Source organism: Zingiber officinale, chromosome 9A, assembly GCF_018446385.1.
Source record: "Zingiber officinale cultivar Zhangliang chromosome 9A, Zo_v1.1, whole genome shotgun sequence".
Lineage (NCBI taxonomy): Eukaryota > Viridiplantae > Streptophyta > Magnoliopsida > Zingiberales > Zingiberaceae > Zingiber > Zingiber officinale.
Genome location: NC_056002.1, coordinates 59,409,214 through 59,481,302, shown reverse-complemented (window position 1 = coordinate 59,481,302; position 72,089 = coordinate 59,409,214). Strand labels below are relative to the sequence as shown.

Genomic DNA, 72,089 nt, shown 5'->3' with positions numbered 1-72,089 from the left:
TCTTTGAGAGCGCTGTGGAGGAGTTGGCGAGAGATCTGGAGTGAATCGGTGAAGAGATGCCGAAGGAAATGAACGCCTGCGGCTTAAATCGACGCTAACGGTCGAATCCCGATCGATTGGAATGCTCCCAATCGATCGGGGAGGCTTTGGATCGATCCACGGATCGATCCAGAGCGCCTCTGTGCTCTGGAAAAACTTCTGGATCGATCCACGGATCGATCCAGCGCTTATCGCTCGATCCACTGATCGATTGGGACCTTTGGATCGATCCACGGATCGATCCAAAGGGGTTCTGTTCGCGGGGACTCACCGGATCAATCGGTGGATCGATTCAGATCTGCTGAATCGATCCACGGATCGATTCAAACCTGCTGAATCGATCCACGGATCGATTCAAACCTGCTGGATCAATCCACGGATCAATCCAAACCTGGTTTTTGCCCAAAACCACGCCCAAAGCCCCCTAAACCAACATCTAGTCAACCATGACTTGTTGGTACATAAGACCTAGCATCCGGTCACCCTTGACCAGCTAGGACTCTCTCACCAAGTGTCTGGTCAATCCCTTTGACCCACTTGGACTTTTCTCTTCTTGCCAAGTATCCGGTCAATCCCTCTGACCTACTTGGACTTTTCTTCCACGTGCCAAGTATCCGGTCAATCCCTTTGACCTACTTGGACTCTCACCAGATGTCTGGTCAACCTTGACCCATCTGGATTTCTCATGCCTGGCTTCACTCACCAGGACTTTCCCAATTGCCTAGCTTCACTCACTAGGTCTTTCACCTGGCTTCACTCACCAGGATTTTTCTCCCGCCTAGCTTCACTCACTAGATCTTTCACCTGGCTTCACTCACCAGGATTTTTCTCCTGGTCAAGTATCCGGTCATCCTTGACCTACTTGACTCTTCTTCAATCCCTTGCATTGTCAAACATCGAAATCCAAACCAAGACTCAAGCTTGGTCAACCAGGTCAACCTTGACCTGAGGAATGTTGCACCAACAAGTATAAAAGAAACGACCTCAAATGGTCCTACTCAATACACTCTGAGTGTACTAGTGTAATTATATAGTCAAGATAAACTAATACCTAATTACACTACGACCTTCTAATGGTTTGTTCCTTTTCCATTTTGGTCGTGAGCTACTGTTTATAATTTATAAGGTACTGATAACATCATCTTCTGTATGTGACACCACATACTATGTTATCTACAATATAAATTAAATGAACAACTACAAACAAATGTAGACAATTAGACCAAATGTGATTCTTTATTCATAATAAATGTTTACAAAGCTTAGGCTTTCAGTATACATTCCAACAATCTCCCACTTATACTAATGACTAAGCTGCCATATCTTCTACCATACATCTGATTCCCATTCCCTCCACATGCCGATCGAAAGCTTTCGCCGGAAGGGCCTTAGTGAAAGGATCTGCTATCCGCTGATGTAATCTTGGCGCTGACAACTTCTCCTCGCTTTACGATATCTCGTATCACGTGGTACTTGCGCCCTATATGTTTACTTGCCTTATGAGCTCGTGGTTCCTTCGAGTTTGCAACTGCACCGCTATTATCACAATAAATTGTGATGATTTTGGGCAAACCAGGAATCACATCTAAGTCCATTAGAAAGTTCCTGAGCCATACTGCTTCTTTAGCTGCCTCAGAGGCTGCTACATATTCAGCTTCCATGGTTGAGTCCGAAACGTATTTCTGCTTAACACTCCTCCATGAAATGGCTCCACCTCCTAAAGTAAATACATAGCCTGATGTAGACTTACTGTTATCCCTATCTGATTGGAAATCTGAATCCGTGGGAGCGGATCGTCTGGCTGGTAAACTAGCATATAATCTCTAGTCCTTCTCGTGTACTTCAATATATGCTTTACCGCATCCAATGTCCTTGTCGAGTTACTCGATATCTGCGACCATGCCCAGCAAGGATATCGTGTCTCGTATAGCATTGCATACATTAGGCTTCCTACACCGAAGCATAAGGAACTGCTTTCATGTCCTCTATCTCTTTTGATGTCTTTGGAGACATCTCTTTAGATAGAGCTACTCCATGTCTAAAAGGTAAGAAACCTTTCTTGGAATCCTCGCATGCTAAAACGAGCAAGGATTGTATCTATATATGAAGCTTGGGATAGACACAACATTTTTTTCTTACGATCCCTTATAACTTTGATCCCAAGAATGTGTGCACATTCTCCTAAGTCCTTCATATCAAATTGTTTGGACAACCATACCCTTACGCCGATAATACCTTGACATTGTTGCCAATTAACAAAATATCATCTACGTATAGTACAAGAAATACCACCACGTTTCCGTTACACTTCTTATATACACAAGACTCATCCGGACTTTGAATAAATCCATATGACTGGATTACTTCATTAAACCGGATGTTCCAAGACCTTGAAGCTTGCTTCAGTCCATAAATGGACCGATTGAGCTTGCACACTAGATGCTCTTTGCCTTTTTCAATGAACCCTTCTGGTTGCTTCATATGGATGTTCTCTTCAAGACTTCCATTAAGGAAAGCTGTCTTGACATCCATTTGCCAAATCTCATAATCCATATGAGCAACAATGGATAAGAGTATCCGGATAGACTTAAGCATGGCTACCGGTGAAAAGGTCTCCTCATAATCGATTCCCTCTTTTTGAGTGTACCCTTTTGCAACAAGCCTAGCTTTGAAGGTTTCTACCTTCCCGTCTGTCCCTCTTTTCCTTTTGTAGATCCACTTGCATCCAACGACTTTTACACCATCAGGTGGTTCTACAAGCTCCCAGACCTTATTAGAGTACATAGACTCTATTTCAGAATTCATTGCCTTTTGCCAAGATGCTGCATGTATATCTTGGAGTGCTTCGTCATATGTCCGGGGATCAGGTTCATGTTTACCCGGGATCAAGTCCGAAGACTCTCCCAAAAACATGAATCTATCAGGCTGCCTCACAACCCTCCCACTATGACGAGGCACTGTCTGTGGTTGTGTATCATGTGTGACACGTGTTGCAGTCTCTTGTGGTACTTCATCTTGTACTGTTGGTACTAAAGTAGACATGTCCTCTCTTAGTTCTTCTAAAACAACTTTACTACTGGGCTTGTGATCCATTATATAGTCTTCTTCTAAAAACTGGACATTGGTGCTAACAATGACCTTCTGGTCTTTAGGACTATAAAATAAACCACCTTTCGTTCCTCTGGGATACCCCACAAACACGCGAACTTCTGTACGAGATTCTAACTTATCAGCATCTGGTTTCAGCACATGTGCTGGACTACCCCAAATCCGAATATGTCTTAGACTGGGTTTTCGTCCATTCCACAATTCTATGGGAGTAGAAGAACCTCACTTAGAAGGTACTAAGTTCAGAATGAACACTGTTGTGTCCAGTGCATAACCCCCACCCTATTTTGGTAATTCTGGATAACTCGTCATCGATCTAACCATTTCCATAAGAGTCCTATTCCTTCGTTCTGCCACACCATTCTGTTGGGGTGTTCCAGGTGCAGACAATTGGGATTGAATCCCAGCCTCTAAGTAATTCCTAAACTCTCCTAAGTGGTATTCGCCACCCCGATCAGACCGTAGTGTCTTGATACTTTTACCTAGTCGTTTCTCCACATCAGCCTTGTATTCTTTGAACTTATCAAAGCACTCGGACTTGCGGCGCATTAGGTAAATGTATCCATATCTTGAATAATCATCTATGAAAGAGACAAAATATTCAAAACCTCCTCTTGCCTGGACAGACATAGGACCACACAAATCAGAGTGAACCAGCTCTAACACTTCTTTGGCTCTATACCCCTTGGCCTTGAACGACCTCTTGGTCATTTTACCTTCCAAGCAGGATTCACAAGTTGGAAAATTTTCCAACTCTAATGAACCCAAAAGTCCATCGGCTATAAGCCTCTGAATCCTACTTAAGTTAATATGACCAAGCCTTAGATGCCAAAGATATGCTTGGTTCATTTCTGAAGGTTCTTTTCCCTTATTAGAATTAGAAGATGAGTTATAAATTTCCATGTTTTGCTTTGTGGAAGAAATTGGATTTAAAATATACAAATTGCCAACTAATGCACCAGAATAGATAATCACTTTATTTCTTTTAATAACTACATCGTTACTGAAAGAAACTGAATATCCATCTATAAACAGTTTAGAAACTGAAATTAAATTCTTTCTAAAACTGGGTACATAAAGACAATTTCTTAAAACCAAATTCCTATTTCTACTAAAAGATAAGTAGACGTCTCCCACTGCAACAGCTGCCACCTTCGTAGCATTGCCCATGTAGACGGTAATTTCTCCTTCAGATAGTCGTCGGGTTTCCTGGAACCCCTGCAAAGAATTGCAGACATGATCAGTGGCTCCCGTATCTACACACCAGGTGCTGGTAGATAACACCGCTAAACATGTTTCAACAACTAGAGTATGAGATATACCTTTGTTTTGGTTCCTACGAGGACAGTCCGCCTTCCAATGTCCTGCTTGCTTACAGATGAAGCACTTGCCCTTCGGCTTCTTCATTCCAGCTTTAAATCCCGTACTCTGAGATTTATTCACTTTCTTTGTTGAACCGACTTGTTTCTTCTTCTTCTTCCTTTCGGTTTAGAAGTAGAACAATTTTCAACATAGTGAATTTGAGCATTGTGACGAAATAATCCTTCAGCTGCTTGAATGTCAGTAGTTCCGCTAATGAATAAACCCTCTTATTCATATTATAGTTCGCTCAAAACTTCTAGGTAGCGTTTGGAGGATCATATCGATCTGGGTTTCCCCATCAATTTCTCCTCCAAGGATCTGTATCTCGTTCAGATAAGCCATCATCTTTAGGATATGATCCCTTACAGGAGTACCCTCTTGCATGGTGGCTGTCATTATCTTTCTCATGGCTTCTTGCCTAGAAGCCCTATCTTGATGACCAAAGAGTTCCTTGAGATTGTTCATAATATCATAGGTTGTTGGTAAATCTTGATGTCGATGTTGCAATACATTTGACATTGAAGCCAAAATGTAACACCGCGCCATCTCATCTGCTTTTACCCATTTCCTATGATATTCAATCTCCTCTTGGGTAGATTCACCAGTAGGTGCATCAGGGCACTGCTCAGTCAGTACATATTTATAGCTTTCAGCAGTAAGAACAATGTCCAGGTTTCTTTTCCAATCTATGTAGTTTGGTCCAGTAAGTCTATTCTGTTGAAGTATGATGGACAGTGGGTTGAAAGACATCCTAAGAATCACAAATAACTTTTGGTCAGAACTCTAAATTTAGAATAATATTGATTCCTCAAACAATACTATTTTAAATTAACCAACACCTCATAACACCGTGAATTTTGTATGCCACGTTAGTGTGGACGTATACAAATTCAACATTTGTAAAAGGAGGGTTTTAACCCATTAATTTTATTATCTTGTCAACCTAACTTTTTGACAAATAAAATTAATAGTTGGTATCATTTGGTCACACAAATAATAGCAGTGACTTGAGGAGGATACTATTAGATGTGTCTAAGTGTATACCATTACTTGACACTAAGTCCATTAATAAGATTATGCCCCTTCCGTTGGGGAAGATCACACGCTCTTAATTAACTTCCTATAGTCATCCAAAAATGGAAGTCTGTTCTAGTGATCCGCAAACAAGCTCATCCGTTATGGAGGAAGGCACTCAGAGCCAACGCGCAAGCTTGTTTGCATCACTTACAAACCAGTAATGGAGACCATGGGATTTATTTAAAAATCCCTCTCCCACTTAGTTATTTATAAATGAGGAATTTTAACTATGCTAGCCTACTTAAACTTGTAAACTAACATGCACACACAGCACAATATAAAAGCAATAAATAGAAAATTTAATTTTCAACTATTATGGCTTTTATCTCTAATTGTCCTCCGTGTGTTGTCATCCCAAGCTGCTACAATATTTGGCCACCGCCACCGGGTCTAGCTGTCGCATCCATCTTGCTCCTAGTTCCGCTGTGCCTCTGGTCCTTAGAAGGTTCCACGCTTTGCAAGATTCGATCCGCGACATAAATAGAATTTTACATTTTTGATCCTATATTCCATAAAAGGAATGTACATGTATCTAAATCAAAAATAAAATCCTAATAAAACTAAATACAGCTCCTGCTGTATTTTAATACAATCATGCACACACATATAAATTGCCCTTGACATGTCCAAGGGTCCAATCACACACATAATTAACTAAAAGCCATAATAGTTGGATCCTGCATCCACAAAGTTAGCACATCCTACTATTATCCTGCCTAAATTATGTATGACATGTGCATAATTAAACTAAATACCAAATACACAGAGGCAAAACCCTAGCTCTGATACCAATTGTTGGTTGCTACTCGGAAAACCTATAGGTTCCACTGTACAAAAATTTTGTACAAAGGTCTGAACCTTTTCCTAGCTACCATGTGTTCTTTTAAATTAAATTTTGGATCACCTGCGGAACTTAACACGTTTGATCCAAAACTTAATCTATTTGTTCTTTTAGGTTTTGACTTGGATCTCCTGCGGAACTTAACACGTTCGACCCAAGTCTCCTTAAGTTATTAATTCCATTAAATATTAATTTCCATAAAAGGTTCCCAGTACTGACGTGGCGAGGCACATGGCCTTCTTGGATATGGGAGCAACCACCACCGACTAGACAAAACCTTTAATAGAAAGCTAATATTTAATTTCCTAAAATAACTTTAGGTTAACCAAAGAGAACAATCAAATCACAAGGAAAAGAAAGAAACAAAAGAACACAACTTCGAAAAAACATATTCGAAATACTAGAACGTAAGCCTCTTGTATTTGGTATTATTTCCATAAATAACTAGCATGATGCGGAAATAAAAATTACTAGTTATACCTTGTAGAAAAACCTCTTGATCTTCTACCGTATTCCTCTTCTAACCTCGGACGTTGTGTGGGCAACGATCTACCGAGATGAGAAACCACCAACCACCTTCTTCTCCAAGCTCCAAGAGATGCTAGCTTTCTCTCCTTCTTCTTCTTCTTCTCCAAGTAGTATCCGGCCACCACAAGAGCTCCAAGGAAGGGAGAGAGGTTCGGCCACCACAAGAGGAAGAGAGGGAGAGGATGGTCGGCCACACCAAGGAACAAAAGAGGGAGAGAAAATAATAGAGGTTGTGTCTCATGAAGGCACCCCTACCCCTTCTTTTATATTCCTTGGCCTAGGCAAATTAGGAAATTTAATTACAATAAAATTTCCTTAATTTTTCTTGACATGAATTAATTGAGAAAAATAAAACAAAATTTCCCAATTAACTTGAGATGGCCGGCCACATCATTGGAAACAAAAGAGGACAAGTTTTAATCAACAATTAAAACTTCCTAATTTGTTTCCGGAAATTTTAAAAAATAAAATTTCTCTTTAAAATCTCTTCATGGTTGATAAAAGGAAATTTCTATAATTTTAATTTTATCAACATGTGAATAATTTTAAAGAAAAATAAAACATCTCTCCAATCTACAAATAAGGAAAGAGATCTAATCTCTTTCTTTAATCTTTGTAGATCTTTTACAAGAGAGATATTTTAATTTTAATTCTCTTTAAAATATATCTTCCACATAATAATAAAATTTAAAATTAAATTTCTTTTTAATTTTATTTGGCCGGCCCTACTAGCTTGGGTTCAAGCTAGGGCCGGCCACCCAATAATATACCTAGGCTGGGTTCCCAAGCTAGCTTGGCCGGCCCCTATTGGTGGGTATAGAAGGTGGGTATAGGTGGGTATAGAACTCTATAAATAAGAGGCTACGATAGGGACCGAGAGGAGGAATTGGTTTTGGTCTCCGATAAAATTACATCCCGTGTTCGCCCAACACACAACTTAATTTTATCAATGATAATTCATTCCACTAGAGAACTATCATTGAACTACCGCACCAATCCCAAATTACATTTTTGGCTCCTTCTTATTATGAGTGTGTTAGTCTCCTCGTGTTTAAGATATCGAATGTCTACTAATTAAGTGAGTTACCGACAACTCATTTAATTAATATCTAAGTCCAAGAGTAGTACCACTCAACCTTATTGTCATGTCGGACTAAGTCCACCGAGGGTTTAACATGACAATCTTTATGAGCTCCTCTTGAGGACATTATCAACCTAGTATCTCTAGGACACAGTTTCCTTCTATAATCAACAACACACACTATAAGTAACACCATTTCCCAACTTATCGGGTTTATTGATTCAACGAACTAAATCTCACCCATTGATAAATTAAAGAAATAAATATCAAATATATGTGCTTGTTATTATATTAGGATTAAGAGCACACACTTCCATAATAACTGAGGTCTTTGTTCCTTTATAAAGTCAGTATAAAAGAAACGACCTCAAATGGTCCTACTCAATACACTCTGAGTGTACTAGTGTAATTATATAGTCAAGATAAACTAATACCTAATTACACTACGACCTTCTAATGGTTTGTTCCTTTTCCATTTTGGTCGTGAGCTACTGTTTATAATTTATAAGGTACTGATAACATCATCTTCTGTATGTGACACCACATACTATGTTATCTACAATATAAATTAAATGAACAACTACAAACAAATGTAGACAATTAGACCAAATGTGATTCTTTATTCATAATAAATATTTACAAAGCTTAGGCTTTCAGTATACATTCCAACAGAGAACTATTCTCAGGTTCCTGTACCAGTCCAGGAAATTTGCTCTGTTGAGCTTGTCCTTCTTAAGGACAGAACGCAGAGAGAAGTTGTTCATGTTTGACGTCATGAAATTCTACAACGGAAATAAATGCAGAAATAAATATCATATTCTTTTAAATCATTTAATTAGGCCTTTAACTAAATGATGCTTCCACTGAATTCTATAATTCATGTGGGACAAGATCCACATCATACTAACCCTTGAGTTAGATTTGGCTAATACGCCCAAGACTTAGTATGATCGGTAGGTAACGATTACCAATTACATCTCTATGCAACTCTTGTTTATAGGATAAAATCCGCATTTATATTAAAACTCGAGTTAGCTTTGGCTAATACGCCCAAGAGTTAATATAAACGTGGTTTTGACCTACCTTTCCAACCGTTGGAAGAATGCCTATAGTTGTACTCGATCCAACCGAGTAAACTAGGAATACTCAATCTAATTGAGTTGTACTCACCCATGCGTTGATAGGCAGGACCAAGATTGTCCCTCCGTACCCTACCAAGATAGTATGTGTTGCTCTGCTTTGGCAGGTTCAACAACAACATGCGATCGAGGTAGTGGTAGGTATTACGGCATGGTAGGCATTACAAGTTGACGTGGTTTTAGATCTAATCTAAACGATGATACGTATCATATACTCGATAGATCTAATCTAATCGAAGGGTGCATCATGTGCACGATTTAGATCTAATCTAATCGCTAGGCACTAATTAACTACTTAATTAAACATGCATCACATACATATAAGCAATTAATTATTTTGTGATTGTGTCATGGCCCTACTACGATCTTCTCAAGCCAATGAGAAGATCGGATGGTCAACCTAAGGTCAACAGCTTCTTAAGCTTCTTCCTTTGACCACCTTGTGTTGCTCGCACCCTCCTCGTAACTCCGTCTCGTGTGGACCTTCCACCGCTTCAAAATTTCATTACAATTTTGAAACTCGAGTTACATTCGAATCTAAATCTAATTTACAACCAGAATATAAGAGAAATGTACGACGCACAGGTCGCGAATAAAATAAAAATAAAAAAATACAGCACGCACATCACATAACGGCACGCAGGCCGTATTATGAATTACAACACATTTCCAAATCCAATTTGGTTCGTTTGGATCATGACTATCACAAAATTAATATATAATTCAAAATTATATATTTTTCATAATTTTCTGTAATTTTTTATAATTTTTACAATTTTATGAGTAAATTTTTCCCAGCGGTCCCGTTTAGCGTTTTCGGGCGCAATCGCGGAACGAATCCCCTTGCGGGGCCAGGGGCAGCGCCCCTACCCGCGATCTAACCATCGCGAGGGTTCCTTTGCGATCTAACAGCACCTAAGCCCGCTGTCCCAAAAAATTTTGGGGCGAAACATTGCCGTTTCGGAAAATTCTTCTCGGTAGTCGAAGCCTACAAGTGTCTAAACACTTGTGCTTCGCTTCTACGAGAAAAATATCCATTAAAACTATAAAAACATGAATTTACAGAAAGTTTACAGATCTATATTTTTCATAAAAATACGAATCTAAACTCGTACTCGCTTCGCACGTGGCTCTGATACCACTGTTGGATTTTTCGGGCCGCGAAAACCGCTTTTCGCGTCGCGGAAACCCTGAATCACTCATGCCACTGGATCACATGCGAAGGATATATTTCAAAAATACGAGTACAAGTTTCAAACTATGATCTACAGTAGATCTACAAAGGAAAAACATTTTATACCTTTGATGCGCGCCCTTCGCAATCCCGCAAGTCCAAGGTACGCCGGATCTCGAAGTTGTCAATGTAGACAACTCTCTAGTGATATCCACACGAACAAGATGTGTTCTCTAACACTCAAGGATGGAGAAGAGAGCACCACAAGTGTGCTAGCACTTCTTGGGCTCTCGGGTAGGATTTGAAAGGGAGAAAGGAGAGAAAGTAAAAAGGAATCTCATATACTCCTCTAGGTACCCTCCTTTGTGACCTTCACTTCACCCTATTTTCTTGGAACTCAACTCACTCACCTTTTTCTCACTTGCATGAAGCCCACGGCAACCTTAGAGAAGAAGGAAGAAGAGAGAGCTAGAAGAGAGCCAAGGAGGAAGATGGAATGAATGCACATTAATAAAAAAAAATTCATTCCCATTCCACCTCTTGAGTGGCCGGCCACATGAGTAACTCCCACTCATTTAATGTGGTCGGCCACATTAAATGGAATGGAGGCTTGTAACCTCCATGAGGTGGCACACCATGATGATGTGGAACATCATCATTGGTCCAGATCCTGCCAAATCACAAATGATGTGGCATATAGTCAAGTCAAACTTGACTTTTCCTCTTCCTCTTAAGTCAAGTCAAACTTGACTCAATCTCTCTCATGGTTGATCTAATCCAACCATTTAATTCAAGCCAATTTAATATAATGAATCTAATTCATTTAATTAAATTGATTCAATGAGTCATAATCTAAATTAGACTCATTGAACACATGAATCAACTTGAGTCCAACTCAATTAGCCCAATTAGGATTACTCTTAATCCAATTTGATTCATCAAATGAATCTAATCCTCTTAGTTCATCATATGAACCTAATCTCCATCCACTTGTTCTTTGTGTGTGACCCAATAGGTTCTTGTAACGTTGGCAATGCCCCTAAACTCATTTAGAAGCATAAGTAATGAGCGGTATCTAGCAATATATCATTACTACCCAAGTTACAAGAATGTTGAGATCCAACATTACCTTGTGACTACTAATTGTGACTCCTCACAATATATGACAAATGTCCTTCTATCCTAAACATCTAGATTGATCAATATGAGGCATAGACCGTGTCATCCTCTAATCAATCTAAATCTTGAACTCCAAGTAGACTCACTAAATCAAATGAGCTCAATATCTCATATTGACTCATTTGGGCATGGCCATGCACTTCGTGGTCTCACTCTATCAAGAATATCGATGTCTCTCCCGTCATATAGGAGGGATAGATCCCATCTACATCACTCACATCCCTCCACATAATTTGTTACATACCCAGTAATCGCCTTTATAGTCCACCCAATTACGGGTGACGTTTGACGAAACCAAAGTACATAACTCCTTATGTAGAGAATCATGGTGACTTCAGGTCTAAGAACTAGTAGTCATACTAATAGCCACATGAGAAAGTATATGACACTCATATAACGATCCATGATACTTTCTCATGGCGGGTCATTCAGTATACATTCTCTAATGCATACTCATGTGCCAACTTGATATCTCTATATCCATGACTTGTGAGATCAAGTCATCGAGTTGACCTACATGCTAGTCTTATTGCATTAACATTGTCCCTGAATGTTAATACTCGACTAGGAATGATTAAGAGTAGTGTTCCCTATATCATCTCACTATCGATTCAATCAATCGATTGATATAGGTAAGAACCTTCTACTCAAGGACGTTATTATACTTAGTTTATTTGGCACCAATAAAAGTAAGTATAATAATTAAAAATCAAATGCCTTTATTTATATAGAATATGATACAACAAGTCCAAAATACAATCATCAAATGATTGGCTCTAGGGCTCTAGCTAACACCTGGAGCACATGGATGGTGCCCTGGAGTATTAGATGCGCCTTAGAGCTCTTGGAAGGTGCTTTCAGAGGGATAAACTTCATAGAATGCGTTGTTTATTGTGACTGAGGCGAACATGATAAACTATACAGCTGGAGGACCCTTAGATGTAGTTGGAGGTGATTTCAATAGCTTATAAAAGCAGTATTCGGCCAAAGAGTAGAACACATCAAATTGAATAACATTCATTATTGCACGCTGCTCCATAAACGACTCTATGACACCCAAACATTGTTTTGATGACGACTATGCTCAAAACCAACTCCTAAGATGTCAGTATTACTTTACATTTCAGTTGCTTGTACTTAAATTCAAATTGAATCTATAACTTCCAATTGATTAGTGATTATCCAATGAAAATGATCATCAATCGATGGTCTTGGAGTAGGTATCGTCACATGCTCTAAACTAAGTAAAACAACCTTGTTAGCGATTGTTTGTTTTATGTCTCTTTCTTTCCACTGCGTTTATTTTGATTGATTATTTTTTGAAAAATATAAAAAATGCACGAGCGCTATTTACCCCCTCTAGCGCATCGATCCTACAACTGCCACTCCTCCTAAGTGGCTGAATAAGCAGCTAAAAATGACTGACTATTAGCTCATACCACAAGGGAGCAATGGTTGCCAGTATATAGTGTAATGATGAAAATGATGTAAATAATCATAATACTGATGCAGTCATCATCAATGTAACAACACTACCAACATAAGTACCTCCAGTATATGATCCATCATCCCCAGGACTATGGTGTCGCAGGTCCATCCATGTTGTCATCTAGGTACTCGTGGTTTGATCCCCAACTATGGTATATTTGCAAGAATTTTTTTTCTCCAAATAGGATGTGCAACTAATGGATGTTGGGCTTCTGGGATGACCGTCGCATTCGCTTCCCAATTTACCCGGTGGCAGGTGGGAAAATTCCATGGGGTCGGGCCGGTCACCCCTAGGGCTAGTCAATGAGGCTAACTAGATTTATCATTTATTCAGTACATGATCCATCAATCATATATATCTATATGTATGGATAGGCCAAACAGGTATCTACTAAATAATAAATACAATGAGTAGCAACACCTTTAGCACAACCAGAGATGCATGCACACTACAACATAGGTATAATCATAATGATACCTCCAATAATCATACCAAACACATGTCCTAACCCAACATTGGTATAATCGACATGATTCCTATAATAGTACACACCAAACACGTGTGCACACACAATATAGGTATAATTAACATGATTCCTCTAATAGTACACACCAGACACATGCACATGCAACATACAAATGGATAGTCAACATGGTAACTCCTATAGTACATATCAAATATGTATACATTCAACATCATATGCATAATCAGCATGTTAATTCAGTCAACAAGATATCCCCTACAGTACATACTATTAGATTTTGAGAAATGTCCTAAGGAACTACCTTATGATTTTATTATTTATTTGATAAATATAGATTCACTATTTGAGTATATAGTATATATTTAAATAGTCTTAAACTCATTTACTGAATGTTTATAATATAATTTATAGCATGAGAAAATTTGTGATTGTATCATAACTTATGATTATTTCTACATGTACAATTATAAACATATTAAAATTTCCCTAGAAATTAAATCGGTGCATTCGGACATCATCAATTCTGTAAGACAAGCGTGGGCTATACTTCTTGGTTAAGCCAAGCAGCTGTTTCTCACTAGTTGGAGACATTGGGATGTCAGGAGTTAAATGTGAATACAAGTTATGGTAACTAGTTAATTAGAGTGACTTGCTATAAGACTTTATATGGTTCTCTGTATATATGGATATGTCTATGAAGTTTTTACTGTAGCTTGAGTACAAGTTCTTAATGCAGCTTGAGTGCAAGTCATCTTGGTCATGGAGACTTATACTTTGACATATTAAGCAAGCATCTCCTGGAGGTGTGGATTCGAGATAATTGGGTATAAGTCAAAGTACTTGAACGTGTTAGGATATCCCACAGAGGATTCATGGCTCCTTGCGAGGAGACGTATTCCTATGGCCACTCATTAGTACTTAAAGTATTTGGCCAAAGCATCACTTGTTAAGAGTATGAGACTCTTGTACACATGTACCAGTAATTTGAATTCATAGAACGAGGAAGCATTACTTAGACTAGGTGTGATGCAATCAGCCTAGTAGGGGTAGACACATAGAGCATGTTCTGAACCAAGTGGATATAAGACGAGTGAAAGAAACGAGGCACAACTCACGTTAGCTACTAAAGGGTTTAGAATTAGTTCTGAGATCAATTGTGATTTTTTGATTAATTGGATAACATGATGTACTATTAGGTGACACTCATGATCGTTCCATAATTAGGTAGTTAATTATGGATGGCCAAGATAAACTGAGAATCTATTGGGTCACATGCCCTACGAGTTTCTAAAAGACGTAAAATAAGTTAGAGAATAGGATTCTCAGATTAAGAGATAAATGTTTGGTTGCACCATACATAAAACAAATATGGAAATATTTGTCGAAACGAAAATGTCGATGGGTCACATCTCTTATGAAAGAGTTGTGTCCTATTTAGTTTAGTCATAAACAAATTTGGTTTAACCATGAACCAACTTGATTTAGTTGTGAACCAAACCAAAGGGTTAATGAGCTAATTTTTAGTTAAGGCAAAATAGGTTGGATTTGAGTTTTCTAATCCAACTCATTAAAGAGGACTATATGTTGATATGATTAAGAGAGAATTAATGGACAATTGATTATTGGCTTGATTAGGTTGGAGACCTAAACTCAATACCTCTCTCTCTCTCCCTTTCTCTTGTCGCCGACCACAACAAGAGTGTCTCCTCTTGTTATCGTGAGCCACCCAAAGGAAGAAGATATTCCTTTTGATCCTTCTCCTTTGCTCGTGGATAGTACCTTCTGAAGGCGAAGCTTGTTCTCTTAGAGTTATCTTGAAGAGCTCGGCGTGGATATTGATAGAGATGAGGTTCGATAATGTCGTAAAACATTGATGCCCTTCTCATTACAGATCATCCGAAAGGTATACCTAGAATAATTGTTATTCAATTTCATTTTATTTTATGATCTTATACACATGATTGAATCTTACACGTGTGTGGTGTGTGTGATGTGATAAATTAGTTTATTTATCGTTAAATCTTCCACTGTGCATGTTTACGAAATATATTTTTAGCACACACCACGTCAGGTATATACCAATAGTGGTATCAGAGTCTGATTGTGCTTTAACATGATCATAAAATTGTATTATGGTTTGTAATTAGTATTATAATTAATTTTGAGATTTTTCTGAAATTATTAAGAATTTTTTATTTTTGAAAATTTTCTAAATTGTTAGAAAATTCCACTTTTGGAAGTTTTCTGAAATAGTTTTATAAAATTAAATTTATAAATATTTTATTAATTTAGAAATTACCATTTCTAGAATTTTCTAAAATTTTAAGAAATATTCTATTTTTATAAAATTTCCTAATTTGTTAGGTAATACTAAATTTAGAAAGATTCTGAAATTCTTTAAAAATTTAAATTTAAGATATTCTGAATTAAATGATAGAATTGTGTTTTCTAGAATTTTTAAATTTATTAAAATATTTTATTTTTAAAAAGTTTCTTAAATTATTAGGAAATACTAAATTTAGAAAAAATTAAAAAATTATGAAAAAATATATAAATTTAAATTATTCTGTAAGAAATTAAGAAATATTAATTATTTATTTTCTAAATTATTAAAAAAAATAATTTAAAATTTTATTTTAAAAGCAATTAAAAACTCTTGATTGATAGAAAGATTATAGATGAGATATGTTAATTAAATTTAAAAATTGGTTTTCTAATTTGATTAGATAAATCTTGATTTATTAAAATTAGATTTATAACATATTTTTATTTCCAAAATAGGATTATAACATATATAAATTTATGTCATGTTCATGCCATATTTTATGTCATGTAGATGCATTAATTATGACATGATTAGATTTTGTCATGTGTGTAATGTGATTAGACCTTGTCGTATGTGTGATGTGTCATGCTATGTCATACATATGATGTGTCATGTCATCATCTATATCATACGTGCAATATGTCATGTCATCATTTATGTCATGTGCATAATGTAATGTAGATAAAATATTTGTATGATGTAGATGAAGCCAAATCCATTACATAATATTAAAACTTACACCTTTCGTTAATATGGTAAGAACCAGAATTTAAGTTCTTGTTTGAGTTGTTGGCCAAAGTCAAACTCAACTTGAAATTAAATATGTGCAAATCATAGAGATGCAATTTCATGATTAACGGGTTAGTTTTAAACTTAAAACGTTGATTTATTGTGCCAAAGTCATGATCAATGTGGATAGAGGTGAAGTTGGGTAATATGCATTTGATATATACTTGTTAATATGTTACAACTCGGTGTTCATATGAAAATCAATTAGTTGCTAGCATAATATGATAGTTGCATATAAGCGAGATGCAATCAGTAAACTTGTTACCTACCGCTATAGCTAAGAATGACTTGTTGGCCAAAGTCAAGGTTGTTCTTATCTATGGTGGATATCAACCCATTTTGAGAAAACCTACAATCTCTCAAATTTAAAATAAGGGTGTTTGAATTTGATAAATAGGCGGGATTTTATTACATGTAAATTTTGTATATAAATAAAAATTATGACTATTATACATTCTTATTTTTGTATGTTTAGTTTAATTATTTAATTATGACTTGTGTTAATTTGCGTTCGATTTTGGACTCAAACAAACTGACTGGGCCAAACTTCTTAAACTGGTTTTAAAGTTTGAGAATTGTTCTCAAAGCTGAGAAGCTAGCTTATATTCTTGATGAGCCTCTTCCCATAACTCTTGATGCTAATGCAACTGCGGACCATTTGTTGTCCTATCAGAAACATAAGGATGATTCTGTACTTACAAGTTGCAGTATGATAGCCGCTATAACTCCTGAACTATAGAAACAACATGAGCATTTGAATGCTTATGATATTGTTTATCATCTTTATGAGTTTGTTTGATGAGTAGGCTAGATCCAAAAGGTTCGAGGTCTCTAAGTTTCTCTTTTTCTCAAAGATGTAAGAGGGTTCATCTGCAATGTAATTTGTACTAAAGATGAATGGCTACATAGAGCATTTAGCTATTGGTTGCTATGTGGAATAATATACCGGCTCCCTTGTATAAAAATTTTGTACAAGTCCTGAACCTTTACTAACAACCTATTGTGTTCTTTAGAAATTAAATTAGGAATCGCAAACGAAACTTAACATTATTGATTCCAAATTTAACTTATTTGTTCTTAGTGGTTTGAACTTGGATCGCAAACGATGCTTAACATTATTGATCTAAATCCACCCATGTTACAAATTCAATTAAATATTAATTTCTAAAATTGACTTCCAGGACTGCATGGCGAGGCACTAGGCCTTCTTGCGTATGGGATCATTCACCACCGCTTAGACAATGCCTTTTAAAGAAATTTAATATTTAATTTCCTTATATAACCCTACTTTAACCAAAAGGAACAATCGAATCATAAATTTGAAAAACAAAGAAAAACACAAACTCGAATCACAAATTCAAAACCTAGAATCATATGCCTCTTGTGTTTAGTATTTCAAAAACTATACAAAGAAAACTAGTATGATGCGAAAAATAATTACTAGTTATACCTTTCTTTGTAACAACAACCTCTTGATCTTCTATCGTATTCCTCTTCTTATCTCGGACGTTGTATGGGAAACGATCTACCGAGATGAGAATCCACCAAGCCTCCTTCCTTCTTCCTTCTTCCTTCTTCCAAGTTTCGGCCAAGCACCTTTCTCCAAGAGATAGCAATTCTTGGCCACCAACCAAGCTCCAAGGAATGCAAGAGCAAAGCCTCCTTTCTCTCCTTCTTCTCCTAACAAGAACCGGCCACCACAAGAACTCCAAGAAGGGGATGCACCGGCCACTAAAGAAGAATAGAAGAGGAGAAGAGAATAGGGTCGGCCACATACCAAGGAAGAGAGGAGAAACTATAGAAGATATGTTGTAAGGTGAGGCACCTCTACCCCCTCTTTTATATTCCTTGGTCTTGGCATATGAGAAAATTTAATTATAATTAAAATTTTATTATTCTCCTTGCCATTGGTTAATAAGGAAAATTTAATTAAAACTCCTTATTAAACCTCTAATGGCCGACCCCTTCAATTGCTCCAAATAAGGCAAGTTTTAAACACAAAATTAAAACTTCCTTATTTGTTTCTGGAAATTTTAAAATAAAAATTTCTCTAATAATTTTTCCCTTCATGGTTAGTTATAAAAGGAAATTTTATAAATTAAAATCTCTCTATTAAAATATGTGGATGATTTCCAAAAAGGAAAGTTTTCTTTAAAATTAAAATCTTCCTCTCAATCTATAAATAAGGAAAGATATCAAATCTTTTCTTAATCTTTTGTAGAAACTATAAAAGGAAAGATTTAATTTTAAAACTCGTTTTTAAAATCATGAGGATGGTTACATAAAAGGAAAGATTTATCAAAAATTAAAATCTTCCTTTTAACTACAAATAAAGAAAGATATCAAACCTTTCTCTTAATCTTTTGTAGAAAACTTATAAAAGAAAAGATTTAAATTTTAAACTCTCTTTTAAAACCATGGCTTCCACATTAGGAAAGATTTTAAATAAAATCCCTTTTATTTTTTTATATGGCTGACCAAACCAAGCTTGGGCTCCAAGCTAGGGTCGGCCACCTTTACTTGGCTCAACCTTTGGCTTGGCGGGCCCAAGCTTGGACTCCAAGCTTGCTTGGCCGGCCACCTTAGGTTGGGTATGAAGGTGGGTATAACACTTTATAAATAAGAGGCTACGATAGGGATCGAGAGGAGGAATTGGTTTTGGTCTCCCGATGAAATTAAGCTTCCCGTGTTCGCCCCGAACACCTAACTTAATTTCATCAATAATAATTTATACCACTAAAGAATTATTATTAAACTACCACACCAATCCCAAATTACATTTTGGGATCCTTCTTATCATGAGTGTATTAATCTCTCTGTGTTTAAGATATCGAATGTCCACTAATTAAATGAGTTACTGACAACTCACTTAATTAATATCTAGCTCTAAGAGTAGTACCACTCAACCTTATCATCATGTCGGACTAAGTCCACATGCAGGGTTTACATGACCATCCTTATTAGCTCCTCCTGGGGGCATTATCAACCTAGATTCCTAGGACACAGTTTCCTTCTATAATCAACAACACACACTATAAATAATATCATTTCCCAACTTATCGAGTCTCTTGATTTATCGAGCTAAATCTCACCATTTAATAAGTCAAAGAAATAAATACTAAGTACACATGATTGTTACTATATTTGGATTAAGAGCACACACTTCCATAATAACAAAGGTCTTGTTCTTTTATTAAGTCAGTATAAAAAGAACTTACCTTAAATGGTCATGCTCAATACACTCAGAGTGTACTAGTATAATTTATCAGTCAAGATAAACTAATACCTAATTATACTATGACTATTCCAATAGTTTGTTCCTTTCCATCTCAGTCGTGAGCTACTGTTTATAATTTATAAGGAATTGATAACATTATCTTCTGTGTGTGACACCACACACTATGTTATCTACAATATAAATTAATTGAACAACTACACTTAGCTTATAAATGTAGATATTTGGCCAATATGATTCTTATTTCTAAGTAAATGTTTATACAAAAAACTAGGCTTTTAGTATACATTCCAACAATCTCCCACTTATACTAGTACACCTTATGATTTTGCTATTTATTTGATAAATATAGATTCACTATTTGAGTGTATATTATATGTTTAAATAGTCTTAAACTTATTTATTGAATGTCCGTAATACAATTCATAGCATGAGAGAATTTTTTATTAGATCACAACTTACGATTATCTCTATATGTGCAATTATAAACGTATTGAAATTTCCTTAGGCGTCGAATTGGTGCATTTAGACATCATCAATTGTGTAAGACTATCATGGGTTATACTCTTTGGTTTATCCAAGATGATGTTTCTCATTGGCAGGAGACATTGGGATGTCGAGAGTTAAACGTGGATGCTAGTTATGGTAGCTAGGTCATTGGAGTGATTTGCTGTAAGACTTCATATGATTCTCTACATATATGCATATGTCTGTGAAATCTCTACTACAACTGAGTGCAAGTTTTCTTAGACTTGAGATATACAAGTCACTTTGGTCATAAAGACTTATACTTTGACATCTTCAACAAGCATCTCCTTGGAGGTGTGGATTCGAGATGATTGGGTATAAGTTGAAGTGCTCGAAGGTATTTGGATAGTTCACAAAAGATTCACTACTCCTTACGAGGAGACATATATCCTATGGTCACTCATTAGGAGTATTACTTAAAAGTCTGTGGCCAAAGCATCACTTGTTAAGAATATGACTCTTCTATACATGTACGAGTAATTTTAATCCGTAGAACAAGAAAGTATTACTTGGACTAGGTGTGATGTAATTAGCCTAGTGGGGGCATCCACATATACCATGTTCTGAACCAAGTGGGTATAAGATGAGTGAAAGGAACGAGACACGACTCACTGTAGCTGTTGAAGGTTTAGAATTAGTTCTGAGATCAACTATAATTTCTAGTTAATTGGGGATCATAATATACTACTAGGTGTCACTCGTAATCATTCCATAATTAGGTAGTTAATTATGGATGATCAAGATAAATCGAAAACCTAGGTCACACACACTACGAGTCTCTAAAAGACATAAAACAAGTTAGAGAATATAATTCTTAGATCAAAAAATAAATATTTGATTAGATTATACATAAGACAAATATAAAAATATTTGTCGAAACGGAAGCTCAGAAGGGTAACATATCTTATGAAAGAGTTGGACCCTATTTGGTTTAGTCATGAACCAATTTGGTTTAGCCATGAACCAACTTGATTTAATTGTGAACCAAACCAATGGATTAATGGGCTAATTTTTGGTTAAGCCATAATGGGTTGGATTTAGGTTTTCTAATCTAACTCATTAAAGAGGACTATATATTGATATGGTTAAGAGAGAATTAATAGACAATTTATTATTGGCTTGATTAGGTTTTGACAATCTAAACTCAATACCTCTCTCTCCCTCTCCCTCTCCCTCTCACTTGTCACCGATCACAATAAGAGGGTCTCCTCTTGTTGTCGTGAGCCACCCAAAGGAAGATCTTCCTTTTACTTCTTCTTTCTCTTCTCGATCCTTCTCCTTCGCTCATCGCTAGTACCTTTCGAAGGCAAAGCTTATTCTCTTGGAGTTATCTTGATGAGCTCGGAAGGGATATTGATAGAGGCCAGGTTCGATAATGTCACAAAAGGTTGATGTCCTTCTCGTTACAGGTCATCCATAAGGTATACCTAGAATAATTGTTATTCAATTTCATTTTGTTTTATGATCTTGTCCGTGTGATTGTATCTTGCATGTATGTGGTGTGTGTGATGTAATAAATTAGTTTATTTATCGTTAAGTCTTCCATTATGCATGTTTACGAAACATATTTTTAGAACACACCGCATCAGACATATCCCAACACATACTCTACATGTGTATACACTACAGAGTATAGATACCCAAAGACAAGACTATATATGAAATTATCAGTGTAGTTGGCACCAATTGTCAAACCTAAGCTTTGATGAATGACAAATGGATTAACGTTAGATGTTGTGTGATCTAACCTTGTTACCAAGTGTGTAGGAATTGATGGGTCTAGTTGACCTAACACAGGCTGAAGTCCATTTAGGTGTGAGGACCTTAAAACTAGCATGAAGTCTAGATAGGTCAAGGAGTGACCTAATATCTTGCAGGAAGTCCAACTGGATCTGCATGACCTGACAGTTGGCTGCAGTCCATTTGGGTCAATGGACCTGACAACTAGCAAAAAGACCTGTTGGGTCAGGAGGCAAGTCAAGTAACTACAAATGATAAGTAAGGTAAGCACTGGAGGAGAGTGATCCAGTAAGGACAAGTTCTAGTAGGGACTATAGGCGTCGATCCAACATAGATCCATTTTGGAAATCTAGGTTGAGACCAAGACTAGATCCTAGTCTAGATAAGGCATGATCTAACTCATAAATATATATAAACTATTTATGTATGTATTTTTCTAACTCTGTGATGTAGAGACAGATGTAGATCTTTGAATTTTGCATATGTGGCAACTAATAGAGCTTAATTCTGAGTTCAGAGTAAAAAAATGAGTTTTGGAAGATTATTGTGTCGAACTAGCTGAGGGAAGGCACCTCGAAGTGTTGGTGGCACCTCAGAGCTCAATGAGGGTGCCATTGAGCGGATAAGGTAGCAGGCTTCGTTAAGGACGAGGAGCTACTTCTTCGGGGATGAGTTTTGAGGTTGAAGTTGCCTCTAGTGGCATTGGAGGTGCCCCCAATGTTCTATAAAATGGAGGTTCGACCAGTTTTCAACAAAAAACATATATACGCGATTATTTGAGATTCCGGCTTCTCCGACTTCATTTTCCCTTTGTGCTATGACTATGCTATGCTCTACTACTGTTGAGAAGTCATCCGACACCGAGCTTGATCCGATAATATTCAAGTGTTGGGTAATGAAAGTTTTTAATTAAGTGCTTAATTACTACATAAAGGAAAGTGTAGATTGTTACACTTATCCTTAATTTTTTATTGTACTCGATTCCCTCTTTCGGTGGTTTCGAAAGAGGTTTTTAGTGGATTGCCCGTCAATATGATCCAAGAAATCATGGGCCTTGAAGTAGGAGTCGTTAAAAGTTGCAAACTAAGTAACCGACCGTGTCTTGTGTTTTTACTTTTATTTAGTTTTTCCACTACACTTTTTATTAAGTTTTTAAAAAGGACTCTATTTTTAAAACCACGTTATTCACCCCCCCCCCCTCCCCTCTCATGCACGTAATGATCCTACATAAATAACTAGAGCATCTCTAAGGTCAAGCACGTAAGTATCAAGCATGGATAAATACAAGTGGATTTAAGGTAAAACAATCTAATCCATCAAACAAAAATAATCATATACTAAGTTTAATAAACTAAAGAGGCCAAGAAAGAAGTACTCGCCTCAATATAACTCGACAGAAATAACCCCTATGTCACGCTGCTTGTCGCAAATCACTATCCTGCATTCACATGTGTAATTATCTAATTACATATGTTATAAATAGCTAAATCTTATTCTGAAACAAGTAGTTACTCATAATTTTCTTAATTAAATCTTATTTATCCCCTCATTAACCCTAATCTAATCCATCCAAATAATTAGATTAGGTTCAACCCAACATCAACCCTAATCATTGCACAACTAAAATTAAATCTAGTTCATACACAAAATTACCTCCATGACTTACCCAAATCCGATTGCCCAAGTATTGATTCATAACTGGACAAAATCTGCTACCAGAAATTATGGCTGAGGATTGTGAAGTTGCTGCCCAACAGATCAAATGCCCTCAAGATAGAGATTTGGTTGCTATCCAATAAATATGATGCCCCAAGGTCATCAATCCAACATCCAACCCCTAAATTTGCCGCTAGGATTGAGTGATTACATTAGGTATAGTAGTAGAGCAATCCAGTGATTAGGCGGCGATAGTGAGGAAGAGGGAAAAACAACATTGATCCAGGCTAGGGTATGACTTAAAGCAGAAGGTGACTGATGATTGGTGGCCGAAGGTAGGGATGTAATGGTCGGCGGCCGGTGCTAGGTCAAAATGGTTGCCTCGATTGAAAGCAAAGGGAGACTTCGATGCTGCCAGGATGGGCTCAACACTATGAATGGGTGATGTCGCTCTAGTGTGAGGAGGCAGTGGTGATCCATCGGCACTGACGCTCAATGAGGCAGCGGAGTAATGGTGGCATGAGCACACCATGGAAGAATTTGACCACTGCTCCTGCCACAAGAATTTGGCCACCGCTCTTGTTGTAGCTGTGTCCCGCACTGATCCATGGTACAAGTCAATGGAGGGGCAGCTAGACAAGTGTCTCTCTATCTCAATGGATGACACCAGTGATCGGACGGTGGCATCGACAGAGACGCGTGAGGTTGGCGCCAGATTGAGAGGAAAAGAGGGGAATCAGGAGATGAAGCTTAGGTAAGTAATGTTTATACTTAGATTTTGATTAAGTTAACTTAGGTTAAATGATTTCAACTTTAGGTTAATTTATCTAAATAGACTTTCTTTTAGCCCAATAGATTCATCCCTTCAAATGTGTCATACGAACTCTGTTTAAATCTAAAAAAATTTCTAAAAAATTCATAAGGCTACTTCTCTAATAACACTTATTATTTAATTATTATTTATTTGTCATATCTTACATTCTTCTTACTAATAAAAATTTGATCTCCAAATTTACTACTCAACTAAGGAATTTTCACCCAAAGGTAATAACAAAGCAACACACTCATATACTAGTCCATCCTTGTATTATGAACCAATCTCCAACCATGAGAGGCTTAAGGTTCCCTTATGAAACCACATGATGATCTACTTCCAAGTAGATAGTGATGACTCTGTGAGTTATGAGCTCACGCGAACTTTTTCTACGCTGATATTTCTACCTATTGTAGTAAGCAAAGTCTACCTTTGAAATCCATATCACACATTATTAGCAGATCCCTCAACGTCTATATAGTGTACTCAAACTATCCATCTGTCTAAGGGTGGAAGTTATACTAAAGTGGAGCTTCATACTCATAGCCTACTATAAACATTGCCAGAACCATGAGGTAAATCATGGATCTCTATCCTATATGAAACTCAGATGTAAACTATGAAGTCTGATAACCTCTCTGTAGTATAACTCTGCTAAGCAATCCAAAGGGTCTGCCCTATAAATTAGTAAAAAGTGAGAAAATTTAATCAACCAATTAACGATTACCCAAATTACATCACATCCTCTCCGTGTCCTAGGTAATCCCACAACAAAATCTATCATAACATGGTCCCATTTTCATTTTAGTATCTGAATCTACTAAAACAATCCTGTTGGTCTTTGATGTTCAACTCAGTTTTTGATGTTCAACCTCCACTTGCTGTCATACTAGACATCAAGCTATAAAATCCGTGATGTCTTTCTTCATATTGTTCTACGAATATAATGCTTTAAATCTCTATACATCAGGTACCACCCGGATGTAGTGCAAATCCAGATTGATGTGCTTACTAGAGTATCTCCTCTTAGACGGAATGTGACCTAGGAACACACGTCTCCTACTATAACAAAGAATCTCATTCTCATCACATGAAAACTCTGTCTGCTGTCCTGAGACTACTCTACTACATAAAAGCTACAGATGTTGATCACTAGCTTGCGCCATCTAAATCTGCTCAAGAATAGGTGATTGTGCAACCATGGACTCTATAGTCTATCGCTCTATCTGTCTCTAATATACCAATCCCAAATTAGAACTCTACACTAATTCTATAATCATAACTTGATGACAAGCCAAAACTCCTCGAGATTCCCTACTCAAAGCATATTAGCTTTCTCTAAATGGTAGTTAATTTTACAGTCATAATCCTTCCAAAATTCTTATGTGCGTAGATCATATACACTTTTATGCATACTTTGACACACATTCACATACTTTATTTATGCTTGATTTGTACATTTCTACACCTCTTATTATACTTTAAGCATAATTACTCTTCTTTGTCGAAGATCTGCTCTTTGTGTATTTTTCTACTTATAGGAACCACTTATGGGGTAAAAATGGTGCTTATAGATGATTCAGAGAACAAGCGAAGTAAAAGGGCTTGCCCTTGTGAAGTTCACACGGTCATGCCACTTAATAGAGGTGGAGAAGGTTCTGGCCCTGTGAATCCACATGGCCATGTCAAGAAGCAGAGGAGGAGATTGCCACAGCCGTGTGAAGCCACACGGCCATGTGGCCTTCGAGAGCAGGAGAAGACTGTGACCGTGTGAATCCACACAGCCATGTAGATCATCCAGAGATTAAGCAAAACACGACTGTGTGACTCGACACAGCAGTGCCACCTGCCCAGAGATCAAGCAAACCATGGTCGTGTGGATGCCACATGGCCATGGCACGGGTCGTGCCAGGCCCGTGCCCAACACTATTTAAGAGGATCTCTTCCCCTTTCTAAGAGGAGGAAGGTTTTCCCTTTGAGAGATCCATCTTGGTGATAATATATGTTCCCAACGCTCTCCATTTGACGATCCGAGGTTGTTTCCATCATCACATTGACTCCGGAAGCAAAGGATTAAATCCGAAGATCACTTGACGCAATCGGATAAGCATTCTTCTCCCTTCCTCTTCTAGTTGGGTTTGGATGCTTTCAATTCTTATGTCTTTGGAGTCTTCCCTTCATGCCATGGAGTAGATCTATTGTTCTAGGATTAAGGAAGTAATTGTGATATAAATTGATATAAGAACTCATGGATATTAATTACTCCCTACATCTTAAATCTAGAGAATCTACTCCATGACAAGAAGAAATAACCAAAATATATGAATAATAATATTCTTACAATCTAAATCTATGAATATAGGAAAGAAATGCTTAGCGATGTGTTGTCGATGTCTTTGGGATGAGTCTCCATACTCCGAAGGTGGATAAATCATCGTGATGGCTCTTGGATGAGGTTATATGGTTTTCCCTAAGGGAAGAACCATTCCCCCAAGGAAAGGGGTGGATCCCCAATCCCATATCTCTCAAAAGGGGAGAAATTATCCTTTTATAGCTAAGAGATATAGCCCCGGCTCCACACCACATGTCGTACCTAAGAGGCACGACCATGGTGTGTATACCGCGAGAAGGAGGCATGGTTGTGCCTCTCAAGCATAGCCAGCCCATGGAAATCTCTAGAAAAGGATGCACGACCGTGCCTCTTCGGCAAGGTTGGGCCATGAGAAGCTCTGGAAAAGGAGATATGGCTATTCCTCTAAGCACGACCTACTCATGGAGCCTGCTGAGATGAAGCACGGTCGTGTCCCTAGAACATAGACCTGGCATTAATTTGGTTGGAGCAAGACATGGTCCTGCCTTTGGGCATGGTCATGCCATGGGTTCTACTAGGTAAGGCTCTGGGAGGTCCTGGGAGACATGGTCGTGTCATGTCAGTTGATGAAACACAACTATGACAAGGGGCACAACTATGTTTGTTGTTTTTCCTCTAAAGTTACTTCAATGTTCATTTTTGTTCTATTTTCACTCCAAAGTGCACCCTATCAATGAAAATACACAAAGAACATATTTTCTAACAAAAGAGTAATTATGCTGATATAATGATAAAATAAGGTGCGATAATATAAATCATGCTCAAAAAATGCAAGTAAATATGTATCAAATAATGCATAAAACATATATAATCTATGCACATCAAACACCTTCCCAATTGAGGGAGCAGTAGGTGTCGATCTTACCTAAAATTTTAGTAAAATTTAAAAATTAGGACCAGACAATCATGAGACTGTCTAAATAAGTATATACTTATATTTTATATTATATTATGTCTATTGTCTTAACTCTGTGATATAGAAAATCAAAGCTAGAATTAAGGCATTCCAACCTAGAATGGTTCCAGGTGCCCGGAGGTCCGAGCAATAACAAGGATCCAGGCGCCTGAAATTACTTGAATCCATCCACGCAAGCAGCTAAGTTGGCATACTCTGGTTGGATAGCACATATCAAACTCTATGCACCTCTAGGAACTGAGAATGGATAGAGGAGACTTGGATAGAGTTTTACTAAGGTGCAGTTATGTCAATGGTCAAGAACCCGAAATGAATCCAAGCACTTGGAAGTGGATAATCGTCGACGGAGTCAGATCAGATCAGGTCGACTCCAGGCGCCCAGAAGGGATCCAAACGCCCGGAATGCCCTATAAAAGAAAGCTTCAACCAATAGCTCGGTAACCATTCTTCTACGCTCCAACAACACTCATGTTGCTCCAAAACTCTACTATAATGCCAAAATGCAACTCCGACAACAACCTTCAAGTCATCACTCCTTTTGATTGTCGGTACAATTATCTTTCTTTTAAGCTTTGTTTCATTACTTGTAATAAGATATATTGTACTTATCAAGCTTATAGTGAATTGGTTGATGAAAGTAATCAACGAGTACGGGCCTTAGACTAGCAGTCGCCAAGCTATGAACCAAGTAAAAAAGAAAGGTGTTAGTCTTTTGTGTATATTTTTGTTTCTTTATTTTCGTTGCTTATTCTCATATTTTTTGAAAAAAAAATTAAAAAAGAGTATTCTGATTTGACCCCCCAAGTTATTTATTTAAAAATTACCATAAGCAAGTTCACGCTTGGGTCAAAATATTTGAATATGATGATTGGAACCAGACATGTTGCTTACAACAAGATTGGACTTGGACTTAGCTCAAATCAAAATCATGTTTCTTACCTTACCTTAGTCAAAAGAAATGATAAAATAAGATTTCTTAGGTTTCAAAATCATGCTTAGTTAACCAAGTAGAAAATAACCATCATTGGGTATCCAAACACCATATTCATGTGATAAATGCTAACGTTTCCTATACAACCCCAATTGAAAAATTGAAATCTGTTAGAGCTCTAATATGGTGATAAAGAGGGGTCCCATCAAAGATAGGTCAAAACAAGGAAGACCGGCTAACGTGAAGGTCAAAGTCAAGGTAAAAGGACGTTATCCACAGATCAGGTGAGGTCGGCCGTTCGGTTAAGTTATGGCTGGACTAGCAGCACACCTGAACGGATGAGCAGGGCCAAGCTGATAGCATAAAGTTATGAGATAAATAGATAGTACCTCCCTCGGCCATCATCCTTGCCGAGTGGGCGGCACATCTGTTCAGGGAGGAGCCCTCCGATTATGGAAAAGCTAAGTGAAAGGAGATTGCTCTGTGCAACACAGCCGAGCAGGGCGTGTCCCTATCGAGTGGCTACCAGTCGGCTTACAGCGGCACCTGCCTACGTATCTCCTTGTACCCTTTTAGAGATTTGTGACAATGATAACAGAGCATGTTCCACGAGCAAATCGTACGATAGAAGCTTCCAGCCTATCACATCAAGGATTTGCATGCTTGCTTAAGGAAGGGTGTCAAGGACACTTTTGGACTTGTCTTTTCCTTGGACACTTGGGAAAATATGCGCCCGCTTTGAGATGTATGAGAAGACACTACAATGAAGCTATAAAAGGGGAGTTCCCATCTACAGGCGAGGGTATGCGCAACTTTGTGATTCTACATGCTCCTTGTCATTGCATTCTCATTACTCCCCACTTCGTTGGAAACTTACTTGAGCGTCGGAGAGCTAACGTTACGAACCCCTTCCTGACACGGCACTAACGCCTCTTGTGTCGTAGGACCATGTGGAGTCTTCACTTTGTCAACCTTCGAGCCACATCCCCATCTTGTCATCTTCTCTGCTTTTAGACAAGAACAAGCTCCAACATAGGGGAAGCTAAATATTTGAACAGTTAGACTAGGATCATTTCAAACCATGTTTTCATTTCAAAATTATCATATTTTATCTTCATCAAAATCATGGATATATTACATGCTCAGCTTATGAGTCAGTAGACCCCACCTTCTAACCAAACCAATTTATCATAGAATTTTTTGATACTACAATTATTTATCTCATTATTAGTTGAATGTTATTCTTTCTATTTATACTTGACTTATGGTTTACTTTTTTGACTATGATTTGTTGGTTTAACTTGACTTGGATTCTACTATTCATAACTTGAGTTGAATTCTTAGCTTGGTTTGCACTTTTCTAGATTACATAAGTATTATCTTATTTGATTAATCTTTCTTTAACTTTGATCTGACTTGAATCCATGCATAGTTAAATTATCTTTGTTAATTACCGCAATATCAAACTTGACTATATATCATACTTTATTTGCAGTTTAACATATTTTTTTGATATATGAAAAAGGGGAAGAGAGATTAAAAGAAAAGATAAAAATATCAAGTGTTTATTAACTTCCAATTTAATCTCTTATCTAATTAATGGGGAGCGATAATTAAAGAAGGGGTATATTTCATTTATTATATTCATGTATGACAACACTTACCCTATTTTGCTTAATTATTTCATATATTAAATATAAATTCCAATTTATATTTTGATTATTGATTCTTAACTTTAACTTAGTTTTTATATTATCAAAAGGGAGGAGATTGTTGAAGCTGGGTTTACCCAAAGTTTTGATATATGATTAAGGTTAAAGTTAGGTTAGCTGTGATCTAACCAATTGTGTCAAGTTTACAAGTGCAGAATACTTGACAGGTGTTAAAGTCTTGGTTGTGAATCAGATAATGACTAAGTCCTAGTGGATCTAGACATCTAAAGTCTTGATTGAGAATCAGGCATAAGCTAAGTCTTGGTTAGAGACCAAGCAATAAATTTCTAGCTATAGGCTAGATGAATCAAGTCCAAGTGATTAAGGTTTGGCAGACAAAATTCTTAGCTAGAAGTTAGGTGAATCAAGTCTAAGTGATTAAGGCTTGGCAAGTAAAATTTATAGCTAAAAGCTAGGTGAATTAAGTCTAAGTGGTTAAGGCTTGACAAATAAGTCTAAGTGGAAGCAGCTAGGAGCTGTGGCTTGGCAACTCAGTCTAGATGAGTGAACTAGAGGCTGAACATCTAGACTCAACGTAAGTGCAAGTAACTTTATATTTTATATCTTACTCATTACGTATAACAATTATAGGAAAGAATGTTCGACGGTTCTAAGCAGCCGAATGGAGTTTGGTGGCGACTGGCTAGTGATTACTCTCAATGAAAGAATTTCGAATATAAGTTACATGCTTAGAAATAAGAATTACAATTTATATTTGTTGCGTGTCTATACTTCTAGTTTGATTGATCAACCTGCATGTTTAAACTGTTAGCTAAATCTATTGTATATTTTTATTACCTTTGTTTTACTTGATTGAATCCGTCTAAGTTTATTTTATTTTCACTATACTTACTCTAATTGATTCAACTACTTTAATTACTATATGCTCATTTTTTTTTAAATTTGTAATGTTATTCACCCCCTCCATCGTCGATTCGATCCTACACACTACTAATGATAATTACATAAGAAATCAAGTTCTCAAAACCATATCGGGTGGGTGGTTTTATGGTACCTCTAGACATGTCTCCAACTATAATTAGATGCTCTATGTGCTTTGAGTTAACACTATCAAAACCACGGGTTTCTAGCTCCACTTGCACAACATTCTTATCATTGTTGTGATTTTTGAGTATATGTTTCTCTTCTCCCTAAGTACACTATAATATGACTCTTTCATCAAATATCACATCTTTGTAGATCACCATCTTGTTTGTCATAGGATCCTAAAGCTTGAAGTCTTTCACCCTTTTTTAATAACCTAGAAAAATATATTGTCTTGACTTCACATCCAGCTTTGCTTTGACTTCACTAGAAACGTGCATGTAGGTTGGACATCCAAACACTCTCGGATGATAATAATCAATTGAATTACCTGTCTACAACTCCTCTGATACTTTGTTATCTAGTGCTACTCTCAGTGACCTACTGATCAAAAAACACACCATGTTTATTGCCTCTACCTAGTAGTTCTTTACAAGCCCTACATTTAATATGAGACATCGATCTCTCTCAATTATTATTCTATCCATCCTTTCTACTACACTATTTTGTTGTGGTGTCTTGCAAATTGTGAAGTGTCTATTGATACCATATTATTCATAAAATTCTTATAACTTTGAATTTGTGTACTTAGTACCATTGTCTGATCTGAGATATTTAACTTTCCTTCTAGCCTAATTCTCTACTTCAATTTTTCACATTTTGAACTTTGAAAAACTTTTTAACTTGTGATGCATAAAGTACACTCAAACTTTCCATAAGTAATCGTTGATGAAACTCACAAGATACATATGTCCTCCACGTGATGCTACATTGGATAGACCCTAGAGGTTTATATGAATATAGTTTAGAATTTCCTTTATCTTGTGTGTACTATCTTGAACTGCACTCTACTTTGTTTTCCAAGAATAAATAGTTACAGAAGTCAAGTTTGCATGTTTTGATGCCCTTCAATAAACCTCTTTTATTAAGTTCCAGTATCCCACATTCACCGATATGATCCAGCCGCAAATGCCACAAGATTATATTATTTGATTTAGATTTTACAATGGCAGATGTACCTACAACTATGATACCTAGTAATCATAGATATTTCCTACTAGTTTCTATCCTTTCATCACCATTAGAGTACCTTTACTGACTTTCATTACTCCACATATAAATTTGACAACAACCACTGCCATCTAGTATTCCCAATGAAATTAGGTTTTTTCTCAGATCTAGTACATGTCTAATATCACATAATATTTTGACCATACCATCAAACATCTTTATTCTGACATTTCCTATTCCAATGACTCTACAACAAACATCTTTACCCATCATAACAGAACCAAGGTGTTGAATCAATTCTTGTTATGTGTCATGTGATAAGAACCTAGGTTCCAAGAATCTATTAATTGCTCCGAACTAAACAAAACAAAAAATATATCACCATCATTGCTCTTTGCATTTTCTTCTTCCACTATGTGTGTAGACTTCGATGAATCATCTTTACTCTTTGCATTAGCTTTCTTTTCTCTGGGCAATCTCTCTTGATATGACCATTTACTCCGCCCTTGTAGCATGTCATTTCCTTCTTTTTTTTCTCGATTTAGATCGAGTCTTATTATTGTTGCTCGACCCATATCAAGTATTGTTCCTGTAGGTGCAATTAGCACTAATGGTCAAACTTACGTTTTGATGAATGATAAATGGATTAAAGTCAGATATTATGTTGTCTAATGATCTTTCCAAGTGTGTAGGACTTAACGGGTCTAAAGGACCTAACATCAGGCTGAAATCCAGCTAGGTCTGTTGGACTTGATAGTTGGTGGAAATTCTAGATAGGTCAAGGAATGACCCGATATCTGGCCGGAAGTTCAGCTGAGTCTGTGGGACCTAACAATCGGTCGAAATCTAGTTGGGTCTGTGGACTTAACAACTGGTAGGAGGATATAGTGGGTCAAGAGATAAGTCAAGTGACTATAACTGGTAAGTGAAGGTAAGTCACTAGAGGAGAGATCCAGTGAGAATAAGTCCCAGTGGGATAATAGGCATGGTCCAGCTTAGAGTTATTTCGGATGTCTAAGTTGAGATCATGACTAGATCCTAGTCCTGGGAAGACAGGATCTAAGTCATAAATTAATCATATTTTTTTAATATGCTAACTCTATTTTACAGGGTGATTTTTATTGCTTGGACTAATGTATTTTGTAGAAAATCAAAATTACAAGGGGCTCTAGGCGCCCGAAAAGGGGTTGAAGGGGTAACTAGCCAAGCTAAGGTGGTGCATGTTGATTGGCCAACATACATCACAGTCTAGGCGCCCAAACTGGTCTGGACTCTCGGAGTTGGATAGATTTTTCATAGATAGAGTTTCGCCAAGGTACAGTCATGTCAGCGGTCCAGGTGCCAGAGGATGGTCCAAGCGCCCGAAATTTACTATAAAGAAGCTTCGAATAGTAGCCTCACAACATCAATTGCTCCAACTTTTGTACTCACACACTACTTCGAGAAGCTCTCCATGATACCAAAGAGTCACTCCGACAATCGATACTCAATCTAATACTCTACTTGTTTTCAATACATTTTTATTTATTGTTATGTACTTAAAGTCATTGCATCTATTCGATATTATAGTGGATTGCCCAACGAAAGCATTCAGCGAGTACGGGCCTTGGAGTATGAATCATTGAAGGCTCCAACCAAATAAAAGAAAAAGTGTTAGAGCATTCACATCGATTACCCTATTCAAAGATTTTATCTTAAATTTTAGATAGGATAGCTAAAAAACCTTTACATCAGCTACCCTATCTATTCTCTAAATTATGCATTTATGAATAGTACTTTTCTAAATTTAAAGAATGGATTTCATTCCCTAAATATTATAAAGGAGAGAGAAGAAATATGGAAGTTAATATATGATGTGTTAAAAAGTGAATATCTAAATTTAATAAAGTAACTTTTTTATACTAAATTATGCATTTTGGATAAGGAAGCTGATGTAGATGCTCTTAACATTGTTTCTTTTCTCTTCCATTGTGTATTCTTTGTTTTCTAACAAGTAAAAAAAGTGACTAACACTATTTACGCCCCCCCCCCCTAGCTCTTTATGATCCTACAGTTCCTACCATGTTCCTAGTTATCTCTCACCACAAGTCTTTCACCTTGTGAATTCTCATCATTGGCTTTCCTCCCCTTATGAAAACCCAACAAAGCACTTGTGACTTTCTCCAATTTTAGATTTTCCTTTCCTCACATCAGGGTCATAACCAAATTCTCGTACGTAGGAGATGACGGTAGAGAATTCAACAACATCAGCGTCTTGTCTTCATCATATCACCCCATTTCAAATCACTTACGATCTAATTAAATATGATGATATGTTAGCTCAGATCTGTGTTCTTTGACATCTTAAGTTCAAACAATTTTTGCTTAAGATAGAGGTTGTTTGTCAATGATTTGAACATGTATTGGCTTTTTAATTTCTATCAAACTGTCACCAGTGATTTCTTATTCATAACATGATACATCACATCATCCATTAGACAAAGTCTAATCATTGCCACTATCTTTGTCGGTAGCTCCTCTCAATATGCCTTTTCCAGACCATCTAATTTCTTTTTACCTACCACCTTCACCATGCTTTGTTACATCAATAGATCTATAACCCTCATAATTTGTAATTACCAGTTCCATCGAAATTTGCTAGATCATACTTCACAGAAGAAATCTCAGACATAATACCTTGAACTTTGATACCAGTTGTTGAGATTACACCGCAATAATCATGAAGAAATCGCAAAAGAGAAACTGAAGAAAAACGAGAGATAAGAGAAGATAAAGAGTTTAACATGGTTTGGCGATGTACCTACTCCACAAAATACCCAAAGAAAGCTTCAATTAGAATTCCTTGTCTATTTTAAGGTTACAATGATCCTATATATTCAACCCAAGCTATACATGATATTTTGGACCAAAAATACCAAGTAATATAAAAAATCTTGCATCAACTCAGTGCCTCCTTGAGAAACATGACCTAGACTCCCGTATCATATCAGTCGTGTGATGGACCTCTTCGATATGCTCATCAAACCCACAACGATTGACACTGTCTGGTTGTGTCTTCCAGTACAATCATATCCTATGTTGGCTAGATATTAGTCATGTTCAACATCATGCTATTAAAGTGCCAATAAGACCTAATAATAAAATTTGTATCGTGCTAAATTACATAGAACATCCATCGAAAGAGCGTGCGCACACGTGCACATGCACAAACACAGATACAGACATTTCTAAGTATAACATAGACATTTCTAAGTATGTCTTCTCCATAATAAGCTTAACTAGAAAATAAATATAAATACAAATAAGCTATAAAATCTTAGTAAGAGTAGAAGTTGACACATGAAACATAAGTAATGCATATTAGAAGAAAAATTCATTTGGTTAACATTCCATGCTACTAATCTTATATTTTATGAATGATACTCCTATCCCAAAGTTTGAAAAGTATATTGATTGTGATGAATTAATGGATAATTTTTTAATAAAAAATTGATCTAAAAATATTAGATTGATAGACCACCTGCGTACTTTCTAATTTATCATGATATGTGGAAATAATAATAATAAGAAGAAGAGGAGGAGGAGATCACCCACAAATCTAGGATGCAAATGATCCATTTAGAATTTGTAGCACTCCTTTGAAGCGTCGTGACTATCCACAAATCCTACATCACGAGGTAAACAAGTATAAGACATAAGATCAAGAAACAATAGCGAATGTTAAGTTGACAGTTTGAGAATGATACACAAAGTAAACAAGTTGACCGCTTGAGCAAGCCCACAAAAATGGTTAGCTTGTTTACATTAGAGAATAGAAATCGGTCCATCTATACACTTAAATCACACTTGTATATACAACCAAACATTCCTACTCTAACTCTATTTCATGCATCATGGATTAGCAAATTGGTTGACCACAAGGAATCTTTACAGGCGAGAATACAACAGTCAAAGGTGCATGGTCGGAAAGAGAATAGTTTTCGGGCCACATCCCTTGTTCAACTTCTGGTGGGAAGAGGACCGCATTCTTCACATTAAATCCAAAGGCTTGTTGTATCATCCGTGATTCTTTAGTTTCCGATGTTATTTCATCTTTAGCTTGTTCAAAACATTTAGGATTCCAAATTTGCTGCTGCAAATGTGGCATAAATTAAGATATGGTGAAGATGCGTAGTTAAAGTGCTTTGTTAAAAGATGTCTTATGTTTAATACCTGAAACTCCTCAAAATCTACAACACCATTTCGATCGGTGTCAGCTTGAGTCCATAAATCCTTTGTATCTTCAGAACTAAGGCCATGAGGATGGCCGCACAAACCAAGCTGCATTGATTTAGAATATGAGATAAAAGAAATTTGAATTCTTATTAAGATTCTCTAATTATATACCTGATGGAGTGCCTGACAAAAACCTGAGTAGGTGATGAAATAGCCAGGACTGTCCACTTTGAGGAATGCAAATGCATTATCCTCAGTAAGAGAAGCTGCTCGCAGAAGAGACTAAATGAGAGAAGTATTAGTTAGTTTTTATCTTTACAAGAATGAAAAAAAATTTATAAAGAAAAAGCTGAGTTTATAATTTGGCTGTCAATATTTCATTTCATACATAAATTAACAGGGTAGTTAGTCATTTCATACATCAAGTAATCATATTGATGAACATTCATAGATGAATTTTGGTCATACTATGAAATCAAATCCATTAACTTTTGGCCATTGTCGTAATGGGTTCAAGTCACCGAAACAACTTCTTGTAATGTAGGATAAGGATTCGAGCTGTCAATTTGAGTTGAGCTCGTCAAATTGGCCCGCCCCATCAAACAATTCAAGTGGGTTAGATTAAACTTTTAAAATCCATTTAAAAGTAGATCATTCCGCGGTGAGCTCAAGTTGACCCGTGGGTTGAGAAGGATTTTTTTAAAAAAAATTGGATTATGGTTATGGATTTATGGTGATATATGTATTTTGTGCCAATTACATTGGCTAATATGTATAAGTGTGAAATCAGGAATTAAGAATTTTACTGGGAATTTTTCTAGAATAAAACTTATTTATGAATGATTAAATTTAATGAATTGTAGGGATTTTTCTATATATTTTTATTTTGACCTGTCTAACCCACAATCAATCTTGGGATAGGCTAGGTTGGAGAATTTTTTAGCCCGCCAAGCCAGCCCCACCCCACCAAATGATGGGTTTTTTATAGGAGTTTAACAACATTAATAAAGTTGCACGTAATAGAACTAATGTGATCCGATTCTTCCCCAAGACCTCTTCGTATTGGTGGGAGCTTCGCACATCAGATTACTCTTTTTTATTGAAAAATAGTAGATGAAAACTTGACTCAATTGTAATATTTCTATGTTAGTCTATCAGCCAATATCTGTTAATAAACAATATTTTTTATTGAATGTTTCCATCAACTTTTCATAAATCTCCATTAGTTTAGTTTGCAATTGCTTGTGAAATAAGAAGGAAAAAAGAAATGCCAACGTACTCATGGTACAACACATGATTAGAATACTTTATAGGAACTATAAAATATAAAATTTGTGACTTAGACAAACAAACAAACAGATAACTTACCTTAATAAGACCAAAAACAGCTTCATTCCAGCTAGTTCTCAATGGTTTTCTCAACTTGTTGGGATTTAGAAGCCATATGAAGTCAACTCCACAGATGTTCCCACGGTGATTGCGATGGCTAACCCACTGCATTAGGATAGAGGAAAAGAACATTGACTAAAGATTTTGATATTGATAATTTAGCAACCAAGCAATAATTGAATCATAAATTAAGATAACAACCTTGTGAGCATCCACATCGCTGTATCGGTGAGCTGTATCATATGATGACACAAACCCTTGAGACCTAAGAAACTTATAGACATGCCCCCGCTTGCTTCCGTTCCAATCTCTGTAGGATAGTGTGGAAATTGAGTCACCATTTGTTCAAAAGAGAGAGTGATTTGTCCAACAATAGTACTTACCCACAGAGGATAATAGGCATCAAATCGAGATTATGGTCTTTCCGATATGTTTCAATGTACCGAAGAATCTTGTACACCTTGCATTGGCAATCCCAAAAAGCAAGTTATCAGGCTGCAGGTGAAGGAATTGTTGGGGAAAAACTAGTGCCAAAAAGGAGATGTTTACCTGTTGCAAACGAACTATACACAAGCTAAAATCGTGAGGAAATAGCAAATGAGTATTCACAATCAGAATTTGTTGCTGGTCACTGCATTTTTGCCCTTGCCACAAAGCACCATCTGATTCCACATGTAAGAGCTGAGCAACACGATCGCCAAAGTCGTTAAAAAGCAATTCTCGATGGTTTATAATCCTAAGACAGCCCTGGTGCACAGCGGTAAGGAGACCTGGTCACAGATTGAAGATTTCAGTTTAATAGCAATTCAATGTATAGGTATTAGAATATAACAGATTGGAATGGTGAATATATTTATTGGACATTTTCCTTTTTCATAGAATAATTCAGATAAACAAATAAGTTATTAATAATATATATATATATATATATATATATATATATATATATATATTGGAAAGATGAAGGTGAAAAGAACACTGAATAATACAACAACAACCAAAACTTTCATTCTATTAATTAAGTCTATATCCCTCACACCCGTTGACTCTATATTTCAATGAATTTTACAATATTTTCTTTAGTCTCCTCTTTCTCTATTTGTATTTATTATGATCTTACATTGCCTAATTGTAACCTTGATAGCATTACCTTAATAATTTGATAGATCCACACAAAATATTTACTTTTATTTGACATTGGTTAACGCAGCCCTCCTGCTTGGGAGCAACCATGACAGAGTTTATTCATCATAAAAAAAAAAAAGGCTGGCTGTGCATGAAGTTGTTTCCAAGAAGGGTCTATTATATACCCAGCAACATTACCTCTAGGTCACACGGAGTTTAATTACTAGAAACTGAGTTAAATCGTTCATCAAGTAGTAAAAAGATGTAGATTTTTTTAGAAAATAAATGAAGCATAGAACTTTTTAAGAAGAAACAGATTCATTCTCCCTTTTAGCATCATGATCATGTTCGAAGATTCTCATCTAGAAATCATAGAAACAACTAAATCTTTTGCAACCAAGCAGACACTGAGACACAGACTATAGAGAATGTAGCAATTCTCTTCGAAAACATCAGTCAATGCATCAAATTAACGAAAGGGAGCAGAAGCAGCAGTACCAGAATCATACGTACCATCGCCGCGATTGTTCGTCCGGGCAAGCTTGAAACTCACATAGCCAGCATCTCCCAATCTCTTCTCGTACATTTGAACGAGCTCATCGTTCCCCAACCAAACCTCCTAAATCAATCGAGATGCCTCAAACACGATCATATCCAAATCATCGGAAGCTTGTAAAATCGTATCGTACCTGGAGGCAGATTATAGAGGAACGATCGCCCAAGAGCCGGTCGATGATCTTCTCATTCCGGCTCGACCAATATGCCCTGTACTGGCTCTCCCTGCAACTCTGGTCCTGAAATCGAAGAACAAGTCAAGGAGATAAGGAAAAATGAGGAGGATCCCTAAAATCGAAGAACAGCGGTCGGCTACTCACCTCCTTGCTGAGTCGCTTGTAGATTGGCGCCAGAATGTTGAAGGTGGTGCAGGAGACGCAGCGCTCCGAGCCTACCACCGAGCCACGCCCCATTCGCAATCTCTTCTTCTTCTGCTTCTTCTTCTCCTGTCGCTTTCGCTCGTCCATGCCGTCCTTCCTCCGTCCTCGATCCAATGGCAGCGACCAATCAATCAATTCAAGAACGAATTCCAAAGAGAGGTTGAATCCTTCCTTCAATTTGCGAATCAAGAACAAGGGATCCGTCCTCGACAGATCGATCGATCGATCGATATTTATACTCGAAAATTATTATAAGATAGTATTTTTATATTAAAATACGTTTTATTACAAGTATTAAATTGATTTTTTTTTATAAAAGATAGTTTAAAATAATAATATTTTACATATCATATTTTTGATAAATTAGAGTAATTTTATTTTATTATTTCTATAATAATAATATCACAACCGATATAATAATATTAAAATAATATATATATATATATATATATATATATATATATATATATATATAAAGATATTGCTTTGTGATTTTTGTAAAAAAAAAAATACTTTAATTTATATCGAAACTAAAACTTAAAGAAAATGCAGCCGACCAACAAGGCGCTCCCCGTGAGGATCGAGAAGTCGTCGATTCGTGATCCAAATGCTGGAATTGAATAGAGTGATTAGTGGGTGATGTCATCCGCGGTGCACGCCACGATGAAGATGATTAGTGACCCGCCCGCCTGATTAACCGCATTGTTGTGAGACAACATATTATATAGTTACATGACACGTGGCATAATTTTCTTCACCTTAGATTCGAGGTTGGCATCTGAGAAAGGGTGACGTCACCGGCCATGTACGCCACGTTGAAGGTGATTAGTGACTCCGCTCGCTTGATTAACAGCATTGCAAGTGGGACCACCAAAGCATATTATTTTAATTAGAAGACGTCAACGGTAAAATTTATCAGTTGAATCCACTGATCCATTTTTATGAATCAAAAGAGAATACTTTTATATATATATTAATGGAGATTAATAATCTCCATCTATAACATAAGTAGAAATGATCAATTCTCACTAATACATAAAAATAGATTATTTTTGAATCTATAGAATACAGCTGGATTCGATCTCCGTATATAGATTATTTTTGAATCGATACAGCTGGATTCGATCTCCAAATTTACTAGCTCATAAATTCGAGGTTAGCCTCGTCCAGGATGGAGGTGGATGACATCAACGGCAGTGGCCGCCCCGATGAGAGGCTCAAGGCACTGCCCTCGCCTCTCAAAGGGGTGGGGGCCCACTCGAGGGTCAGAGGACCCCACCCCCCTGTGAGGGCGCGATGACTGTCGCGTATTCATTTGCTTACAGAACACGTGGCAGGAATTGGTTGGTCATAAATTTGAGGTTGGCGTCTGGGAAAGAGAACCGGCACGTCGTCTTCCGACACGTGGGCGGTTACTTTCAAAGGGTGGTGGAGATTGGGGAAAGTCACGGACAGCACTAAACCCTGGACGGATAGACGGGGAAAAAAAATTGAGATGATCGGTCCGGCCCCTGGGACAGGTCTAAGTTTCGACCATGAAATATTTATCAGATTCCTACCCTGGAACAGAGGGCGGGACGCGTGTCGAAATCTGGCACCACATGCCAGTGGATTCCTTGAGATCAACGTGTGTGGCTCCTTTGATTCGCAACTCCCGGTCGGAGGATGGACGCGTGTCTGAAATCTAAGAGGAGGCTGTTCAATAAGACGTTGGTAATTACTTATTATAGTAATCATAGAAGATTATGCAAATTATAATTATTGTCAGTCTTTGAAATATTCTAAATTAGAATTATAGTTAAATACTTTTCTAATTTCTAATTTTTAAACATAAGATAACGAAATAAAAAAAATAAAAAGGCACTCTTATTATCATTTTGACAATTTTTAAATATTTAAAAAACATTGTAATATATTTCTTGATTAAAAATACTCCTTTTTTCAATAGAAAACCAACTCAATTTAATTGAAATTATAAAAAAAATATTATTATTCTTTATCAACTTAATCAAATAAATACTCAAACTTAATTAAATTTGCTTCAATTTAGTTAAAATCAATTCAAGATTATTATGATATAGTTACTGATACGTTGTATAAATGTGGGGTTCAATAAGATCACGTAGTCCAAAGTTAAGGAGACGTAGCGATCAGAAGTCAAAAGGACGTGACAGTCAACAGTCGGGAGAAAGGAGTTAGACCACCTCATGTCACTAGTCGCAAATTCCTAGTCGCGTACAAACATAGCAGGGCCCTAGATCTAAGACATATGACGCGGCATGGAGTAGTGTCTGACCTGCCCCGACTGGTCGGGCTTCCTCAGCTCGGGCCACGTAACCAGGTCTGGTACTTTCAGTACAGTAAGACAACTCTCGGTCGATTCTTCAACGATCTAAGCGTGAATGATGGGGCCCTCACCATAGCTCATCCCCCTCATCAAAAATCAAGTCAGGTGGCACACCTGAACGGTCATCCTGAACTGTTCGTAGATAAACTAGGACGGGATAGAAAGCGCTAAGCGACAAACAATGTCAGGAAATCGTAACCTCCTGTCAGAAAATAACTGTCATGCGTTAGGGAATATTCCAGTGGTCTGCTATTACTTGCAAATGGAACCTTCCTTCCACCAATAGGAGACCACTATACACCTTCTCTCACCCGGCAAGCTTTAACACCTGACATTCTCTGACAACATGCAGACTCTGAAGGTACACAACGTCATATAAAAAGGGAGGTCCTCTCCCTTAGCCAGGTAGGCACACATACGCACTCGTCTTCTATAATTCTATTTCCTTCGTACACTGTTCTACAATTCTTTCTCCATCTAAATTGAATCTCAGTTACATAGCATAGAAGTTTCCCAATTCCATAATCGAATATAACACAAACTTATGGGGATTCATGTGGAAGATTTAAACTAGAAATTGATTTATTCATGTAGCCAAAACTAGATGCGCATTATATTTGTTCATAGAATTCAAATGGCACATTCTAGGAAATCATAAACAATTTGCATCTACACTAAATAACTAAACAGGGGGGTTGAAATGCAGAAATCTAAAGGAATCAGATTGCAAGTAAGAAAAAAGAACAGGATTGCAAAAGTAAACTTAAATAAAAAACGAAATGAAAAGAAAATTATCAGATCATCAAATCTGAGCAGGAACATCAACAATTCAAAAATAAAGATAAAGAAAACTAAAACCTAAACATTCCACAAACCGAATCCGGATCAGATCTTCTTCATTCTTCCAGAAAAATAGAGTCACCTCTGAGAATGCCCTTCGGGTGACCACCGGCAAAGAACCAAGCTTTCGGCTAATGCATCCTCTCGATCACAGGCTCTGGGAAACGCCCTTCGGGCTCACGGATTGGATGACACTCACATCGCACGAAGAACGGTAGCTCAATTCTAGAATTTTGCATCACTCGATCGATTGATCAATTCAATTCGAGTTTAGCAGATGGACTGAAGATGGAATGAAATCGGATGCTTTTGGGAAACCCCCTTCGAGTTTCGTTGGCTAATGGAGATCGCAGATCTTGGGGAAACACCCTCTACCTGGATCGCGGACGGGAATCAGAATCGAACTCACATACTGGGGAAACACCTCCGCCGCGATCTAACCTTGGATGATGAACGCGAGCAACTCAATGATCGCCGGCGATGAAGAAGGTAAGCTCTCGGATCTGAAGGTGGAATGGGAACTCGGCGTCGCTGCGAAGAAGATGCCGGAACAGTGGAAAAATCGCGAACAACCAAGCCTGAAGACACACTGTAGCATCTCAAAGCTTTTATATCCCTTTCAAAATTGATCGGATGACTAAGAATTCTTGGAGCTTGATCAACGGCTGGATGAACTCAGATCTGGATCAAAATCTCTGGATCTCCATCAATGGACGAGATCTGCTCTACATTAGGTCGGATGGTCCAGATTCTTGACGGATGGCGCAGATATCTCCAATCTTCAACGGGCGGTCCAAATCACTCCAAGGCTTGATCATCTCGTTAAAACTCCGATCCGAGCACAGATTTGGTTCAAATTCATCCCAATCCAAGAACCTTTGATGCCTACAAAATAAGAAACAAATATTAGCATCAAATAAAGTCATAATACAATAATTTATAATTAAGTCCAAAATCGACACAATGCATAAAATATGATGTAAATATGGGTTCTATCTATAAAAACTATATCAAACCATATTATATGAATGAAAATAGTGTAGTAAAATCATGGTTATCAAATCCCCCACACTTACTCTTGAACGTCCCATGCAAGTAAAGAAAAACTAAAAATCCTACTTAAATAGCACCCCCTAAACAAATTCCTAAAAATGATTAGAAAATACAGAAAGTAAACCATCTAAGATTATCACATTCCAAAATCTCAAGCATTCATGGACTTCAAACTTTACTCTTGGTTAACAATATAATAATTTCCAACTATCATGAATAAATTGAAATTGATTCACACTAAAAACCTCACATGATAGAATTTTTGTGACCCTCATCCTATTTCACATATAATTACAAAAATGGAGGGCACTCATGATACTTGTACTTCTTACACTACCATATGCTTGTTTATCTTCTATTCTCTACCATGATCATGGATACAAATCATAATATGAAGGTTAATCATGGCAAGGAAAATGTAAGAATATGAATTAAGTGCACATCAAAACATTAGTTGCAAGAAAATATAAGCAAAGGAAGAATTAGCTCAAAGAAAAGATAAGAAAGAAAGTATGAGTTTTAATTCTAGTGGAAGACATGGATACACAGAATGCTATATAAATGAATACTTGCCAAGCTTCCCTCTTCTTCCTTAACTTTCTTCCAATTGCATAAACATCAATTAACAATTTCAGTTTCTCATTCCTTTAATTTCAATGAATGCATCTCTAAGAATTCAATCCAGCTTAGCAATGATTGAGAACCATTTCATTTAGTCCCAATTCTAGTAATCTTGTTTTACTTAACTTCAATTTTTAGCCTTTCAAAATTCTGGCACAAAATCTGCATTAGTAGAACTTAACCTTCATTGACTTTGTCTCCTTCTTGTTTAGCTGCAAAACTCACTGTACACTTCCCTTTTAATTGTTTCTTTCAAGTTCTAACTAGTGATCAAACTAATCCTTGAACTTTACAGCTTTTCCTTCTAGTTTACTGACCATTGGTTTCACCTTGCATCACTGACCGTTACAAAATCTTCACTGAATTTCAGCTCTGCAATTCCAATTCAGCACTTTGATTCATCAAGATTCTGTTAAATTAGTTTAAAACAGCATGGAAAGCAACACCATTTTGTTTCAAATAATGTAAGATCTTCACCATTATATTTTTTTTTCAAATAATTCTGCATTTCTGATTCCACTTTAACATTTCAGCATTTCATCCATCAATCCATCATCGAGACACTTGGATCATACCTTATCTCCCCCACATTTAGATCTTTGCTCGTCTCGAGCAATGAAACTCAACAAGTGCTTACATATCAATCAACAGCCTCCGGAATTCAGCAAGGTCAGCAAATCACTCCTTCTGCACTGCCCAGATCCAGCAATTTCAACATATTCAGATTTAATCTTTTCAAATTTCCTTCACTGTTTTGAGTGTTGTATCAAGTGGTTGCTCTTGTACTAATTTCTTCAGAATTCCTGTCTTAATTAAAAGTGCTTCATGAGTTGAATGGTACTCTATAAATGAATATCTGTCTCAATTGAAAATTTCTGTATGTTTCAACTCCACACAGTTCCTGAAATTCTGAAATTGTGTGAAGTCCAGATTGTTTTCAATGTTCATGATGCAATCTTGTGTTTAATACAACTTTGAATGTTTCTTCAATTTAATTCAGTATCTCCAATTCAGTGCCCAGCAAAACTGAATCCTTTTATGCATCTCTGTACAATTTCTTTGCAGCTTCTCATTTCTCACAAGGTAATGGCTAAAAGATGTCGTCCACTACTGTGTAATTGTTAGGAAACCAACAAACTTTTCCGTCATCAAAACTGCATTTCACTTCTGAATTTCTTCAACTGAATGTTTAAGTTTCTAGTTCCTTAAGTTCTTCTATGCAATTCTACTTCCTTCATTTATGTTCTCAACAATACTTAAAAAGAAAATTCAGAGAATAACTCATTCTGAATTCCTTCATTCATTGTAGCTCCAACGGCATTTCTGCTTTTCTGTTCCAAACTTGGCATAGCTCAAGGCAGCACTACCAACAGAATTCTCAAATTCCAGAATTTCAAAACTTAGAGAACAGCTTCACTACCCATTTTGAAAAAAAAAACTCAAAAATTAAACTGAATCCTCATCCTTGTTGCTTCAATCCTTAGTTTCAAAACTTGGATTATAATCCTTGCATGAAATTAAACTTTACTACTCCAATTCTTATCACTGTCTGCCTTAATTTATGTATCTACAGCTAGCAATGTTTCTGCATTTCAATTCAGTATTCTGATTTTGCCTACTTTCCTAATTCCACAGCTCCCTAATTTCAAAACTCAAATCTGCTTACATACTTCATGAATAGAGCATTTCTGATTAAGCATCTCTAAAAATAGTACACCTTGTAGATTTTATTACTTATTGATTATTCATAGCAGCTTGATACAATTTTGATACCATGTGTCACAGTAGCTCACAGCCTTTCTTCATTTCTATATTCTTCATTTCTTGCTAATTCAGTTTATGTTAACAGGATCTCAATAACAACAGCTCGTTCCATATAAATTCAGCTCATACAAATTGCTCCTCAGCACTGTCCATTTCTGAACTAGGTCTAGCAACTCACTTCCTTATTACTGTCCAAATTCAGCACTTCTTATGTCTGAAGATTTTCTAATTTTTGATACATCTTGATACACCCTCCTTCACTTCCTGAATTCTTGCACTTTTTATTCTGCATCCTGCAGATTTTGTGCAATGATCAGTTTAACTTCTACGGTATTCCAGCTACATCACAAATTCATCAATCTGTATTCTAGCTGCCCAGAATCAATACTGCATTTACAGCTTGTGACTCAACTCAAATGCTGATCCACACAATTCACTGCAGCTCATTTCAGTTTTTTTTCTAAGCAAATACAGATTTAGCTCAATAGTTTTCAAAACTATTTGTAAAATACCGAAAATAGGCGAATATTAATAAGGGAATTTTCTGAAATTTTTGGGAATTTTTCGGAGCTCGTATGGACGAGTTAACGGGGATAAAACTGTGGCCCGGAAAAGCCTGTTTAGGCTACCCATTTAAGCAAAGAAAAGTTTGCTTTTTCTTTTATTTTATTTTATTTCATTTCTTTATTTTTTTTTCTTTTCCTCCGGTTTCTCTCATTCGTCGTTTCCTCTTTGCCCGCGAGCCCTAACCTCCTTCCCCGAGCGGTTTCCTACCCCTCTCGCGACAAAACCCCTCGTGTCTTCCTCGCCGACCGCAGCCATGCCCTAATCGGCCGAGCCGTTTCTCCTCAGCCCTAGTTTTTTGGCCGATTCCTCCTCCTCTCTGGGCTCGCGACACCGCCGGCCTCCCTTCTTCCCTAGCGCTGGCTGCCACCACCTCTGTGCCCTAGCATCTCCGCCGACGCTGCCTCCCGATTCCCCTCCCCTCCTCTGGTCCGACGAGACATCGCCGGCCCCTCCTCTGTGCTTGTGCCCTAGCGAGCCCGACGCCACTTCCTCGCCACTGCCGCTCCACTTCCCCCAAGTGTCGGCGACGATCTGCCACCGCTGACCTACATCGCCAGTGACACCGAGCACCCCTACACAGCGCCGCTGCCGCACGGAGGTATACTAAAAGCCTAGCTTTTGTATAAACATTTATAAGAATCACATTGGTCAAGTGTCTACATTTATATATACCAAATGTAGATGTTCAATTAATTTATATTGTAGATAACATAGTGTGTGGTGTCACACACAGAAGATCATGTTATCGGTTCTTTATAAATTAAAAACAGTAGCTCACAACCAAAATGGAAAGGAACAAACCATTGGAAGGTCGTAGTGTAATTAGGTATTAGTTTATCTTAACTATACAATTACACTAGTACACTTAGAGTGTATTGAGCAGGACCATTTAGGGGTCGTTTCATTTATACTGACTTTATAAAGGAACAAAGACCTCAGTTATTATGGAAGTGTGTGTTCTTAATCCTAATATAATAACAAGCACATATATTTGATATTTATTTCTTTAATTTATCAATGGGTGAGATTTAGTTTGATAAATCAATAAGCCCGATAATTTGGGAAATGATATCACTTATAGTGTGTGTTGTTGATTATAGAAGGAAACTGTGTCCTAGTGATCTAGGTTGATAATGTCCCCAAGAGGAGCTCATAAGGATTGTCATATTAAACCCTGCCGGTGGACTTAGTCCGACATGACGATAAGGTTGAGTGGTACTACTCTTGGACTAAGATATTAATTAAATGAGTTGTCAATAACTCACTTAATTAGTGGGCATTCGACATCTTAAACACAGGGAGACTAACACACTCATAATAAGAAGGAGCCCAAAATGTAATTTGGGATTGGTGCGGTAGTTCAATAATAGTTCTTTAGTGGAATGAATTATTATTGATGAAATTAAGTTATGTGTTCGGGGCGAACACGGGATGCTTAATTTCATCGGGAGACCAAAACCAATTCCTCCTCTCGGTCCCTATCGTAGCCTCTTGTTGTTGGTTGCTACTCGGAAAACCTAGAGGTTCCACTGTACAAAAATTTTGTACAAAGGTCTGAACCTTTTCCTAGCTACCATGTGTTCTTTTAAATTAAATTTTGGATCGCCTGCGGAACTTAACACGTTTGATCCAAAACTTAATCTATTTGTTCTTTTAGGTTTTGACTTGGATCTCCTGCGGAACTTAACACGTTCGACCCAAATCACCTTAAGTTATTAATTCCATTAAATATTAATTTCCATAATTGGTTCCCAGTACTGACGTGGCGAGGCACACGACCTTCTTGGATATGGGAGCAACCACCACCGACTAGACAAAACCTTTTATAGAAAGCTAATATTTAATTTCCTAAAATAACTTTAGATTAACCGAAAAGAACAACCAAATCACAAGGAAAAGAAAAAACAAAAGAACACAACATCGAAAAACATATTCGAAATTCTAGAATCGTAAGCCTCTTGTATTTGGTATTATTTCCATAAATAACTAGTATGATGCGGAAAGAAAAATTACTAGTTATACCTTGTAGAAAAACCTCTTGATCTTCTAGTATTCCTCTTCTAACCTCGGACGTTGTGTGGGCAACGATCTTCCGAGATGAGAAACCACCAAGCACCTTCTTCTTCTCCTAGCTAGGTTCGCCAACACAAAGAAGCTTCACCAGGACGAAGAACAAAACACCAACCAAGCTCCAAGGATACAAGCTTTCTCCTCCTTCTTCTTCTTCTCCAAGTAGTATCCGCCACCACAAGAACTCCAAGCAAGAGATAAGTTTCGCCACCACAAAGAGGAAGAAAGAAAGAGGATGGCCGGCCACAATAATTTTCTTCAAGGATGAATAATTTCGGCCACCACCAATGCTCCAAGGGATGCTAGAGATGAGACTTGCTTTCTCTCCTTCTTCTCCTTCCTTGATCCGGCCACAAACAAAAGCTCCACCAAGAAGATAGGTTTCGGCGAACAAGAAGAGAAGAGAGAAAGGGAAGGGGCGGCCACACACAAAAAAAGAGGGAGAAAAATAATAGAGGTTGTTCACCATGAAGGCACCCCTACCCCTTCTTTTATATTCCTTGGCTTTGGTAAATAAGGAAATTTATTTATAATAAAATTTCCTTAACTTTCCTTGACAACAATTAATTAAGAAAAAATTAAATAAATTTTCCTAATTAATTGTATGTGGCCGACCACCTCATGTAGAGCAATTAGGATAATTTTAATCAACAATTAAAACTTCCTTTTTTGTCTTTGGAAATTTTAAAAAATAAAATTTCCTTTTAAAATCCCTTCATGGTTGATAAAAAGAAATTTCTATAATTTTAATTTTCAACATGTGAATAATTTTTCAGAGAGAAAAAATAAAATATCTTTCCAATCTACAAATAAGGAAAGAGATCTAATCTCTTTCTTTTAATCTTTTTGTAGATCTTTTTAAAGAGAGATATTTTAATTTTAATTCTCTGTAATAAATTATATCTTCCACATAATAAAAATTAAAATTAAAATTCTTTTTAATTTAATGGGGGCCGGCCACCTAAGCTTGGGTTCAAGCTAGGGCCGACCACCCATGAACCAAGGCTTGGCCAGCCCTAGCATGAACCACAAGCTAGCTTGGCCGGCCCCTTTCTCATGGGTATGAAGGTGGGTATAGGTGGGTATAGTACTCTATAAATAAGAGGCTACGATAGGGACCGAGAGGAGGAATTGGTTTTGGTCTCCCGATAAAATTAAGCATCCCGTGTTCGCCCCGAACACACAACTTAATTTTATCAATAATAATTCATTCCACTAGAGAACTATTATTGAACTACCGCACCAATCCCAAATTACATTTTTGGGCTCCTTCTTATTATGGGTGTGTTAGTCTCCCTGTGTTTAAGATATCGAATGTCCACTAATTAAGTGAGTTACTGACAACTCATTTAATTAATATCTTAGTCCAAGAGTAGTACCACTCAACCTTATTATCATGTCGGACTAAGTCCACCTGCAGGGTTTAACATGACAATCCTTATGAGCTCCTCTTGAGGACATTATCAACCTAGTATCTCTAGGACACAGTTTCCTTTTATAATCAACAACACACACTATAAGTGATACCATTTCCCAACTTATCGGGCTTATTGATTTATCGAACTAAATCTCACCCATTGATAAATTAAAGAAATAAATATCAAATATATGTGCTTGTTATTATATTAGGATTAAGAGCACACACTTCCATAATAACCGAGGTCTTTGTTTCTTTATAAAGTCAGTATAAAAGAAACGACCTCAAATGGTCCTACTCAATACACTCAAAGTGTACTAGTGTAATTTATAAGTCAAGATAAACTGATACCTAATTACACTACGACCTTCCAATGGTTTGTTCCTTTTCATTATGGTCGTGAGCAACTGTTTATAATTTATAAGATACCGATAACATGATCCTCTGTGTGTGACACCACACACCATGTTATCTACAATATAAATTAATTGAACAACTACATTTATCATAAATGTAGACATTTGACCAATGTGATTCTTATTTCTAGATAAATGTTTATACCAAAAGCTAGGCTTTTAGTATACACTCTAACAATCTCCCACTTATACTAAAAGACTAAGCTGCTATATCTGCTGCCATACATCTGATTCCTAACCCTTCAACATGTCCATCAAAAGCTCTTGCCTTAAGGACCTCGGTGGAAGGATCTATAGGTCATCACCGATGCAATCTAGGCGGAACAACTTCTCCTCGTTACGATTTCTCGTATTGGGTGGTACTTGCGCTCTATTGTGTTTACTTGCCTTTATAGACTTATGGTTTCTTCGAGTTTGCTACTACACCAATATTATTACAATAAATTGTAATAATCTTTGGACAAACCAGAAATCATATCTAAGTCTATCTTGAGATTATTGAGTCATTCATCTTTTATAGCTACCTCAGAAGCTTGCCATATACTAAGCTTCTATGGTGGAGTCCAGAAAAACACCTATGCTTATCACTCTTCCATAGTTATGACTTTACCTCCTAAAGTAAACACAAAACCCCGAGGTTGACTTATTATTGTCCCTATCCGATTGGAAGTCAAAATCCATGCAACCCACAAGGACCAAATTAACTGCCTTGTAAGCTAGCATATAATCTCTAGTGCCTCTGAGGTACTTCAATATATGCTTTACTGCAGTCCACTGTCCTTGTCCAGAGTTATTTTGATATCTGCCAACTATGCCCTTGGTAAAACAAATTTCTTATCTCGTGCATAGCATTCATTAGGCTTCCGACAGCCGAAGCATAAAGAACTGCCTTTATTTCCTTTATCTCCTTTGATGTCTACAGAGACATATCTTTAGATAAAGTTACTCCATCTTGAAAAGGTAAGAAACCTTTCTTGGAGTTTTGCATGCTTTAAAACGAGCAAGGATTTTTCCGATGTATAAAGCTTGGGATAAGTAAAATATTCTTTTCTTGCGATCCCTTATTACTTTGATCTCAAGAATATATTCATTCTCCCAAGTCTTTTATATCGAATTGTTTGGACAACCATACTCTTACTTCTAACAACATTTTGATATTGTTTCCAACTACCAAAAATGTTATCTACGTATAGTATAAGAAATATCACCACGCTTCCATCACACCTTTTGTATACACAAGACTTACTCGGTTACTAAATAAATCCATAGGTTTGAATTACTTTGATAAACCGGATGATCCAAGACCTTGAAGCTTTGCCTCAGTCCATATACTGATTGAGCTTTACACAAGATGCTCTTAGCCCTTTGCAATGAACCCTTCTGGTTGCTTTATATGGATACTTTCTTCAAGACTTCCATTAAGGAATGCTGTCTTGACATCCACTTGCCAAATAGATAAAAGAATCCAGATAGACTTAAGCATGGCTACCAGTGAAAAAAGTTTCCTTTTTCATCAAGCCTTGCTTTGAAGGTTTCTACCTCCCTGTTTATCCCTCTTTTTTCTTATTATAGACCTTTTACACCCAAAGGCTTTTACACCACTTGGTGGTTCTACAAGCTTCCAGATTTTATTAGAATACATATATTCTAATTCTATTATTCGTTACTCTTTGCCAAGATGCTGCATATTTATCTTGGAGTGCTTCGTCATATGTCCGGAGATCAGGTTCATGTCCTTCAGGGATCGAGTTCAAAAACTCTCCCAAAACATGAATCTTTTAAGGTTGCTTAACAACCCTCCTGTTGGAGTGTATACTGAAAGCCTAAGCTTTGTAAACATTCATTATGAATAAAGAATCATATTGGTCACATGGTCTACATTTGTTTGTAGTTGTTCATTTAATTTATATTGTAGATAACATAGTATGTGGTGTCACATACAGAAGATGATGTTATCAGTACCTTATAAATTATAAACAGTAGCTCACGACCAGAATGGAAAGGAACAAACCATTAGAAGGTCGTAGTGTAATTAGGTATTAGTTTATCTTGACTATATAATTACACTAGTATACTCAGAGTGTATTGAGTAGGACAATTTGAGGTCGTTCCTTTTATACTGACTTTATAAAGGAACAAAGACCTCAGTTATTATGGAAGTGTGTGCTCTTAATCCTAATATAATAACAAGCACATATGTTTGATATTTATTTCTTTAATTTATCAATGGGTGAGATTTAGTTCGATGGATCAATAAGCCCGATAAATTGGGAAATGATATCACTTATAGTGTGTGTTGTTGATTATAGAAGGAAACTGTGTCCTAGAGATACTAGGTTGATAATGTCCCCAAGAGGAGCTCATAAGGATTGTCATGTTAAACCCTGCAGGTGGACTTAGTCCGACATGACGATAAGGTTGAGTGGTACTACTCTTGGACTTAGATATTAATTAAATGAGTTGTCAGTAATTCACTTAATTAGTGGACATTCGATATCTTAAACACAGGGAGACTAACACACTCATAATAAGAAGGAGCCCAAAAATGTAATTTGGGATTGGTGCGGTAGTTCAATGATAGTTCTCTAGTGGAATGAATTATCATTGATAAAATTAAGTTGTGTGTTCGGGGCGAACACGGGATGCTTAATTTTATCGGGAGACCAAAACCAATTCCTCCTCTCGGTCCCTATCGTAGCCTCTTATTTGTATAGTTCTATACCCACCTATACCCACCTTCTATACCCACCCAATAGGGGCCGGCCAAGCTAGCTTGGGAACAAGCTAGGGTCGGCCTAGGTATAAAATTGGGTGGCCGGCCCTAGCTTGAACCCAAGCTAGTAGGGCCGGCCAAATTAATTTAAAAAAGAAATTTAATTTTAATTTTTATTATTATGTGGAAGATATAATTTAAAGAGAATTAAAATTAAAATATCTCTCTTGTAAAAGATCTACAAAAGATTAAAGAAAGAGATTAGATCTCTTTCCTTATTTGTAGATTGGAGAGATGTTTTATTTTCTCTTTAAAAATTATTCACATGTTGATAAAATTAAAATTATAGAAATTTCCTTTTATCAACCATGAAGAGATTTTAAAGAAAAATTTTATTTTTTTTAAATTTCCGAAAACAAATTAGGAAGTTTTAATTGTTGATTGAAACTTGTCCAATTTGTTCTCCAATGATGTGGCCGGCCAATGTAGATTTAATTGGGAAGTTTTATTTTATTTTTCTCAATTAAATCATGTCAAGGAAATTGAGGAAATTTTATTGTAATTAAATTTCCTAATTTGCCTAGGCCAAGGAATATAAAAGAAGGGGTGAGGGTGCCTTCATGAGATAACCTCTATTATTTTCTCTCCCTCTTTTCCTTGGTGTTGTGGCCGGCCATCATCTTTTCTCTTCTTCCTCTTTGTGGTGGCCGAAACTTTCTATTGCTTGGAGTTCTTGTGGAGGCCGGATACTACTTGGAGAAGAAGAAGAAGGAGAGGAAGCTTGCATCTCTTAGAGCTTGGTTGGTGTTTTTCTTCTTCCTTGGTGAAGCTTTCTTGTTTTGGCCGAACCTAGCTAGGAGGAGAAGAAGGTTCTTGGTGGATTCTCATCTCGGAAGATCGTTGCCCACACAACGTCCGAGGTTAGAAGAGGAATACGGTAGAAGATCAAGAGGTTTTTCTACAAGGTATAACTAGTAATTTTTCTTTCCGCATCATGCTAGTTATTTATGGAAATAATACCAAATGCAAGAGGCTTACGTTCTAGAATTTCGAATATGTTTTTCGATGTTGTGTTCTTTTGTATTTTCTTTTCCTTGTGATTTGATTGTTCTCTTTGGTTAACCTAAAGTTATTTTAGGAAATTAAATATTAGCTTTCTATAAAAGGTTTTGTCTAGTCGGTGGTGGTTGCTCCCATATCCAAGAAGGCCATGTGCCTCGCCACGTCAGTACTGGGAACCAATTATGGAAATTAAGATTTAATGGAATTAATAACTTAAGGAGATTTGGGTCGAACGTGTTAAGTTCCGCAGGAGATCCAAGTCAAAACCTAAAAGAATAAATAGATTAAGTTTTGGATCAAACGTGTTAAGTTCCGCAGGCGATCCAAAATTTAATTTAAAAGAACACATGGTAGCTAGGAAAAAGGTTCAGACCTTTGTACAAAATTTTTGTACAGTGGAACCTATAGGTTTTCCGAGTAGCAACCAACACCTCCCACTACGACAAGGCATTTTCTGCAATTGTGTATCATTTGTGATACGTGTTGCAGTTTTCTTGTGGTATCTCATCTTGTACAGTTGGTACTAGATTAGACATGTCTTTTATTATTTCCTTAAGAACAAATTTACTTATGAGCACATGGTTCATTATATAGTCCTTTTAAAATCAGTCATTGATGCTAACAATGACCTTCTGATTTTTAAGACTATAAACCTACTTTTGTTTATCTAGGATAACTTACAAACAAGTGAACTCCTATCCAACTTATTATTATCTCTCTTTAACATATGTGCTGGATTACCCGAATCCGAATATGCTTCAAAATAGGCTTACGCCTATTCAGCAATTCTATATGAGTAGAGAGTTCTAACTTGGAAGGTACTATGTTCACTTTCGTTTTCAGAGTTTTATCCTTAAAACAAATTTGATAATTTTCTGAATAACTCATCATCTATCTAATTATTCCATAAGAGTCCTTTACCTTCTTTCTACTACACCATTCTGTTGGGGTGTACCAGATGCAGTTAGTTGGGATTGAAATCCAACTACTGATAAGTGACTCCTAAAATCTCTCAAGAGGGACTTGCCACTACGATCTTCCATAGTGACTTTTTACTTTAACATTTCTCCGCATCAACCTTATACTCTTTGAACTAATCAAAGTACTTAGTCTTGCGGTACATTAAGTAAATTTATTTGTATCTTGAATAGTTGTCTATAAAATAGACAAAATATTCAATACTACCTCTTGTCTGGATAGTCATAGGATCACACAAATCAGAATGAACCGATTTCAACATATCTTTGACTCCATACCCCTTGGACTTAAAAGCTTCTTGATTATTTTCCTTCCAAGTAAGACTCGCAGGTTGGAAATATTTCCACTACCAATGAACCCAAAAGTTCATTAGCTACCAATGAATCCTACTCAAGTATAACCTAGCTTTTAGATGCCAAAGATATAATTGGTTCATTTACAAAGGTTGCTTTCTCTTAAAATTAGAAGATGTGTTACTAATTTCCATTTGTTGCATCGTGGGAGTTATTGGATTATAAATTGTCAACCATCATATCAGAATAGATAACTTCCCTATTTTTCTTGATAACAACTTTGTTATCAAAATAGACACAATATCTATAATAGTTTAGAAACTGAAATCAGGTTCTTTCTAAACTTGGTACGTAAAGACAATTACTTAAAATCCATATTTTATTCTTATCAAAGGATAAACATCTCCCACTGCAATAGCTACCACTTTTACAGTAGTGCCCATGTGTACGGTGATTTACCTTTCATTTAGTTGTCGGGTTTCCTGGAACCCTGCAATGAATTGCAGATATGATTAATGGCATCTTGTATCTACACTCCAGGTTCTGGTAGATAACACCACTAGACATGTTTCAACTAATGAATTAAATACACCTAAATTGTTCTTAGTTCTAAGAAGACAGTCTACCTTAATGTCCAAGTCCTATTTCCAATCATTACAATTGGGACTACTAAGTCTTTTTCTATAGTATGACTACTAGGGATTGACAAACATCCTAAGAATCACAAAAATATTTGGTCAAGATCAACTCCTTAAAATCTCCATAAATTTTGCGTATACAAAATCGAAGAGGAGATTTTATTCATTAATTTTATTATCTCGTCAACTTTACTTTATGACGAATAAAATTAATAGTTGATCTGTCTTTGATCAAATATTTGGTCAAAACTCTTTGAATTTAAAATAACATTGATTCCTCAAACAATATTATTTAAATTCACCAACACCTCAAACACCGTGAATTTTGCATGCCACGTTAGTGTGGACGTATACAAATTCATCATTTGTAAGAGAAGGTTTTACCCATTGACTATCTTGTCAATATAACCTTTTGACAAATAAAATTACCTCAAACACCATGAATCTTGTATGTCACGTTAGTGTGGACGTATACAAATTCAAACATTTGTAAGAGGGGTTTATTAATTTTATTATATTGCCAATCTAGTTTTATGACAAATCAATAGTTGGTTTCCCTTTGGTCACACAAGTGATAGTAGTGACTCCGTTGGGGAGGATACTATTAAATGTGTCTAAGTGTATACCATTACTTGACACTAAGTTCATTAATAAGATTATGCCCCTTCCGTTGGGGAAGATCACACGCTCTTAATTAACTTCCTATAGTCATCCAAAAATGGAAGTCTGTTCTAGTGATCCACAAACAAGCTCATCCGTTATGGAGGAAGGCACTCAGAGCCAACGCGCAAGCTTGTTTGCATCACTTACAAACCAGTAATGGAGACCATGGGATTTACTTAAAAATCCCTCTCCCACTTAGTTATTTATAAATGAGGAATTTTAACTATGCTAGCCTACTAAATATGTAAACCAACATGCACACACAGCACAATATAAAAGCAATAAATAGAAAATCTAATTTTCAACTATTATGGCTTTTATCTCTAGTTGTCCTCCGTGTGTTGTCATCCCAAGTTGCTGCCATATTTGGCCACCGCCACCGGGTCTAGTTGTCGCATCCATCTTGCTCCTAGTTCCGCTGCGCCTCTGGTCCTTAGAAGGTTCCACGCTTTGCAAGATTCGATCCGCGACATAAATAGAATTTTACATTTTGATCCTATATTCCATAAAAGGAATGTACATGTATCTAGATCAAAAATAAAATCCTAATAAAACTAAATACTCCTGTATTTTATAATACAATCATGCACACACATATAAATGCCCTTGACATGTCCAAGGGTCCAATCACACACATAATAACTAAAAGCCATAATAGTTGGATCCTGCATCCAAAAAGTTAGCACATCCTACTATTAACTTGCCTAAATTATGTATGACATGTGCATAATTAAACTAATACCAAATACACAGAGGCAAAACCCTAGCTCTGATACCAATTGTTGGTTGCTACTCGGAAAACCTAGAGGTTCCACTGTACAAAAATTTTGTACAAAGGTCTGAACCTTTTCCTAGCTACCATGTGTTCTTTTAAATTAAATTTTGGATCGCCTGCGGAACTTAACACGTTTGATCCAAAACTTAATCTATTTGTTCTTTAAGGTTTAGACTTGGATCTCCTGCGGAACTTAACACGTTTGATCCAAATCACCTAAGTTATTAAATCCATTAAATATTAATTTCCATAATTGGTTCCCAGTACTGACGTGGCGAGGCACATGGCCTTCTTGGATATGGGAACAACCACCACCGACTAGACAAAACCTTTTATGGAAAGCTAATATTTAATTTCCTAAAATAATTTTAGGTCAACCAAAAAGAACAATCAAATCACAAGGAAAAGAAAAATAAAAGAACACAACTTCGAAAAACATATTCGAAATACTAGAATCGTAAGCCTCTTGTATTTGGTATTATTTCCATAAATAACTAGCATGATGCGGAAAGGAAAAATTACTAGTTATACCTTCTAAAAAGACCTCTTGATCTTCTACCGTATTCCTCTTCTAACCTCGGACGTTGTGTGGGCAACGATCTTCCGAGATGAGAACCACCAAACACCTTCTTCTTCTCCTAGCTAGGTTCGGCCAACACAAAGAAGCTTCACCAAGGACGAAGAACAAAACACCAACCAAGCTCCAAGGGATACAAGCTTTCTCTCCTTCTTCTTCTTCTTCTTCTCCAAGTAGTATCCGACCACCACAAGAACTCCAAGCAAGAGATAAGTTTCGGCCACCACAAAAGAGGAAGAAAGGAAGAGGATGGCCGGCCACAATAATTTTCTTCAAGGATGAATAATTTCGGCCACCACCAATGCTCCAAGGGATGCTAGAGATGAGACTTGCTTTCTCTCCTTCTTCTCCTTCCTTGATCTGGCCACAAACAAAAGCTCCAACAAGAAGATAGGTTTCGGCCAACAAGAGGAGAAGAGAGAAAGGGAAGGGTCGGCCACCACACCAAAATCAAAGAGGGAGAAAAATAATAGAGGTTGTTCACCATGAAGGCACCCCTACCCCTTCTTTTATATTCCTTGGCTTTGGCAAATAAGGAAATTTATTTATAATAAAATTTCCTTAACTTTCCTTGACAACAATTAATTAAGAAAAAATTAAATAAATTTCCTAATTAATTGTATGTGGCCGGCCACCTCATGTAGAGCAATTAGGATAATTTTAATCAACAATTAAAACTTCCTTTTTTGTCTTTGGAAATTTTAAAAAATAAAATTTTCTTTTAAAATCCCTTCATGGTTGATATAAAGAAATTTCTATAATTTTAATTTTCAACATGTGAATAATTTTTCAGAGAGAAAAAATAAAATATCTTTCCAATCTACAAATAAGGAAAGAGATCTAATCTCTTTCTTTTAATCTTTTTGTAGATCTTTTTAAAGAGAGATATTTTAATTTTAATTCTCTGTAATAAATTATATCTTCCGCATAATAAAAATTAAAATTAAAACTCTTTTTAATTTAATGGGGGCTGGCCACCTAAGCTTGGGTTCAAGCTAGGGCCGGCCACCCATGAACCAAGGCTTGGCCGGCCCTAGCTTGAACCACAAGCTAACTTGGCCGGCCCCTTTCTCATGGGTATGAAGGTGGGTATAGGTGGGTATAGTACTCTATAAATAAGAGGCTACGATAGGGACCGAGAGGAGGAATTGGTTTTGGTCTCCCGATAAAATTAAGCATCCCGTGTTCGCCCCGAACACACAACTTAATTTTATCAATAATAATTCATTCCACTAGAGAACTATTATTGAACTACCGCACCAATCCCAAATTACATTTTTGGGCTCCTTCTTATTATGAGTGTGTTAGTCTCCCTGTGTTTAAGATATCGAATGTCCACTAATTAAGTGAGTTACTGACAACTCATTTAATTAATATCTTAGTCCAAGAGTAGTACCACTCAATCTTATTATCATGTCGGACTAAGTCCACCTGCAGGGTTTAACATGACAATCCTTATGAGCTCCTCTTGAGGACATTATCAACCTAGTATCTCTAGGACACAGTTTCCTTTTATAATCAACAACACACACTATAAGTGATACCATTTCCCAACTTATCGGGCTTATTGATTTATCGAACTAAATCTCACTCATTGATAAATTAAAGAAATAAATATCAAATATATGTGCTTGTTATTATATTAGGATTAAGAGCACACACTTCCATAATAACCGAGGTCTTTGTTTCTTTATAAAGTCAGTATAAAAGAAACGACCTCAAATGGTCCTACTCAATACACTCTGAGTGTACTAGTGTAATTATACAGTCAAGATAAACTGATACCTAATTACACTACGACCTTCCAATGGTTTGTTCCTTTTCATTATGGTCGTGAGCTATTGTTTATAATTTATAAGATACTGATAACATGATCCTCTGTGTGTGACACCACACACCATGTTATCTACAATATAAATTAATTGAACAACTACATTTATCATAAATGTAGACATTTGACCAATGTGATTCTTATTTCTAGATAAATGTTTATACCAAAAGCTAGGCTTTTAGTATACACTCTAACACTTGTATATAGAGATTTATAGCCTCCACATACCCACCTTCTTACCCAACCAATAGGGGCCGCCCAAGCCAAGCTTGAAGCTCAAGCTTAGGGTCAGCCAAGCCTAAAGGTTGAGCCTTAAGGTGGTCGGCCAATAGCTTGGAGCCCAAGCTTAGGTGGCCGGCCACATCATATTTAAAAGGATTTTATTTATAAATTTGTCTTATGTGGATTCCATGGTTTTAAAAGAGAGTTTAAAATTTAAATCTTTCCTTTTATAGCTTTCTACAAAAGATTAAGAAAGGATTTGAAATCTTTCCTTATTTGTAGATTGAAAGGTAGATTTTAATTTTGAGAAAAATTTTCCTTTTTAACCATGTTCATGATTAAAAGTGAGTTTAAAAATTAAATATTCTCTTTTATAAGTTTCTACAAAAGATTAATAAGAGATTTGATATCTTTCCTTATTTGTAGATTGAAAGGAGATTTTAATTTTTAGAGATAACTTTCCTTTTTGGAAATCATCTACATGTTTAAAAGAAAGATTTTAATTTATAAAATTTCTTTTTACTAACCAATAATGAAAGGGATAAAATTATTGGAGAAATTTTTATAAATTTCTGGAAACAAATTAGGAAGTTTTAATTCTTGTTTAATTAAAACTCTCCTTGTTTTTGGGAAATAAGTGGCCGGCCAATATTATTGAAATCAGGAAATTGATTTTTAATAAATTAATTTTTCTTTTTCATGGCAAAAGAATTAAGGAAGTTTTTAATTAAATTTCCTTATTTGCCAAGACCAAGGAATATAAAAGAGGAGGTAGAGGTGCCTTCAAGGTGGATGACTCTATTCTTTTTCTCCCTCTTTTCCTTGGTGTGGTGGTCGGCCTCTTCCTCTTCTCTCTTCTCCTTCTTGTGGACGAACTATCTTGTTCTCTTGGAGTCCTTGTGGTGGCCGGATCTAGCTTGGAGAAAAGGAGAGAAAGGAGGTTTTGTTCTTGCATCCCTTGGAGCTTGGTGGTGGTGGCCGAACCTCATCCTCTCTTGGAGTCTTGTGGTGGCCGAACCTTGCAAAGAAGAAGAAGGTGCTTGGTGGTTCTCGTCTCGGAAGATGGTTGCCCACACAACATCCGAGGTTAGAAGAGGAATACAGTAGAAGATCAAGAGGTTATTTTTGCTTACAAAGAAAGGTATAACTAGTAATTGTTTTTCGCATCATACTAGTTTTCTTTGTATTATTATTTTTGGAAATACCAAACACAAGAGGCATATGATTCTAGAGTTTTCAAAATAGTTTTTTTTTTCGAGTTTGTGTTTTCTTCTTTTTCGAATTTGTGATTCGATTGTTCTTTTTGGTTAACCTAGAGTTATTTAAGGAAATAAATATTAGCTTTCCTTAAAAGGCTTTGCCTAGGCGGTGGTGGTTGCTCCCATATCCAAGAAGGCCATGTGCCTCGCCATGCAGTCCTGGAAGCCAATTTTGGAAATTAATATTTATGGAATTAATAACTTAGGTGGATTTGAATCAATAGTGTTAAGTTCCGCTTACGTTTCAAATCTAAACCATTAAGAACAGATAAGTTAAATTTGGAATCAATGATGTTAAGTTCCGTCTACGATTCCTAATTTAACTTCTAAAGAACACAATAGGTTATTTAAGGAAAGGTTCGACACTTGTACAAAATTTTTGTACAGTGGAGCCGGTACGATTTTCCTAGGACTAACCAACAATTGGTATCAGAGCTAGGGTTCGCCTCTGTGTATTTGGTTTTCAAATTAGGTTATGCACATGTCATACATAATTTAGGCAGGATAATAGTAGGATGTGCTAACTTTGTGGTTGCAGGCTCCAACTATTATGGCATATTTTTATTGTGTGTGATTGGACCCTTGGACATGTCAAGGGCATTTAATTGTGTGTGCATGATTGTATGTAACTAATACAGCAGGAGCTGTATTAGCCCTAGGTTTTAGAATTTTATTTTTCGATCTAGATTACATGTACATTCCATTTATGGAATATAGGATCGATATATGTAAAATTCTATATTTGTCGCGGATCGTATCTTAGCGAGGCGTGGTTCTATTGGAGGACCAGAGGCGCAGCGGAATAAGAAGCAAGATAGATGTGACAACTCGACCCGATGGCGGTGGCTAAAGATGGCAGCAGCTAGGGTTGGAGCACACGGAAGACAGTGACAAAAAAATGTCATAATAGTTGGAAAAATAATTTCCATATTTATTGCTTTTATTTACTGTGATGTGTGTGTGTGTGCATGTATTGTATGCTAGCATAGGTTAAAATTCCTCACCTTAAATAACTAAGTGGGAGAGGGATTAGTATATTAATCCCACGGTCTCCATTACTGGTTTGTAAGTGATGCAACAAGCTTGCGTGTTGGCTCTGAGTGCCTCCCTCCACAACGGATGAGTTTGTTTGCGGATCACTAAATCAAACTTCCTTAATGGATGGTTATAGGAAGTTATTTAGGATGTGTGTGATCTTCTCCAACTGAAGGGGCACAATTCTATTTAATGGACTTAGTATCAAGTAATGGTATACACTTAGACACATTTAATAGTATCCTCCCCAACGGAGTCACTACTATCACTTGTGTGAACAAAGGGAAACCAACTATTGATTTGTCATAAAACTAAATTGGCAAGATAATAAAATTAATAAACCCCTCTTACAAATGTTTGAATTTGTATACGTCCACACTAACGTGGCATACAAGATTCATGGTGTTTGAGGTAAGTTTATTTGTCAAAAAGTTATATTGACAAGATAGTCAATGGGTAAAACCCTCCTCTTACAAATGTTAATTTTATATACGTCCACACTAACGTGGCATGCAAAACTCACGGTGTCTTGAGGTGTTGGTAAATTTAAATAGTATTGTTTGAGGAATCAATATTATTTTAAATTTAGAGTCTTAACCAAATATTTGATCAAAGATAGACCAACTATTAATTTTATTTGTCATAGGTTGACGAGATAATAAAATTAATGGATGAAATCTCCTTTTAGAATTTGTATACGTCCACACTAACGTGGCATACAAAATTCACTGGGATTTTGAAATGTTGGTCTTGACCAAATATTTTTGTGATTCTTAGGATTTCAAATGTTAGTCAATCCCTTAGTTGTTATACTATAGAATAAACTTAGTAGTCCCAATTGTAATGATTGGAAAACTTAGACACTTTAGGTAGACTGTCCTCTCATAACTGAGAATAATAACGGTGTATTTTATTAGTTGTTGAAACATATTTAGTGGTGTTATCTACCGGTACCTGGTGTGTAGATATAGGAACCACTGATTATGTCTGCAATTCATTGCAGGGGTTCCAGAAAATTCGACAACTATATAAATCACTGTCCACATGGGCACTGCTGTAAAAGTAGCATCTGTTGCAGTGGGAGATGTTTATCCTTTGATAGGAATAAAATATGGACTTTCAGAAATTGTCTTTACGTACTAAGTTTAGAAAGAACCTGATTTCAATTTCTAAACTATTAAAGAATAGATATTGTGTTTATTTTGATAACAAAGTTGTTATCGAGAAAATAGGAAAGATATCTGTTCTGGTATGTTGGTTGGCAATTTATAAATCCAATATCTCCCACGATGCAATAAATGGAAATTAATAACACATTTTCTAAACTTTAAGAGAAAGCAACCTTCGGAAATGAACCAATCATATTTTTGGCATCTAAGGCTAGGTTATATTAACTTAAGCAGGATTTAAAGGATAATAACCAATGAACTCTTGGGTTCATTGGTAGTGAAAAATTTTCTAACCTGTGAGTCTTACTTGGAAGTTAAAATAACCAAGAAGCTTTTAAGTCTAAGGGGTTTAGTGCCAAAGATATGTTGAAATTGGTTCATTCTGATTTATGTAGACCTTTGACTATCCAGACAAGAGGTTGTTTTGAATATTTCGTCTCTTTTGTAGACGACTATTCGGGATAAGGATACATTTACTTGACGCGTCACAAGTCTAAGTGTTTTGATTAGTTCAAAGAGTACTAGACTGATGAGGAGTAACGTTAAAGTAAAAGTATCAAGACACTACGGTGAAATCATAGTAACGAGTACCTCTTAGGAGAGTTTAGGAGTCACTTATCAGAAATCGAGATTTAATCCCAATTAACTGCATCTGGTACATCCCAACAGAATGGTGTAGTAGAAAGAAGGTATAAGGCTCTTATGAAATAATTAGATCGATGATGAGTTATTCAGAAAATTACCAAATTCGTTTTAAGGATATACACTGGAAACGAAAGTGAACATAGTACCTTCCAAGTCAGAACTCTCTACTCATATAGAATTGCTGAATAGGTGTAAGCATATTTTGAAGCATATTCGGATTCAGGTAGTCCAGCACATATGTTAAAGAGAGACAATGATAAGTTGGACAGGAGTTCACTTGTTTGTGGGTTATCCTAGATAAACGAAAGTAGGTTTATAGTCTTAAAAATCAGAAGGTCATTGCATCAAAGATCGATTTTTAGAAGAGGACTATATAATGAACCACAAGCCCATAAGTAAATTTGTTCTTAAGAAAATAATAAAGGACACGTCTAATCTAGTACCAACTGTACAAGATGAAATATCACAAGAAACTGCAACACGTATCACAATTACAGAAAATGTCTCGTCGTAGTGGGGCGGTTGTTAGGCAACCTAAAAGATTCATGTTTTGGGAGAGTCATTGGACTTGATCCCTGGTGGACATGAACCTGATCCCTGGACATATGACAAAGCACTCCAAGATAAAGATGCAGCATCTTTGCAAAGAGCAATGAATACAGAATTAGAATATAAGTATTCTAATAGAGTCTGGGAGCTTGTAGAACCACCAAATGGTGTAAAAGCTATTTGGTGTAAATAGGTCTACAATAGGAAAAGAGGGATAGACAGGAAGGTGAAAACTTTCAAAGCAAGGCTTGTTGAAAAAGGAAACCTTTTCGCCGGTAGCCATGCTTAAGTCTATCCGGATTCTTTTATCTATTTGGCAAGTGGATGTCAAGACAGCTTTCCTCAATGGAAGTCTTGAAGAAAACATCCATATATAGCAACCAGAAGGGTTCATTGCAAAGAGCAAAGAGTATCTTGTGTGTAAGCTCAATCAGTCTATGGACTGAAGTAAAGCTTCTAGGTCTTGGAACATTCGGTTTAATAAAGTTATCCGGACCGGATTTATTTAATAACCGAATGAGTCTTGTGTATACAAGAAGTGTGATGGAAACGTGGTGGTATTTCTTGTACTATACGTAGATAATATTTTTGGTAGTTGGAAACAATATCAAAGTGTTGTCAGAAGTAAGGGTATGGTTGTCCAAACAATTCGATATGAAGAACTTAGGAGAATGTGCACACATTCTTGGGATCAAAGACATAAGGGATCGCAAGAAAAGAATGTTGTGCTTATTCTGAGCTTCATAGAATCCTTGCTCGTTTAGCATGCAGAACTCCAAGAAAGGTTTCTTACCTTTTAGGTATGGAGTAACTTTATCTAAAGAGATGTCTCCAAAGACATCAAAGGAGATAAAGGATATGAAGGCAGTTCCTTATGCTTCTGCTGTGGGAAGCCTAAATATATGAAATGCTGTGTACGAGACTGGATATCTGTTTTGTCGTAGGCATGGTTAGCAGATATCTAAGTAACCCCGGACGAGGAAATTGGACTGCGGTAAAGCATATATTAAAGTACCTTAGAGGTACTAAAGATTATATGCTAGCTTACAAGGCAGATAATTTGGTCCCTGTGGGTTGCACGGATTTTGACATCCAATCAGATAGGGACAATAGTAATTCGACCCTGTTTGTGTTTACTTTAGGAGGTAAAGCCATAACTATAGAGGAGTGTTAAGCATAGGTGCTTTTCAGACTCCACTATGGAAGTTGAGTATGTGGCAACCTCAGAGGCAGCCATAGAAGCTGAATGACTCAATAACCTCAAGATGGACTTAGATATAATTTCTGATTTGTCCAAAGATTATTACAATAATATTGGTGCAGTAACAAACTCGAAGAAACCATGAGTCCATAAGGCAAGTAAACACAATAGAGCGCAAGTACCACCCAATACGAGGAATTGTATAAACGAGGAGAAGTTGTTGCCGCCTAGATTGCATCAAATGATGACCTATAGATCTTTTCACTAAGGCCCTTAAGGCAAGAGCTTTTGATGGGCATGGTGAATGGATGGGAATCAGATGTATGGCAACATTTATGGAAGCATAGTCTTTTAGTATAAGTGGGAGATTGTTGGAGTGTATACTAAAAGCCTAGCTTTTGTATAAACATTTATAAAATCACATTGGTCAAGTGTCTACATTTATATATACCAAATGTAGATGTTCAATTAATTTATATTGTAGATAACATAGTGTGTGGTGTCACACATAGAAGATCGTGTTATCGGTTCTTTATAAATTAAAAACAGTAGCTCACGACCAAAATGGAAAGGAACAAACCATTGGAAGGTCGTAGTGTAATTAGGTATTAGTTTATCTTAACTATACAATTACACTAGTACACTTAGAGTGTATTGAGCAGGACCATTTAGGGGTCGTTTCTTTTATACTGACTTTATAAAGGAACAAAGACCTCAGTTATTATGGAAGTGTGTGCTCTTAATCCTAATATAATAACAAGCACATATATTTGATATTTATTTCTTTAATTTATCAATGGGTGAGATTTAGTTTGATAAATCACTAAGCCCGATAAATTAGGAAATGATATCACTTATAGTGTGTGTTGTTAATTATAGAAGGAAATTGTGTCCTAGTGATCTAGGTTGATAATGTCCCCAAGAGGAGCTCATAAGGATTGTCATGTTAAACCCTGCAGGTGGACTTAGTCCGACATGACAATAAGGTTGAGTGGTACTACTCTTGGACTAAGATATTAATTAAATGAGTTGTCAGTAACACACTTAATTAGTGGACATTCGACATCTTAAACACAGGGAGACTAACACACTCATAATAAGAAGGAGCCCAAAATGTAATTTGGGATTGGTGCGGTAGTTCAATAATAGTTCTTTAGTGGAATAAATTATTATTGATGAAATTAAGTTATGTGTTCGGGGCGAACACGGGATGCTTAATTTCATCAGGAGACCAAAATCAATTCCTCCTCTCGGTCCCTATCATAGACTCTTGTATATAGAGATTTATATCCACCACATACCCACCTTCTTACCCAACCAATAGGGGCCGGCCAAGCCAAGCTTGAAGCTCAAGCTTAGGGTCGGCCAAGCCTAAAGGTTGAGCCTTAAGGTGGTCGGCCAATAGCTTGGAGCCCAAGCTTAGGTGGTCGGCCACATCATATTTAAAAGGATTTTATTTATAAATTTTTCTTATGTGGATTCCATGGTTTTAAAAGAGAGTTTAAAATTTAAATCTTTCCTTTTATAACTTTATACAAAAGATTAAGAAAGGATTTAAAATCTTTCCTTATTTGTAGATTGAAAGGTAGATTTTAATTTTGAGAAAAACTTTCCTTTTTAACCATGTTCATGATTTAAAAGAGAGTTTAAAAATTAAATATTCTCTTTTATAAGTTTCTACAAAAGATTAAGAAGAGATTTGATATCTTTCCTTATTTGTAGATTGAAAGGAGATTTTAATTTTTAGAGATAACTTTCCTTTTTGGAAATCATCCACATGTTTAAAAGAAAGATTTTAATTTATAAAATTTCTTTTTACTAACCAATCATGAAGGGATAAAATTATTGGAGAAATTTTTATAAATTTCTGGAAACAAATTAGGAAGTTTTAATTCTTGTTTAATTAAAACTCTCCTTGTTTTGGGGAAATAAGTGGCCGGCCAATATTATTGAAATAAGGAAATTGATTTTTAATAAATTAATTTTTCTTTTTCATGGCAAAAGAATTAAGGAAGTTTTTAATTAAATTTCCTTATTTGCCAAGACCAAGGAATATAAAAGAGGAGGTAGAGGTGCCTTCAAGGTGGATGACTCTATTCTTTTCCTCCCTCTTTTCCTTGGTGTGGTGGTCGGCCTCTTCCTCTTCTCTCTTCTCCTTCTTGTGGCCGAACTATCTTGTTCTCTTGGAGTCCTTGTGGTGGCCGGATCTAGCTTGGAGAAAAGGAGAGAAAGGAGGTTTTGTTCTTGCACCCCTTGGAGCTTGGTGGTGGTGGCCGAACCTCATCCTCTCTTGGAGTCTTGTGGTGGCCGAACCTTGCAAAGAAGAAGAAGGTGCTTGGTGGTTCTCGTCTCGGAAGATGGTTGCCCACACAACGTCCGAGGTTAGAAGAGGAATACGGTAGAAGATCAAGAGGTTATTTTTGCTTACAAAGAAAGGTATAACTAGTAATTGTTTTCCGCATCATACTAGTTTTCTTTGTATTATTATTTTTGGAAATACCAAACACAAGAGGCATATGATTCTAGAGTTTTCGAAATAGTTTTTTTTCGAGTTTGTGTTTTCTTCTTTTTCGAATTTGTGATTCGATTGTTCTTTTTGGTTAACCTAGAGTTATTTAAGGAAATAAATATTATCTTTCCTTAAAAGGTTTTGCCTAGGCGGTGGTGGTTGCTCCCATATCCAAGAAGGCCATGTGTCTCACCATGCAGTCCTGGAAGCCAATTTTAGAAATTAATATTTATGGAATTAATAACTTAGGTGGATTTGAATCAATAGTGTTAAGTTCCGCTTGCGATTCAAATCCAAACCATTAAGAACAGATAAGTTAAATTTGGAATCAATGATGTTAAGTTCCGTCTGTGATTCCTAATTTAACTTCTAAAGAACACAATAGGTTATTTAAGGAAAGGTTCGACACTTGTACAAAAATTTTGTATAGTGGAGCCGGTACGATTTTCCTAGGACTAACCAACAGCCACCACCTCTGTGCCCTAGCATCTCCGCCGACGCCTCCTCCCGATTCCCCTCCCCTCCTCTGGTCCGACGAGACATCGCCGGCCCCTCCTCTGTGCTTGTGCCCTAGCGAGCCCGACGGCACTTCCTCGCCACTGCCGCTCCTCTTCCCCCAAGTGTCGGCGACGATCTGCCACCGCTGACCTACATCGCCAGCGACACCGAGCACCCCTACACAGCGCCGCTGCCGCACGGAGGTGCCATCGGCATCCCCTGTGCCCTTGCACCCACAGACGGCCGCTCCCTCTGCTGCGATTTGGCAGCACCACTGACACCCCGATTTCCTCTTCCTCCTTGTTCTTCTCGACACCGATCAACTCTCGAGAGCAGGCATCCGGTCTCCTCTTCGTTACTGCCGGTCTCCCTTCTTCCCTCTGTGACTCTGTCAACCACTGGATTGGGCGACGCCAGTCGATCTTCTCCCATTGCTGCTCCCTCTGCCATGTTCATCACCAGTGCAGCAACTAGGTTTCATCAGAGAGGAAACCTTGAGTCAGATTTGAGGTAAGTGTTATACCCTCACTGGTAAATTGGGTACTTGATTGTTGCTATGGTGTTCTTGGTCCAGCTCACCTTGTTCCAGCATCATAGGGGTAGTGATATAACCATGCTTCACTATGTTCAGAACTTAGGTGTGATACCTTATCTGATCTGTGTACCCTTTGTAACACCCACAAAATTATAAGATAAGCATATGGTTGTTATTTGCTTTAGAACATAAAAGAAGAAGAATCAAAGAAAAAGAAATAAGAGAAATAAAAAGAAGAGGTGAAGGTTTAAACCTTGAACCTCCCACCAAGGATAGAAATAAAATTATATATGATAACCACTAGGATAATGAATAATATGTGAATGAGAAATGATGGGAATTGTAGTTAAATGTAAAGCTAAAATTTAGTGAAGGATCAAAGGGAAAATCAAGTGGCTTCTTTCTCTTGTTTACCTCTTGGTTAAGGAAAAAGAGTAGCAAAAGACAAGTTGTCCTTCTCCCTTTCCTTCTCTATTTTCGTGGGGTTTAAGAGGATAATAAAGAGAAGAATTTAGGGAAGAGAATGAGGACATATTCTCATTAAGAAAATACATGCATGAGATAAGGAGGAAGGGAAGCAAAGTTCATTTTGGTAACTTCCACCTACTTAGCATAAAAAGGGAAGGAACTAAAGGTTTTCATTTTTTTTTTCCCTTCTCCCTCACCCTTGCCGAGACTCTAAGCCTCCTCCCTCATCTCCACAAGCCAAGTTTAGGTTTCTCCCTAAGAGAAAACTAAACTACAAGAAGGAGCCTTCAAGGTGTACCTTTCCAAGCAAGAGAAATCGAAAGGAGTGCTAGAAGAAGAAGCTCCCTACTTCCTCTTCACCAAGGGTACCATTTCTTAAGGATTAACAAGTGATTACTAGGTAAGCTTCCCCTCACCTGTGGTACAATGGTTTGCATGGTTTTCCATGGAGATAGATCGCTTAGAAAACTTAAGATTTTGTTTAAGAAAATTCGGTCAAAAACAAGAAGAAGAGTTTAAGAAAGTTGTGATTAGATATGCTTTCTATTTTTCTTGTGACATGTATTTTATGTAAGAAGTTAATCTATGGTTTCCATGCTAGAATAATTAATGGAAAATTAGTTTTATGATTTACATGTTTCGGCCAAGTATGAACAAGAAGACTAGATAAATTCAAAGCTCAAACTAGGCATGTTTCCTTATTCTTTTAGTTATGTACCCTATGATAATGAGGTTGTTAACTTTTCTCTTACTTGTATATTGTTTGAAACTCCATTTACATGCTCATGAATATTCGGCCAAGTAAGGAGTAAAGGCCTAGGAGAGTTTTAAACCTAAGACCAAGCATGCTAAGATTTTTCCTAAGACAAGACATGAAGCTAAAATGTTATGCCATGATTGTATGTTAGTTATGAATCTTATTTCATGCTTATGAGGGTTCGGTCATGATGAGAGTTGAAGCCTAGGAAAGTTGAAACCAAGGCTAAGAGGCTCATGACCTTCTTGATAATATAATATGAAACTAGTTGATGTTTTATAGTTGCTTGTTACATAGAAATTTGAATACATGTAACTTTCGGCCACATTAGGTTTTAAAGCTAGTATGTGTAGGTTTTTAACTAAGTTTACTTATGTTG

At 36.7% G+C, this 72,089-nt stretch overlaps 1 protein-coding gene across 2 annotated transcripts; it reads right to left on the bottom strand.

Moving 5' to 3' along the window:
• Positions 1-36,277: 36,277 nt before the first annotated feature.
• LOC122018505 (uncharacterized calcium-binding protein At1g02270-like) lies at positions 36,278-40,456 on the bottom strand. Of its 2 annotated transcripts, none has more exons than XM_042575842.1 (10): positions 40,179-40,456; positions 39,993-40,097; positions 39,817-39,922; positions 38,728-38,948; positions 38,562-38,638; positions 38,380-38,488; positions 38,158-38,283; positions 36,961-37,071; positions 36,787-36,894; positions 36,278-36,706 (listed from the first exon to the last, which is right to left on the bottom strand). In XM_042575842.1, exons 1-10 carry the CDS (start codon positions 40,323-40,325, stop codon positions 36,473-36,475), a joined length of 1,344 nt encoding a protein of 447 aa, XP_042431776.1. In that variant the 5' UTR covers positions 40,326-40,456; the 3' UTR covers positions 36,278-36,472. The 2 variants fall into 2 exon arrangements, with proteins under 2 accessions (XP_042431776.1, XP_042431777.1); XM_042575843.1 differs by having other exon boundaries at positions 36,278-36,703.
• Between the last annotated feature and the right edge of the window lie 31,633 nt (positions 40,457-72,089).

Coding starts and splice junctions, on each gene's coding strand:
- LOC122018505 (XM_042575842.1), bottom strand. CDS start 40,325: ATGGACGAGCGAAAGCGACAGGAGAAGAAGAAGCAGAAGAAGAAGAGA. Junction 39,923..39,992: donor CCTCTATAATCTGCCTCCAG/GTACGATACGAT, acceptor CGATTGATTTAG/GAGGTTTGGTTGGGGAACGA. Junction 38,949..39,816: donor GACGAACAATCGCGGCGATG/GTACGTATGATT, acceptor ATCTGTGACCAG/GTCTCCTTACCGCTGTGCAC.